This window comes from Ptychodera flava, chromosome 5, assembly GCF_041260155.1.
Source record: "Ptychodera flava strain L36383 chromosome 5, AS_Pfla_20210202, whole genome shotgun sequence".
NCBI lineage: Eukaryota > Metazoa > Hemichordata > Enteropneusta > Ptychoderidae > Ptychodera > Ptychodera flava.
The window spans coordinates 5,914,084-5,975,031 of NC_091932.1; the positions used below are offsets into that span (position 1 = coordinate 5,914,084).

General features: G+C 37.3%; 3 protein-coding genes across 3 annotated transcripts; 2 read left to right on the forward strand and 1 right to left on the reverse strand.

Moving 5' to 3' along the window:
• The first annotated feature begins 20,300 nt into the window (after positions 1–20,300).
• LOC139132872 (uncharacterized) lies at positions 20,301–29,828 on the forward strand. Its single transcript, XM_070699227.1, has 8 exons — positions 20,301–20,743; positions 22,487–22,630; positions 22,973–23,158; positions 23,802–24,137; positions 24,637–24,969; positions 25,267–25,989; positions 26,372–26,462; positions 27,151–29,828. Exons 1-8 carry the CDS (start codon positions 20,668–20,670, stop codon positions 28,478–28,480), a joined length of 3,219 nt encoding a protein of 1,072 aa, XP_070555328.1. The 5' UTR covers positions 20,301–20,667; the 3' UTR covers positions 28,481–29,828.
• Positions 29,829–30,025: 197 nt separating this feature from the next.
• Positions 30,026–49,785, forward strand: LOC139132874 (uncharacterized). Its single transcript, XM_070699228.1, has 9 exons — positions 30,026–30,235; positions 32,862–33,002; positions 33,560–33,736; positions 38,692–39,003; positions 43,535–43,867; positions 44,106–44,291; positions 45,041–45,073; positions 47,137–47,233; positions 48,287–49,785. Exons 1-9 carry the CDS (start codon positions 30,163–30,165, stop codon positions 48,603–48,605), a joined length of 1,671 nt encoding a protein of 556 aa, XP_070555329.1. The 5' UTR covers positions 30,026–30,162; the 3' UTR covers positions 48,606–49,785.
• Positions 49,786–51,004: 1,219 nt separating this feature from the next.
• Positions 51,005–60,654, reverse strand: LOC139132825 (monocarboxylate transporter 12-like). The gene is made up of 4 exons (XM_070699083.1): positions 59,845–60,654; positions 54,722–54,865; positions 53,333–54,136; positions 51,005–51,768 (listed from the first exon to the last, which is right to left on the reverse strand). The coding sequence occupies exons 1-4, from the start codon at positions 60,119–60,121 to the stop codon at positions 51,572–51,574; spliced, it is 1,422 nt and encodes a 473-aa protein (XP_070555184.1). The 5' UTR covers positions 60,122–60,654; the 3' UTR covers positions 51,005–51,571.
• Positions 60,655–60,948: the final 294 nt, after the last annotated feature.

Genomic DNA, 60,948 nt, shown 5'->3' on the forward strand with positions numbered 1-60,948 from the left:
ACACTTTACAGGTCACCTGGCACAATTTTTATATCAACCACATTCCTTCAATTATGTTAAAGTAGGTTGATATAGCAGTAGAAGCAGATATTCATCAGAATTATTCGGGTAATCCATCAAGCAAACAAACATCCATAATGTTGTGCTTCTTCAAATTCACAGTATTCAGCTTTGATATGTACCTTTGGAATCATAGAAATTCATTAAATATGCAAATGAGCTTATTTGTAGGATACATCAAATATTTAACCATATGCATTGCATTTAGCATAGTACGACCACAGAACAGTTAGAACGCTTGCATTACCACATCACTTTTGGTTGAATAATTCTTCAGATGACGATATGGCCTAATGCACAAATTTATTTATTTATTTATTTATTTATTTATTTATTTATTTATTGGGAAAGCCTACACTGTAAATCTATGCGACGTGTGACGCGTTTAGAGATTAAACGCCAGCGTTAAAAATTAAACAACTGTGTTTATTAAAGTGTCGATGTGTTTAGAAACTAAATGCCTGTGTTTATTAGCATATTCCAACTGTGAGTTCCATGATCACGGGGAACTCTCACATGTTTCCTATTTAAAGTTTACTTGACGAACTTGTGTGTATTATAAAATTTTATCATTTAACATACTTATTGTAAATTAAATTTTAAAATATTAACTTTAAAAATATTACATCATTGCCGTTCATGTAATTTTATTTAATATCCATCTGGTTACATAACATTCTCATTAATTTATTGTTGCTGTGTTTTTTTTTGGGTTTTTTTGGTTTTTTCTTTCTTCTTCTCTCTGTACTTGAAATTTATTTTTCATCAGTGTTTTGCAGCTCCTAATGTTTTATTTAGTGAGCCCCTGATCTAAAAGGGATGCAGCAAATAAATAAATAAATAAATAAATACTCCACATGGAAAAATACACTATATAATATTTTTGAGCTATTTTTTTTATGCTAAACATATTTTTCTTAAACGTAATGTACATGCAGCTAATGAATATAACGCCGATGTTTAATACGTCCTCTGTTGTAAACACAACCGTAAACACCTTATGTGTTACTCTCCCATGTTGCACTGTGGCTTTGCAGGGGGTAGCGCATGCGCGTAAGTCATAAACAGTGGCGCGTCCAACAAAGATGTCTGCTGCGTTTCGGACTCTCCGTTTTGACGTCCGTTTCGACAGGAAGAGCATAATGCAGGTAATTATATTAATGTTTATCTGTAAACACCCAAGCTTATAAAGCGTTTGAATGATTATCGTTTATTTTGAAGATCTCTTTATAGATTATGTTCACGCGCAGTTCTACAGTACAGTGTCAATACGATAGCAATGCAAATTGCCTATGTATACATCATAATATTGCCGTCACATTGAAGGTGTACGATGTAGATTCCGGACATATTATTTGGGACATATGGTGCATCTTCTTGACTGAAAACTATATTGTAATTCTTACCGACAATAAAAACAATGGGGTTCTGTCATAATATTGGATAATACTGCGCGTGGCAAACTGGTATTTTTATCAGTCTGTATGCAAATAAGGTAATCGATATGCAAATTTTATAAACAAGGTCTTTGAGGGGTACTACTTGTAAATATCTCTTCGAGTAAAGACGCTGCAGACCATTTATATTCATTTTATTCCGACGATTCGGACTGAACTGATTGCTGTTTTCAACATTTTGCCGATTCTAATGTTGGGTACTATTTTTAACCCAATTAAAAACCACATTTCGTTGCAGTTTGTTTTAAATTTACCTATGGTATTTAACAACTTATTTTCTTGTGCAAAAACAGTCCTAATAAGTGATAATATGCAAACTCTCATGAAAACATGTGTGGTTTACCTCATTTAGATTTTTTTCAAATGGTGATGAAATATGTATATTTGTATTTTTAAGGTGATGTTTGTCGTTTTTTGGTTAAAAATATCTTAAGATCATCTTAAAATCTACTTGCCAGAGAGCTTTGATATTTGAGATTAGGGTGTATTGGGTTTACATATTTCAGATTTATCAAATTGTGCAGAAATATGCAATTTTGTACTTTTATGCCTAAGGGACGGACCATTAGATCTTGGGAGGGGGGTGGTCAAAAACAGAAAAAAAAAATTTTCAGAGCAGAAAGTTAGGAAAAAAAAAATCTTCAAACTAGTTTGCAAAATAAAAAAAAATAAATAAGAAGACAAAGGCGTAAAAAAAAAATCTGCAAAAGTCTTTAAAATTTTGAATTTTTTTAGATTTTACCGACAGAAAGCAACTTTCTGTATGTTTTAGTACATCCTCCCGGAACATTTTTAATTTTAATTTATGCATTTAGAGTGACTGTATCCCTTATACTGGAAGTTGTGATTATCTTATCTTTTCAGGACTTTTGTATTCTGATCACTTGAAAATTAGGAAATTATAGAACCTGTTTTCTACTTGTTTCCTGCGTACAAACCAAGCAGGTACACTAGGTAAAACATTGAAACTATGGTATGGTTGTCAAGACAGAAAGTTGTATTTGCCTTTTAAGATCAAGGTAAACAGATGCAGGCCACATCAGTTTCATTTTTTTCACAGCATTTTATTGCAATGATGAATGCAAGAATGGGTGAACAAGTAGAAACACGTCAATAATGATAGAACAACATATCAAGTCATTATGTATTATTTTGCTTTTAAAAAGGCATTTTCAATTCTTTTTTCTCAAAAAACAGCCTCAAAAAACAACAGCAACACATGTTTTAACATTCAACAATACACTACCTAGAATGCCATCTATCCAACAAATCCCAACACAAAAACACACAAAAGGGGTTGAACTTTGAAAGTTTCTCGATTATAGCAAATACTGAATAAACCTGCATGAATAATCGTTTTTGTGTAGCAAATTTCAAAGAAATTGGACAAGCCCTTTCAGAGAATACAGATTTTTTGACCATGAATGGCATAAATTGCCCTAAAAAGACAAATATTGAAATTTCAACACATCTATACACATCCAATCAATTTGGACATACTGCTACAGAGAAATAGATGTTTTGATCAAAAAAGGGCAACAATTGCTCTAAAAACACAAATATGCAAATTTAACTATATTATTTAGCTTACTTTAGCTTCTCAGCTTGTCAAAATCAATTGTAAATCATGAGATATGCATGATGTTTGGTGGGGTGAATGAAGCCATTTCACCACGCAGTAGAAAGGGAAGCCAGGAAACCAAAATAGTCAATTTTCAAAACTATAGGAAGCTACTGAGGAGCAAGAAGACCATGTTTCAGAGGAAGATGTGTAATCCGAAAAAAATGCTCCCAAAGTGCCACCAAATAACACCATTTTTATCTCTATTTTTCAAAAGCTCCAACAGCAGGAGGGGGACACCCCCTCCTGACCACCCCCCGCAAAAATACTCCCCAAGTGCCACCAAATAACATCCATTTTAATCTCTATTTTTCAAAAGCTCCAACGGCAGGAGGGGGACACCCCCTCCTGACCACCCCCCGCAAAAATACTCCCCAAGTGCCACCAAATAACACCATTTTAATCTCTATTTTTCAAAAGCTCCAACGGCAGGAGGGGGACACCCTCTCCTGACCACCCCCCGCAAAAATACTCCCCAAGTGCCACCAAATAACACCATTTTAATCTCTATTTTTCAAAAGCTCCAACAGCAGCAGGGGGACACCCCTCTCCTGACCTCCCCCCCCCCCCCGTGACCGCTTGCGTGGCCGCTTGTGGTGCTTGGCACCACATCTTTGCCCTCTTTATCTTCAGACAGCGACGAACTAAAAAAAAATTATAATTCTGAAAATTTACTCTGAAAAAAAAAATTTGCACAGCTAATCTCAATGGGAAAAAAAAATTTCAGAAATTTACAATTGTAAAAAAATTTTCACAATTTCATTGTGACCACCCCCCCTCCCAAGGTGTAATGGTCCATCCCTAAAGCAACATTTTTTAATCTTTGGTCAATGTTTTTTTTTTTTTTTTTTGATAAAACCGCTTGTTTGATAGCTTTGATATTTTGTTAACAGGTTAAGAGTGATGATTGAAATACCACTCCATATATTAAAATGATGATGAAATCTACTACTTTGTATTTTGGGGCAATTTTTCCCATTTTTAGACAAATGAATTGTTTCTCAAAATGTAATCATCTGATAGCTTGATAATTAGGTATGCAGGTTCTTAGGGATTAACTATAATGTGATATATTAGAATTACAATGAAATTTGCATTTTTGTATTTTCGGAGGAATTTTTGCAGGATTTTTGTAAAACAATTGTTTCTCAAAAACTACTCATATGATAGCTTTGGTATTTGGTATGCAGGTTCCAAGGGATTAACTATAATTATGTGATGTATTTATACTCTATTATTTGCAAATTACTTTTTATTGAGAAATTTTGCCATTTTTGGTCAAAATATTTTTTTCTAAAAAACTACTTGTCTGACAGCTTGGATATTTGGTATGTAGGTTTTTAGGGATAAACTATGTCTGATATATTGGAATTACGATGAAGTCTGTGATTTTGTATTATGGGGAGCTTTTTTGCCACTTTTTGTAAAAAAAAATTCTTTCTCCGAAAGTGCACATCTGATAACTTTGATATTTGCTATGCAGGTTCCTCTAGGGATTACTTCAATGTGATATATTGACATTACAATGAAATCTGGAGTTTTGTATTTTTGGGGCAATTTTTGCCTTTTTTCTTTAAAAGCGTTTCTCAAAACGACTTGTCTGATTGCTTTAATATTGGGATGTCGGTTGCTCATGTGATAGTTTAATATTCAGTTTACAGGTTCCTAATGATTAACTAAATGTTATCTATTGAAACTATAATAAAATCTGCAAATTTGTTTTTTGGTGCAATTTTTGCCATTTTTGGTCAAAAAAGTACTTGTCTTATAGCTTTCAAATTTGGTATGCAGGTTCATAGGGATTATCTTAATGTGATAAATTTAAATTACAATGAAATCTTCATTGCGTATTTTGCAGATATTTTTGCTACTTTTCGTCATCCCACCCTGAAATGAGCTATCAAACATTGCCACCTTCATCAACACATGTGTCACAAATAGTTATTCTCTATGTAACACAACAGAGATCTTACGACCATTAGGTCGCTAGTTTCACTAAATTCAAAATGATGAATCAAACTGCCTAACACTTTTAGTGTTGAGGTATGGACTTGGAGACAATTTTTAAAGACGTAAAATCTATTGCGGTAATCTGACGCAACCATTGCGGAAGAATGTATGAAAGCCCATCATGTCTTCAAATTAAATCTTATGAGATACTGACTTTTTAGCTCTGCTATAAGTGAAAAATCATTTAGAAATGTGTGTATTTGTATTTGGGGCAATATTTTGTATTTATGATAAAAAAATCATCAACACTAAAACCGTTTGTCCAAAATTTGTTATACAGTTTGCTCGAGGTGATCTTAGTCAGTTTGGTTCAAAATTGTAGTAAAATTTGAAAATTTACATTATTGGGGCAATTTTTACTGATTTTGGTCAAAAAATCTTCTCTAACATCACTTGTTTGATTGCTTTGATACTTAGTGTTAAGGTTCCTTAGATTGTCCTCAGTAAATTTTGTTCAAATCATGCTGCAATTTGCCCATTCTTATTTTTTGACATTTTTTTCCGTTTTTCTGTATAAAAAATCTTAAGGTTCCAAGACAAGAAATTTACTTTTTTATCTAACAATTCTCTGGTGGTTAATAAGCTCAGAACCCCCATAAATTATAATTTCCTAACAGCCTTGATATAGGGAAACGTTTTGGTAACCACTGTATCACCATTGTTACATAACTATCACGTGACAGGTAATTAGGATAACCTTTAAAAAATTAGTTTTCCCAATGTTTTGTCCCAATAGCCTACTTCAAAATATCTGACTCAAACTCTCTGGAATGCAAGCTGTCACAACGCTCTTCTATCGTTCTTAGCTTTTTTTGGAGTACAATTTTAAAGAAATCAACTTGGGTTAAACTCACCACTCTAGAAGTATTTCTGGCATAAAAATTGTTTTAGGAGGTTTAAAAATTCTGAGACACACTTTGGAAGATCCTTAAGACAGCTTGAGCTCACACATTTTTCAGCCACATATCTCAAAGCATTGAAACAAAACACTGGGGAAACCGATTTTTGAAAGCTTATGAAAAATACCTGTCACGTGATAGTTATGTAAACAATGGTAACTATGCTAACCAAAATGTTTTCATATATCTAGGCTTTCTGAAATGTAATTTACAGGGGGTGTGAGCTTATTAAGTACTAGAGAATTGTTATCTTAAAAAGGTAAATTTCTTGTTTTGGAATCTTAAATTGCTCATCAGGCTACTTTGAAATTTGATGTGAAGGTTGGTGTGGATGATCAATATCAGTTTTTGTACAAATTGTGAAAAAATCTGCAAAACTGTATTTATCAAGTAATTTTTGCTGTTTTTGTTTTAAAAAATCCAAAAATCATCTAAGTTCTTAGAATCCGATTGTCTGATTGCTTTTGTGTACAGGTTTGTAGGGACGACCTGATTCAGATTTGTTGAAATTATTTCAAATCTTGACACATATTTTTGAGTATTTTTGCTGGTTTTGGTCATTCAAATGATATGTTTGTCTGGGCAGTTGGCTATACATTCTACATTATTCTTGCACAGATTATGATCAATAGTACCACTATGCAATATTACATCCCATAATGTACAGGATAAACTGAATGCAACACCTATCACAAGATGTATAAATTATGGCTCAATATCTGGTTTCATAGAGTTCATCTAATTTCTTACATGTTTTTGTCTATCACAGCAGACAATTTATCCTGTACATTATGGGATGTAATATTGCATAGTGCTACTATTGATCATGAATTCGTGCAAGAATCATGTAGCATGTAACAATAGCTTGCTTTAGTCATACTTCTAATCACAAGTATATTAATCATGCATTACACATTCTCTATTTCCAATAGGAGGTTCCAGATGCTGATATTGAAGTTTATTTCAAGAGCAGGGAACTTGAATCGCCAAATCTGATCGTCTTTCTTGAAGATATGAAACTCAAACTCATTTTGTAAAGGCTGACAGTAAGGTTATTGACTGTTAATGTGAGAGTGTTGAATATGGCAGTTCACAGTGCCAAGTTTATGAACAATTGGACCTTTGATTATGTTTGCTTCTATACAACATGTTTCCTGTGCATTCCATTTAACACACTGTATCAAGTCTTTTTTTTTGGAAACTATGTCCTATGACATAATTTTGAAGGTAATTGTTAGTGTGATAAACACTTTTGATAAACATGTTTATATGTTTTTTGAATAAACATGTTTAGGTCATAAACACTTATATGTGTTTAAAAAGTGTAACAACCCAATAAACATGTAATTCCGTTTAGTTGTTAAACGCGTTGACACGTTTATTAATAAAAACACCAGTGTTTAAATCCTAAATATGTGTGTTTATTAATTAAACATTTCAAGTGTTTACTATATCTAAACACCTTAACGTGTTTAAAAAGTGTAACAAATAAGTGTTTTATTTATGTGTTTAGAAGTTAAACACTTGGATTTACAGTGTACGTGATCTAGTCCCATTAACAGGTTCCAAAAATAAACTCAAAACACAAAACTACAATTACAGACAAATAAGTCACTGAAACAAGTCACATAGAAAAGAGAGGTCTATATAAAAAGTGAACCTAAAGGAAAAACACAAAAAAATAAAATCAAGTATGTAAGCTACCAAACAATTGAATGTTTAATGTCAGTTTTAAACTGAGCATGATTTCTGAAAAGATCAATAATTGGATGGAAAAGTAACAATTCGTTAAAACTACTCATGCACCTGTTGATAGGTAAGTATTTAGAAATATTGATACGGTTACGAGGTGGTCTAAAGGTTGGACAGATGCGTAGATGTTTTCTCTGAAGTAAGTTTTTTTATGGCTTTTTCAGAGTGTTACGAATCATGTCTGATCACAGGACTGCAAATAAATAAGCATAGGTAGCTCCGATAACTTCTGCCAACTGCCGTACGCGTTGCCCTTTCCCAATTGACGTTTCGCTCGACCGAAAGTATCTATACAGTACCCCTTTCTCAATACAGATTTAGCCTAAGGCTCCGAAAATAAAAGTGAGTTTGTGTTATTTCATTTGAATGTTTACGCTCCAGTTTTCAGTGGAAAAAATCGATCGGCTTTTTCTCGTATCTTTGTAGAATGTAAATCAACGTGAGAAAGATACGGTAGAGCAGTTACCAGTTCATCTCTCTCTCTCTCTCTCTCTCTCTCTCTCTCTCTCTCTCTCTCTCTCTCTCTCTCTCTCTCTCTCTCGTCCAGCATACCATTTTCAATGGTGTTATTGTACTTGGGCCTCAGCCCAAGTACATTTGTTTTCATTCCGTGGGAAAAAACTCTGTAAGGTATAACCATTTCTGGCTGAGACCAGGGAGGGCAAAATGTCTTGGCTTCATCTTTCTTGGCATAATAAATGGCGTAATGATGCTAACTTAATGGAAGTGCTGCTCTCAGCCAGTCATGAATAAGTGAGATGTGAATATAAATGCTTCTCTATCTGAGTTTTTGCCACAAAATCTTCTGAATATAATCAAAATGTGCATCGAAATGCAACAATTAATGCACCCTCCGTTTCCTAAGCGATGGCACGACCCTTGCTACACCCACTGGACGAGCCAAAGTGGGAGGGGTAATTTCAGTTTGGTCGAACAGGAGGGCTCGAGACCAGAATTTAACATTTAAACTTGAAACATGTTTAATCACTGACAAGATGTGGACTAGTGTTAATCAAAGTGAAATTTTGAAAAGGAAAGGTTTTATATCCCGGACACAATGAAAAACATTACGACTGGAAACTGTACCCCCAGTTGAGAATAGTAATGCCCACAGCGATGGAGAACACTTATCGTTGAGCTGAGAAAACCAGACCATCATTTCGAAATAGAGCTGCAGATTCGAGAAGCTCGTTCAAAATAGCTAGGTACACCCCATAAAGGGGTGGTTTCGAGTTTTGAGGGCAAATTTCGCCTCCTTCATTTAGAAATCGTACGTTTGTTTTTCCAGGAGAACACACCATTTGACACAAAATTTGCATGTAAAGGGTCGCCAGTAAGTACGTGGTCAAATCTGGCATAAGAAACAATATGAAATGTTGGGTAAAGCCAGTCCAAAATAAACTGATTTGAACTTTTGTGTTTTGTAATTTATACCACTGCAGTAACATTACCTTTTTTTGACAACATCACACAATGTAATACGTTTTGAAACTGAATACTCCGACGTATTCTGTGTCTCCTTTGCTAAAAAATACGGTATGCCGATTACCATGTAAGGAGATGATGACGTCAAGACAGATTTGTAGTGCGTTTGGTCCTGGATGGTGCACGAAGTTTTGTCGAGGTAGCTTGTGTATTTATTTCCTAAATGGGAGAGATTGGGGTCGATCTAAACGAAGGCCGAAGAATGTTATGATACTCTCCCGGGGATACTCTAAGCGAGCTGAACTCTAACGCGAATGGTTGGATAATTTGGAGGATGTCTAGAACCGGGATATAGAATGATCTCGTCTCATTAAGATTATTTGGTGGTCAGTATTGAATTTCAACTGCGTCACAAGTTTGCGAAATGAATATTCCGTCGAACGGTCAACGAACGATGTTTTAGAAATCTGGAGACATGGCACATCGCATTTTTATTTAGTATTTTATATTTTGCAAAAGATTTAAGAAGCAATGATTTTGTCGAAAATTCTGAAAAAATATAGGAAGATTTGATCGCGAACACATTTTCACTTGGGGTCAACTAGCCCTGCGTACGATGCTGTGTGTTCCGCTACAGCTAATCGCCCCGCTCACCACAGCCCTGCAAAGACCCGTACGTAGGGTCGGTGACTTCAAATCCATTTTGGGACTTCACGTAAAAAGCCAAATTACTGCCGAAATTCAGCGTTCTTGGGCCCAAGTCGTATCCCAGCCTACCTCAGCTACTCGATCCCTTCCAAAAATGACAGTCTTTTATTCACTTCTCGTAAATAACCGTCGATGTCGGCAACTCTCTCGCTAGCCCTGCGTACGATGCTGTGTGTTAGCTGTAGCACATAGCATCGTACGCGGGGCTAGGGTCAACCGGATGCGCTATTTTGCGGTTGCGGGCTGCGGGCTGCGGGTTGCGGGCATGAAAAAATGTGTGTTTTTTGATATCATTTTCGCCCTTCTCACACTTCAGATTAGTTCAACCGCCGATAAAAGCACAATTTTCAAAATCGTTTTCAATGCCGTTTCAAATAATTTTATTGTGGTGAACACGATTATAGTCCTAGGAAACTTTTCAAAGTCACGCTGGATCAAATGCTTGAAGGGGGCATACCGGCATGGAGCGACTATCATACTGCAGGTGCAAGTCATACGTTCATGATATTAGGAGATAAATTATTTAGAGCTGCAGAACACAAACTCATCCAAAAATATTCCTATTAGATCGATTCCTGAAAATAAGGCAACGCACCGGCGTGTTTTTCCCACAGAAATTCTCGCGTAAAATGTTAGCAGAATGTTGTTCTCTTGAGGTCGCGACCTCGCTTGAACCGAAACGGCAAAGTAAACTAAGTCCTTTGTTGTACGTCTTTTTCTTTTTAAAGATTTCATGAAAAATACACGGCATTTACAATACACATCACTTCTACGCTTTTTTAAGTCAATCTTTCCTTATGCATTGCATTTAACTAGGCATTGTTAATTTTCTGTATGAGTTGCCCTGGAACCGAATTGTGAATGGATGCATTACAAAGAATTTACTTCCTATGGCCTGATACCAGAAATGTAACAATTTTCATTCCGCGATAAGTGGCGACATTTCCGAGGCGCGATTTTTTTGTCAGTCTGGTATTACGTATATTTCACACTCACATCCATGGCAAGAAAGAAAAGTGATTCAGATCCCTAATTATTTGTATTGGCCAGGCAGCTCGGAATAAATAAATTGGTCCTCGGAATCGCCGCTTTTAGTTTAGCAGATTTTGATTTTTTTCAGAAACATGACGTATTTTCACCCAGTTGGTTTGGTCTGTTATAGCATCTTTAGTCCAAAAAATCAAGTTTACAGCATTGATGTTTTCAACAGCCTTCAAATATACAGTATTACGTTAAAATACACCATATAAGCTTAGTAGTGTTTCATTAATTTTAACCATCTTGACCTGATGGTGAAATATGGACTTCGCAGGAAAAGGGATACTGTACGATAGACCTGATCATCATTATTGATAATAGACACATTCTAAAGGTTTTATTTCTTATATACTAAATGCCATATTACATATATTAGAAATCTAGCCATAATTCTAAAAACCCGCAGCCCGCAACCCGCACTTTAGCAGATACCGGGTCAACATGGGGTCGCAGCCATGTTGCCTCAAAACTTATTTCTGTCTGCACTCAAAACTCAAAAATGTCGGATATGAACCTGAAAATCGATGCAATTTCGTCAAAATTCGGCGAAATTTCAGCCTATAGACAAAATTTCATCTAGGTAAGGTAAATTTACTGAAATTTGATCGACAAATAATCCTGAGCTTGAACGTGACAGCTAGCCTTCTCCGGGAAGTCAAGTATCCAGCTGCCCATACAGTTGCCCATATGGCCAGGTTTATGAGATTGTTTTCAAGCGACGGCGGCAGACCGTACGGGGCTCTGGATATGAACCTACCGCCGGTGTAGCTGTAATAACTGTTGCGTTGATTTTAGTGCCCACGGACAAAGTCCTGGGGGAGTTATAGGTTTGGTCATGTCAGTCCATCCGTCCGTCCGTTCACGCAGATATCTCAGACATGCCCTGGTCAATTTCTTTCAAACTTTGCACAAGAATAGTACCCAACCCCATACAGATGCACGTCGATTTGTTTCACAATGCGATAGAATTTGGCCGTGTTAGAGGACTTTTTAGTTTACACTCCATAGACTCCCATGTATAAGGCAAGAAAAATAAAATTTTAGTTTCTCATCGTATTCATATTGCCTAAAGGATGCAGTGACACAGTTTTTTGTCCCCATGGATAAAGTCCAGGGGCTTATAGATTGGTCATATCCGTCCGTGAGTCCATCAGTGAGTCCATCGGTTCACGCAGATATCTCAGACATTTTGACAAAATATCATGTGACCTTGGTGACCTTTGACCTCAAATATATATATATTTGTCCACAACTCAGAAACCACAAGTGCTACATCCTTCATATTTGGTATGATAAGACACCTTATGACACCACATATTGTACCTCATTAATTATGCGCATATCTAATTTTGAGCGAGCCAATAGAGCTACAGGTCTGATTTTTGGTATATAGGAATAACTTAGCAATACAATTATTTTGACAAAATGTCACGTGACCTCAATGACCTTTGACCTCAAATAGATATATTTGTCCACAACTCAGTAACCACAAGGACGTACCCTTCATATCTGGTATGATGGGACACCTTATGACACCACATATTATACCTCATTAATTATGCGCATATCTAATTCTGAGCAAGCCAATAGAGCTGGATGTCCGATTTTTGGTATATAGGGATAACTATAGGGTAGAAATCTAAATATGCCCATCTAAATATAAGACATCTACCATCGAGAACAAAAGAAATTTGCTGTAATTTGAATATTTAAGGAGTTTAAGCATTTTCACTATAAATAAAGAACCCCTGCCTCAAACTCCACAAAAGTTGCTAGACATATTTTGCCGTTGTCATGCCATTGCTCCGTTTAATAACCAGTTAATCAAATGCCTAATTGACAGGAGGAAATTCAAGACCATATTTGAATAGTAGTATATATTGTCCTCAAAATTACTCTATCACAGCCCAAGTACTCATTGCCTTCAGCATATACTGCCTTGTTTTATTTTATTTTATCGACATAAACACAGTCCCTTCACGAGGGGCAGTGCCATGTACCGGTGCGCGTTCATCTCCTTACGCTCTGTTTTTTTTATTCCTGCCGTGTTTCATATCATACACGCACAACTTGAGTTGCTAAATGTTTGCGGTCTTATAATAGCGTGAATCGAAGGATAAACGTTAGATGAAAGCATTGAGGGTGAAGTGATAGTAAAATTCCAGCAATTTACTTTGGCAGTCTGTCGTCTACAGGACGTGTAATGAACGCGAAACCCACATTGGCAAACCAGCTGCTCGTAGCAGCAATCGCGTACGCCAAAACAAATTCCTAAGTGACAAGTTTAAGATTTGAAAGTCGAAATCAAAATGGCGACAACAGTTTAAAAGGTGAAAACTTCGATACTGACATTTTTGTGAAATGTAGAGGCCGAGAGCAACTCTGCAACCGCTATCGCTTATTCCCGATGAAACTTACAGGCAATCTATTACCCTTTGCGTACAGAACCATCCAAGAAGCCGCAATCATAAACGTATGAAAGACGTCCATTCTGCAAGTGAAATTCCACTATTCAGAAAGTTGCAATGTTAAAAACGACAGCAAAAACACGATTGAGTTATAATGTTTAACACAATATTAACCACGGATTGAAATACTGATCACTTCAAGGCCAAAATTTGCATCGTAACTATGGAGACCAGCGGTTCGTTTCTGGGTAAAACAGACTGAACTCCGAGAACGCGGCAACTATTATCTAAACGCTACCAATCACAGGATTTGTCAGCTACGTGAAATTTGTAAAATTTGTTAACTTTGATACATTTATCTGTCAATCATTACTGAATGCATCAAAACACCGATAGCCGTCCCGGGGTCATGAACATTTACGAATGAACAACAACTCTGTAGCGGATCAATTTGACAAAATGAATGGGCCGGAGGTCCGAACGGTGTCCTATATCGCCCAAGTGTCCAGCCGTATGTCTTAATTGTCTTGCAAGATTGTGAAATTGTCGATAGCTGTTCGTTATATTTTTTATTTGTTTCGTATTTTTCATGTAGCCTGATGTTCAAATAGGACTCTAAAGTTGTATAACGTAACCATGTGAATATCATCGAAAACAGACTTTGTTTTAACGCATGACTTTTGAAGACTTTGTATAGCCAATGGGCTTCATGATCTATGAACCAATAGTTCTGTTCCCGCTGGTATGGGGTATAAAAGCTAGGTTTTACCGCGTTTTGTTTAGTTTTCGGGTTTTTTGGGTTTTTTCTTTGGTTATTCCGTGTAATGCACTTATCAGTGTTTTCCGCGGGGACGGGAGTGCAGAGAAATTGATCGGACATCGTATTCCGGCAGCTGCAAATTTGATCGCTACCGTACGCCCAACAGGTGGGGATTTGACAATGTCGCAAAATAGTAACTTTTGTTTAGTATATGTTACATTATACTTGCAATGTTCCGTTCAGTTCAGCTTTGGCATGCAGATTCTAGCATCGGAATGGATCGATATTGGTGCAACAATATGATACAATTATATTGCAATAATACTCGTCTAGTGAGTGTTCTCCTGCTAAATTTGGCATAACGGTGCCGGGCCTGACAATAACAACAACACAATCATTTCACAAGTTCTATACTTCAACAGATTCGGAATTTACGTTTTCACAAATGTAAATAGTACAGCCCTTCATTCTCTGTTTTCTTGGCTTCCATTTTCATTTGTAGCGTTCAAAACACATGGTTCACGAAGAGTTAGATTTTTATGTCAAGCTCATTTTCATGTTTAATTAATGTCTGTAATTAGGCTATATATCAATATTCAGTGCATCGATTTAAATTAGCCTTTACCTTTTGCTGATCATATCTAGTGTTAGTTGCAGTAAAAGGTTCATATCTTTGACATTTTATTCAATAAATCATTTGCATATTTAATGAAACTTTAATAAGGCAATGTATCAAAATTCATTTGATTGGACTTCTCGGAGTACATTTGTTATATTTACTAACACATTTATGATGACCATGTAACTCTGATTTAAAACTTGTACAAAATGAAATTCTGTGCTTGGCCTATATGTTGAAAGTGAATGTGATATTTGTAACTTAATTTGATAGGACTTCTAAGCTTCAGCAGCTATACTTACTTTAAGTCATGCTTGAAGTTTATGAGTATCTCATCTTATAATTAGCTATATTAAGCCATCAACAAAACTGAATGGAATGAATTTGATCCAAGTTTCGTTTAACATATATGCTTTTGCTTAATGAGCATTCCATGAGTCATCATACTTACATTTTGCTATATTTTTTGGGATACATTTTTGAAAGTTTCATGAGTTTCCCATATCATAATTAGTTCATTTGCATATATTTGCATATATTTTGATATATATATCCTTTTTTTCTCTCAACAGAGTTCTGAAGGGCTGACTATAATTAATAACCAATTATAACCCATGGCATTCACCTCCAGGAGCACAGGAACGATAGTGAAAGATGTCAACTGTCAATCATACCAAAATCACTTACTTTGACTTGGTCATGTCATTGCTCCTACACAATTTGAAATGCATAACAGTCCGACAAAACAACCCATCTCGAATCATTCTTGTCATAACTCAAATTAACTCCAAAGTTGCACTTGTAAAGTTTTACTTTATCTAACTTTTTTGTAATTCTTGTGTAGATTCCTGAGTTTGTTCTTTGTCATTGTATAGTGTTACTTGAAAATGCACATTGTTTGTTCATTTTATTAAAATTAATTGTCTTGCTTTATTTACTCTAGTAAAGGAGTTATTAATACTCATGTGTCACGTAATTATTGTCAATGGAAATATTTTGGTCTGCCATTATTTATATACGCTCGTGTAACTTCAGAGACCCCATGCTTGTTTTATATCATAGGAACGCAAATCCTATTTTTTTGTAAATTTATGTAGTGACAAATTCTATTATTCGATTAAACTTGCATTTTTCAACTATTTCCGCGTGGGCAACTTAAGTTTTACTTTGATCGTTTACTTTTTAAGGTATCATGGGACAGTGTTAGAGGTGTTCGAAACCTTTTTGTCTCTACATTTACAGGCTACTGTTTTTAGTTTTGACATTCTATTATTTAACTGTTGTACTATCTCCGTGGAGAGTGAACGCTCGCTCACCAATATTTCAATGGGGATCACTGATCATTTCTGATTATCTGTACTCGAAACGTAATCAGGAACATTGTGCACGTCACTGATGCGATGCCGTTTTATCCCTCGCCTATCTTATCCCGGCCCATTTGCGAACAATCGAACTAGGTTGTTGTTGATAGAACAGCCCAGATATCATCCTGCGCTCCGACGGGTGCGTTACTTCCCACTAACTACCCCGTGCGGGATGCATCTTCTTAATCGTCTGAGCCAAGTGGGACGGACCTTCAAAATTTGGCGCACCAATCACAGCGCGCATCACACATGTTACAAATACCACGCAAACACAAACGAAACCAGCCACCTGCATGCCGATGCTCTTGACTTATATGCATAAATCATATAGTCTGACGTCACAGTGTTCAACCAATGAAAGCTTAGTAACATCTGTCTGATAATCCTAACGGCTGTATGCAGAGGTCAACTATTGCAGCTATATGATCTATGCTAATAAGTCAACGGCATAGGACTCCTGCTGAGATTCCCGAATGTCGCCATGAACAGCCGTGTAGAGAGGACTGGCTGTATAAGCTGGCCACCTTCCCCTTTTATATACTCCTAGTATATTGGACGTCCTAGCCGGCCGGCCGCCTGGTCGGCCGCCTATGTCATGCACAACTTATACACATACAGCGATTTTATTGAGTGCTGCTCCTTAGAAAGGAAGCTCAAGGGTGAGTGAAAGGTGAACTAAACCAATATTTTTAATCTTTGGTTCAAAAATTAATGAAAATTGACTGAATATTAGCAAACAGCAATTTTGAGCAAACTACGCTGTGTTATGTGCAACGCCACCTCAAACTGATTTTATATACCTACTTGATGAGATAAAGCGCAAAAACGAACAGAGGGAAAATGTTACGTGTGGTGAAACCTGATATAGGCCTAAATATTATCATACTTCCATATGAGATACTGGGAGGTGTCGTGCTTCTCACTACAGTTTGTATATGATAATCTCTTCAACTGTTTCACTGTCCCTTGCCTTGTATGAATCGTGAACGTTCATGACAAAGTGAAAGTATTGAACGTCTGTCGGTTGTTGATTTTTAAACTTTAGTATTTGCTGTTAAACTGTAGTCTGCAGGCCTTTACTTAGATGTTCTGACAGCAGAGTCTTCACTTACCAAACAAAATATTAGTTAACTTGTTGAGAAAGCGGCACAATAGTATATCACAATTATGCTTCTTTCTTAAATGTTTTACTCAACTAATCGGGGTCTGATGACCGCATTAGTCAAACCTTAGTTACTTTGTCACTCCATTCAATCCTGAAGTACAAATCACTCTGCGGAATGATCGCATCGAGTGCTTACTCAACCAGCGAGTACTCTTTAACCTACTTACATAGATCGCTCCTTGCGACAGTCGAGTACTCAAGTTAAAGGTATAACAAACCTGTTATCTAAATATGCCCATATATGCTCAAAGGGGCGATCCTTGGTATTCAAAATGCCAAGTGAGGGCGCTGTTTTTAAAAAGCGGCCATTGGTTTAAAATCTGTGACTGGTTACCTTTTCTCTTTCCATGGTAACTGTGGCAAAATTGGAACAGGTAACAGTATACATTTTACAACCTGAAGTGATGATGGAACGTTTGCAATTCGACTACTCCACGAAGAATATACCTTACCATCAGAGAATGCGTACAGAAAGAAGCTCATTGAAACAACAGAAAGGGTAATCAAACACGTGCGGTGGAAAGGCCACGCTTTCCTGAAAAAGGGTGAAAGCAAAGATCAAGCACAAGGTATGGAAACATTCGGTTTTAAACCCAGAAAATGCCCAACCCAGATCGAAGAAATCAAACCATTTGAAGATCGACAACATAAAGTTCCGAAGCGTATGCGAATTCCAAAAGAAACTGAAGAACGACATAAAACTAATCAACAACTCTGATAAGATGATAATCGCTGCAGACAAAACCAGGAACTTTTATCAACTCGATAATACACAGTTCCAAAAGCTCCTACCAGACAACATCACAAAGAAGTCCCAAAAAGCTGAGGAAACATCCTATGACATATCATCAATACAGAAACACGTAGATTAGCTAACCGGTTACGCTTTGTAGATAAAATGTAAATCAGGGCCAAAAAAAACAGACATTAATCTTTTATAAAAGGTCTGATGACCGCAGAGAGCGCGAAACGCAGAGTCACATTTCAGTAACTTTGTCACTCCAGTCATGTTATAAGTTTATTTTTTTCCATGAGAGGGTCAGTCATTTTAATGTCCGCAAAAACTCCTCGTCTTCCACCCCCGGCCGAAGAAAGTGACCAGTGCCCGTCGTGAGATATGCATCTTACGAAGGATCATGGGAGCGTTCACAAGTTCAGAATATTTACATGACTGTTGATATATTTTTATCTTTTATATATTGTCAGTGCTTGGCCAACAGTAAACAGATCATGTACCTACCAGACTCATTACGCGATCACAGTACTTACGTTCGTGGAAAAAATAAGGATAAACTTCATGGCTACTCAAAGAAAACAACTTCATCGTACCACTGAATAATTACGATAAACAATGAATGAATATCTTGGTATATATTCCGCGAAAGATGTTTCCTTAGCGCCCTCTATATGCCATATGTATAGAGCTTTGATCAATTACTAATCCTTGGCTAATCTTGTATCTCAGAATTATTCATGAAAAGTAAACTAATTTCATATTAGTGATAATGAGCTTGTATATACTCATTGTCTCCGATAGATATCAAACAAAGTGTCAAACTTTTCGCGGATTAGTCGCTGTCAATTTGAGTCAGGGACTACGTTAGAAAAAACCCCTAATAGGAATCACAACCTAGCCCAACCAAAGCATTCAATGTAATACTCGAAGAGGCCGATCACAGGGCGTTCTTACAGAGGCTATTTATTCTCTTCCAAACTAAGTACCGTATAAAGGTTCATTACAAGTTGTTTGAGGATGTGAACAATAAGCAAAGTCTTATCCATTATTGTGTAATAAGTTAAAATGTTGGTCCCTTGTTACCTTTCACATAGCAAACTTTGTAAAAGGGACAGAAATTGATCATTACATGGGCATTACAAAGTGAGTATGGTCTCATTTCCGGATAATTCTTTGTCAGTTTCTCCCTTAATACTTAATTTCTATCCCATTTGGTTTTTGTCTGAAATTTTGTAAATTTTGTCTGACGTGTCTCTTTGGTCTCATTCTGCTTTTTGACTTCGAACATTTTTCGTGTAAAAGATAATCTCCTGTTCTTTTTCGTGATTTCAGTAGGAAATGTTTTTCGTTTTTGTTAGTCCCTCTTTCTTCATTGACTTTAACTTGTACGCACCCCTACCAAAATGCGGTGCCATAATAAGACCAGAAATTTCTGAAATTCAGTGTCAATCTTTTACTTGATTCATTCACTATTCTCAATATTTTTATTATCATTCAACGTTTTCTATTTCACGGTCAAGCCTTACGATCCCCTCATCATGCGCTGATTTTTTTTTCATTTTACCGCTTGAGTGCCAAAGTCTATTTTTCCCCTTTATAAAATAAACCCGAGTCAATTTTTCTCAGATTTTTGGCACAATTTCGAGAAAAAAAACTGTAGCAAATGAAATGTGATGTCCGTTTGGTCCAAGCTATCAACAAAATACAGAAAAATTCATGAAAATTGGTAAAATTTTGCACTAAAATTTAGGCGGGAGAATATTACAGCGCTCAAAGAGTTAAAAGGTTGCTAGTTTTCTGTATACGAAAAAGTGGGTCAGACATACCGTCATTTCTCCCCTGTCGCTCTCCATAGGAACCAACAAGGGTTAGAGGTTAAGTAATTGTATACATGTGTATCAAAACTAAGGGTAAGTGAAAAGTGTCTTCAAGTTGGCTAGGTAGGCGAGTTTCATTGTTCTTGGCAAGGGGACAAAACGCACACAGCGGATGGCCAAGAAGTTAATAGTCACCAAACATGCAAAGTGATTACCATTTCCCATTTTACAAGAACATGGCGATAGAGCGTAATTGATATGTAAACCCTGTAATAAGCGATCAATGATCTGCATGTTATGGATGCACCATGCAAGCATCTATTCAAATCACCCATTTTTTTCGTTGTTTTACATAATTATTCAAAAGTCAATTGCCCAACCTCTTCAGTTCACCTATAGTACCCAAGATGCAAAGCGAGAACGTATGACATATATTCAATGCCGATCACAAAATGAAATTCATGTATGCATGGAAGTTACAGCTTTTGTTGAAATGTCTATGTAGAAGTTAACAATGACAAATATAGACATCTTTTGACCACGATTGAGTGGCTATACCCGTCTGCCGTAGGAATACATGGCCATACGTTTTCTCTGTCGATGGAACTATCAGATCTGCAGCGCAAATGCCACAACATATAATATTTCATGAAGAATCACGTCACTCAATCACGCCATAAAAGCCAACTTCCTCATACGAAACAACATTTGAAATATAATTGAACGGAAGAGTGTAACCATATAGTGGTGGTGAATTTGCATGGAAAGTCAGACGAAGTCGATCACCCCTTTACACTGTCAGTCGATTACGAATACAATTTGGTGGGAATGAAGCGTGTTTTACTAAACCACACAATTCGTGGTATCATTTACTGTATAGCGTTGTTCGCTGTCAATGCATCAGGTAAGCAGAATCTCTTATTGTCTGACAGATAGAGCACTATCACCTGAAGTTTTCGTGCTGTGCTGATTTGATGTTGATAAAAATACCTGTACAAGTAAGCAGGACGTGTTGAAGGTTTTCCGATGCTTGGAGCGACCATTGTCATTTTACCTATATCAAATGACTTGTATTCGTGCCAGAGTTTGGATTGCCGGCAGTTACAGCATGCAAGGTCGTTTATGACCTCTTCAGTATATGTTTTCAACGTATGTGCGTTGTTACAGGTAATCTTCTTTCTGCGATCAGAGACAATCAACGTTGAGGATGTCGAGAAATTATGAAAACAGTTAGGGTACGAGTAATACATCATTACACATCCAACTTCCAGGATTTGCAACGCTTTGCCATGGAAACACGGCGTTCACAGATAACACAATTGTAAGCCAGAATGTTGAGTCAAACCATTTGCAAATTCATCTTTCGAAATGATGATTTAGAAAAGTCGATTATCAAGCAGCTTTTGACAATTGTCATTGAGGGTAATTATTAGCTATTTGACAAATTTGAAAGTTGGGGAATGTATTTACGTATCACGTGACTGTGAAAAGGAAACGAGCATCTAGCTGCATTGGTAAATATGGCAAACCCCTTACCGAAAGGAAACAACTTTGTACAGCCGTTCAAAGATAAATTCAGACACAGTACTGCATCCAGATCAGCATGCATATATCCTGTTACAGATATGCTTGGTACTTACAAAGAATCCTCAAATCTTTTAGTCTTAAAGTACATTTTTCTGCAAGTTTGACTCAATTGAATCTATTGAATGTCACAGATGCGCCAGCAGAACAAGATTAATCCTTTGAGAAACCGTCTAAACTTCTAAGCTATAGGCTTCAAAAACGTAGATTTATTATCATCAGGTCCGTCATGCAAAGGGTTTAAATTAAGTTACCGTTTCTGTTTTTTTAATGAAATAATAGTTCTCGTATTTTTGTTTTACAATTTTTAAGGTGATTTTTATAAGGGCTAGGTATTCTGGTCTTTCCTCGGTAAGTTGTCGCACAACAATGTAACCCTTGTTTCCCAATATGTAGAATTCCCTTGTTTTCAAGAAAGTCCTATATTATGTCGATTCTTCAAGTCTTTCAGCTATGTTTGCCACGTACGTTTATGAACGGCTCTGACCTGGAACACGCTCAAGGATATAAACGGCTTGCACTTGACTTTTGTGAATATGCGACCCTCACTGTTTAAATAATCACCCTAATTTGATTTTAATGTGAAGAAGGATTTAATTCGCTGAGCTTTTAGGTATTCCAGAGAACCGCGACGGTCTGCCTAGTGGATACCGATGTCTCGGTATTCAATCACAAAGTTGATTCCGTCGCTGCACTACCTTCCAACGTAAACGTGTATACAACTGAGCCGTGAACTTTTTGTATGAAGCGTAGATGCATTACAGAATACAGTGACTAGATTCTGGACGTATGAGACAGCAAGAAACGATAATATACGTCACAGCATTAAACACAAATGCGATACCGATTTACTGACTCACATTCAGAGCAAGAATATCAATTTGAAGAAACGACAGGTGTGTGAACAACGAAACAAAAAGCAAAGAAAGTAAGTCCGTCCAAGGAAAATGACTACAATTGACGATAACGTTCACAGTGGCTGTTGATGTTTATTCAGAATTCGTAGGCGACTTTCTTATTTTGACGGAAGCAAAATCAAAACTTTACTTTGTCATAATTCCAGTCGAGGTTCGTTTATCGAGTGGTATGGCGCCGTTCCAGGGAAAAGTTGAAGTTAGACTGAATGGAGAGAACTCGTGGAAGTACATGTGTAGAAATGGTGCAGGATGGAATCTTACGGTGGCTAGAGCTGTTTGTAAACAATTAGGTAATGGTGGCTGTGTCATTTCATTTGACAAACTTAATATTGATGAATTTTAAACACTGTAAGATACGCAACAATGAAGCGGAATAAAACTTGACATCTCAAGGTCATCAAATACAAAGCGTGTCTTACGATGACAATTATGTGATATTCCTCATCATCACAGTAGGTGTTGGATTCGTCGTGTTTTAATTTCTGTTATTGCCTGAAATTTCACCGTTTTCACATAAGATTATTGCGACAATCACTTCTTAAACATCCATAATCATATAAAAGTCATTTGCATATCAATCACACCAAATGTTATCGTGACAACCCTGCCATAAATGATTTTATATCGGTCAGGATACTTTTCTGTGATGTCTGATATGGCGAAGGAATATTCTAAGGTACAAAACATAGCGTTCTCTGTCTGTGATATCGAGTGTAATCCACACTCAGCATCGTTACGAGATTGCACCATAGAGTGGAACGATGGGGGCAAACCATGCCGATGTAGTGACGGACAAGCCGCGGCAATAACATGTTTCTGTAAGTCAAACTTTTAATTTAATTGACGATTCATGCAAAGTATAAATGTAATGGGTAGTACATGTTGTTGCCTTTTAAGAAGTTCAGTTGATATCATTGTAGCCTTGATTTTGTTTTTGTTTGATTGAAATTCTGTGCAACTAACTAAAATACTATAAGGTGTAACTGTAGCCTACTTTATCTGTATGTGTTCGACCAAATTACTAATCACGTAATTTTCTCTCGCCGAATTCGGTACTGGGATATCCTTCTATGTGGTAGAAAAATGATATATTGTTATTATTATTGCTGTTGTTGTTGTTGTTGTTGTTGTTGTTGTTGTTGTTGTTGTTGTTGTTTACGACATGAACAGCCAAGTAAAAGCCATGGAAAGCTTTATAGGTAATGACTTTAGATATATTGAAAGATCAAACACTGGGAGTATAACTCAGACTGATATGAACCAGTTCTGTATTTTCAGAAAAATGACAACATTGTAGCTTGTCCCATAATATGAAGAATAACAGCTTGCTGTTTAACAATAAACAACAATATGCGATACAATAACAACGTGGTGTCTACTTTGTAAGACAGCTCTAAATCTGGCATGAGGGTATAGTGTATCTCATAGCTACCGTCATATTTCTTTCGTACTGCCTGTCAGTTCCAGGATTCCTTGGTCGCTACAGGGAGAATCACACCAGAGTGTTTCCCACTCCTGCACGTTGGCCCATAAGTCAGAACCACACCACTATACAAGCTTGTGTTAAAGTATGTCGGGAACGGGGAAAGACTATAGCAGTCCTTGAGAGTGCCGATGAGTGTCACTGTGGCGATGACTCTGTTGATTACTGGCGTTATGGAGAGGCTATTCCAGGATTACCGATCTTAGAAGATACGCCTGTCGTGCAGTACAAAACACAGAAATGCGCAGGTGATCTGTCCAATCAGCCTTACCAACAAGGCTGTGGAGGAGATTGGCAATTTGACGTTTATAACAGTAAGTTCTCGGTGTCTTACATATTCGTGTCCTGAGATATTTTCAATCAATTATATTTTCTAAAACAGCTAAAACAGACAAGAACAAGTGCCAAATATTTGAATGGTTTCTTATCTGTCATTACGATGCTTTTCCGACATTTCCACAAACGTGCTTTTTACTATGCCATGAGCATCACACCGTTTCCTCAGTATGTAAACAAAAGTCCACTTTCATGTCAAAATCGCTTATCGCTTGATGATGCACATATGAATACTACAAACACTCTTTTAAGTTGAAATGATATGAGTTATATATATCCTCCCGAGACCCTCGAAAAGAACTTATTAAAGCACATCCTTGCAGTGCCTTGTGTGAATAGAATGAGGTTATTGACAACTCATTGGTTATTGTTGAAAGGGAAATACCAATCTGATATGTCTAATAGTGGTCCCCTGTACGAAATCAAATGAACGAATTCTGCAGATGTGGTGACCATATATGAACTTGTCTCTTTCAGCATCTTTCGGTGCCTGTGGCGGACACCACACTGATTCCAGTGGATACATATATTCACCAAATTTCCCCGGTAACTATATCAACGAACAATCGTGTACTTGGACAATAACAGTGGATCCTGGACACATAGTAAAGCTAACCACTCTTATGCTGAGATTACAAGACAATGACTTGGTGATTGTGAAGGATGGGATAGAAGACTATAGCTCTACTATCGCTACTTTTACTAGTTCATCACTACCAAAGCCATTAAACAGCTCATCCAACGAACTTCTCATTCAGTTGAACATCGGTAGTCAAGGAGATGACCTTGGATTTATATTTCGCTTTGAAGGTAGCTATGATGTTCAGTAAAATGTCAATGCCAAGTTTCAGAAACGACTTGCGTTTCCAATTAAGCGACCACAACAGTACTCTATTTTGAAAAATATGAAGTTGATGTTCAATTTTCATGTAGTTCAAATGTAAGAGGAAAAATTTAAGTTTGCTGAAGAGAAATTACAGAATTATAATGAATTATTTGTGCACGACCTGATAAGCCATAGTAAAGAGGATTTCTGCCATACTTTATTTTTGTAATATGTGATATATGATACATGTGGATTTTTCACATTTGTCATTGTTTCACCAGTTTTAGATATGGCTGTGACTACAACTCCAATCATACCAACTTTACAGCCTACGAACTACACAACAACGTTAGGAAATTACACGATCATCTCAACACGGAGGGGGATAACAGAAACTATAAGCCAAAAGGAAACAGTAATTTCTGACGTTAAATACGACACAGTTACGACGACCTCAAAAGTAAGAAATCCTGCACGGATTGCGAAAGCATTCACGACACCAGGAAAGTTCAATAAGGCTGCATCAAAACAAGCTACCAACGAAACAAAATCCCCATCTGGCAGGAGATATCGAACAACGACGTCGACAGCAATGAAGACACTTCGTTCTACCAGAAGACTCGCCACTGTCTATGATGGCATCAATACAGTGATTAAAACCACATTACGGCCAGCAAGTACGGAAAACAATGTGACTTTGGAAACTCAGAAACACACACGTAGGAAGACGCTAACGACTACTGTCCCTCAACCACAGTCTGAGGGCAATAGATCACAACATGCCATTACCCGAAGAACTTCATCCACCAGCAGATCTACGCATGTCACCACCTCTGATACGATTGAGATGAACGTGAAAGTATCTGAAATGACCAGTCTACCTGACGTACACCAGAGGACCAGTCAAAGAAAGCATTCCACGTTCAAATTGAGAATGTCCCCATCTGCGCCGGTAACGCACTTTGGAAATTCAATGAATCAAGGTCAACAGAAACCAATCAGCGGTAAGGATTGAAACAAACGATACAATTTTACAATTATAACAGCTTCTAGAAAATTCTTTGACCAACATATAGAACAGGCAGCTGAGTTTTGTTTGTTTAGGGTTTTTTGTTTGTTTGTTTGTTTGTTTGTTTGTTTGTTTTTTGAGATTGCGATAATAGATGCCCATTCGAGTGATCATTTTCATTCAACAGTATCCAGCATTCTGCAAGGTGTAAATTGCCAGGCGATAATATCAATTGGAAACTTTGCGCACAACCTTTGTATAAACGCATGCCATCCCAACATCGAGCAATTTCACGATATCAACTTACAGTCAAAACTTTGCAACACATAACGTAGTAGCATACTATGGAACTTGTTAACTTTCTTTGTTCATTTCAGTTGTTCACGCCTATATCACGTCCTGTGTATCAATCATACTGATCATCATCATCGTTATTTTAATCCTGATCTTGAAATACAGAAGAAAGAGGTAAGTAACCCTGCTAATGACTGTGGTCACTAGGGACCTGTGTACTAATTTACAGTCTGAGAAGCACTATTGCATGATGTCTGGAAGTTGTATTGACCGTTTCATGCCATGAGGTTACATTACTTGTATAGGTTTAGTTAATGTATACTTGAGTTGGCTAACAGACTCATAATTAGGGTCCCAAGGCCATATGGACGTGGGCCATATTGTTTTTACTGGAGTTCTTCTTCCATCCATTTCTTTATCAGCCTTAATCTACAAAATCGTTGCTTCTGAAACCTGGCACAGAGTTCATCTTAGCACTACGAGTGGGCATGTGATCTGACTGCCATATTTGATTTTCCGAAAATCTTAAAATGGCTGCATCTAAAGAACCGAAGAGCCAATTAACTCGAAGTTTGGCATGTGCCATGAAGGCCCTGCGCCCTAAATGCTTGCACATAACATTGCAAGCTGTCACATGACTTTGACAGCTATGATGAACTTTTGAAAAATATCTTGTATATCTCCTTTCCTTTTTTAAACAAGACATGCCACCAATAGTTATGCTGCAAGCACTTTATTTCACAGTTTTGCGCTTCTGCTGTCAATGGCGTGGGCCCCGTTAATGCTCCTTGCATCTTTAATTATGGTTTACAATATCTGATTACCATCTCCAGAGAAAATTTACTTTAATTTCTAATTTCAGCAAAGAGAAAGTAGAAAAATACATCATGAAAAGTAAACGAAGCGATGTTACGGTTGGACAAGAGTCTAGTGGAAGTGACGATGACGTTGATGAAAGAAGTGGAAGTAAAAATGAGCAAAAGTTGTCATCCAACGTGAATTCAGCTGCCAGATGGCAAGAAACGCGATATGATGACAAAAGACGTATTGAACCTTGTCCGAGGACAGAGTTAAAATCAGAGGATGGATTGGTAGACATATCGACGCTGTATGCGAAAGTCAATAAAGCTAAAGCTTCAAAGGGTGGACAAAGCCTTGATTCAGAATTGAAGAATCCAAAGAAGGCTGTGAAAAAAACAATAAGGTTTGGCAGTGTCATTGAAATGACGGAACGGACAAAGCCTTCTGTCCTAGTTAGAAAACAGGGAATTCTGAAATTTAATGACGAAGAGTCGGATAAAGAATACAAAGATGCACAAGGCATACCCATTAACAGTGCTCGAGCCGAAGTAGATGAGATTACCGGACACACAATTTATGAGTCAATCGATGACAAATGGATCTCCAATCGCGAACAGGACGCGGAATCCGGATTTGTCGACAATATTCTTGATGGTGCTATCGACGATGAACATACGACTGCCGATGGCAAGAACAGAGAAACTGCAGACATATTTCTCCATGATAGTCACAGTTTTGAGAGCCGAAATACAACCAACATTAGCGACGACAGGCACGCAGGATTCGTCGACAACGTCGTCTACGAGTCTTCCTCGGGGGAAAGAGATTGCGAGTCTTCGACGTCAGATACATTTGACGCGAAGGAAAACTCTTGCAATTTCTATGCTGTCATCAATAACGCTGCAAGCAAAACAGGCAATTTAAATGGTGATAACAGTGACACTAACATTTTCACAAGTGAACTTGCAGCATCTAAGATTGATAAACAAGGGAAACATACTGTTGGTGTCAGTAAACAGTTAACTTCTGATGCCAAAACATCGGATACAGACAGTTCATATCATAATACAATCGGTACTCTGAATAGAAATCCAAGGAATAAAAAAGAAGCAGGATTTGTGGACAATATCGTTTATGGGTCATTTAATAACAACTGTACATCAAGGAATGGTGAAAGAGCTGCGAAATGCGGATTTGTTGAAAACGCTGCTTATGAGTCGATTGACGATATAAGAGAGTCAACCGTTGATCGGAAAATTGAAAGCATGCAAAGCGAACCCAACAAAACGCTTAAAGTTTCCTTCAAAGATACATCCTGTAGTAGCCGAGACCTAGAGTGTGGATACGTTGACAATTCCATCTATGAGTCATTTGACGCAAAGGATGATTGAATTTACTGCCGGCAATTAAACGGAAGCCATTAAAAACTGCAATCTCACTATATAGTACATGAACACCAGCTAGAAGTTTTGACAAGGCATCTACATTTTGTCGATAATGTTACCTACGAACTAAGCTTTGCTTTTATCAAAAAGAACCTAGAATGTTACAAATATCCTAGATTTCATTTACTGAAGCAACAACAGTGGAAATTGTAACGCTATCTGATTTGTAAGTTTATAACATATTTTCACTTGACGCAATGCAACTTTAAGTATACGATTATGATGGCAAGTGTTAGAAAAAAACACAGAATTTGAAATATCAACAGGTGAAATATGTTTTCCATTGTGTGACGAGGTTACTTTGTGTGTAGCCATTCAATTTATCTACGCAGTATCACAGCTGCTTTTGGATTTGAGTTCTTCATTCAGTAACATACATGTATTAAGTTGCAACAATATTTTCGGACAATGACTCCACATCTACGATACGAAAACTTTACAGATCGACCCCCTGTCAAGCAGCCTACACATGTTCTCCTTGGCTAACGAGACCAGGAGTCATTTGAGGTTATCAGTGGAAAGCACGCTTTCCTTCCTCACATAGGGATAGATATCAAATCATTCGATCACATGTTTCCTCTGTATACATTACCTTGATTTACTTTCCTATCGATTTCACAGATGAACAATGCGTTCGGAAAATTTACAAGTGTTTAATGGGATAAAATTTATGCGAATTGTTTTCTGGTAATCATTAGTTTACGAGCGTTCAGCCGCAGACAACAGAGGAGGATTTACTGTCTGTGTACAAGCCGAAAGATGTACATTTTATGAAAAACTTCTCAAATACTTAATCATGTACGGACAGAACATGTTGGTACATTTTCAAGCTACATGCGTAGTGCAGTAGCATATATCGTTTATTTTTTCCTTGCGTGTGCTCATTACTTTATTATTTTTGGTTGAATTATTCGTAATCGTAGTATGTTAGTGTACACTTACGAAATGCCAAATTCAATGTGCATTCTCATATTCAAACAGAGTTATTTATAGAATGCCGCCGTGTCGACGTTGTAAATATAATCTGACTGATTAATTTGTATTACAATCATGATGCTAATATAGTACTAATATCTGAGACCGTTGTCAAAATTATTTGATGTTTATTTTCCACAATTTGTAAGGGGCGACATTTTCAATTCTAACAATACATATAGTAGTAATTGTAATACAAAAGTTATGTTTTGACAAAAATCACTTGTTTTATCTCTAGGAATAGCTAACTCAAACTAAGAATATTTTCAATATACGCACAATAAATCCGAACTCGTAACATTTAAAAACCACCGAGAAATCAAGCTATAATGTTATGAACAAAGTCATTTTTACAGTCAATCCAGGCATAAAAATCTACAGTCATGGAATAAAGAGCACACAAAAATTCCGAGGCTGACTTTTTTCAGAAAGCACCCATTCAATGTCCCCTCAAGCAGAGAATCAACTGTGACCTTTGTCCTACCACAAGTTAAATGAACTTTCACTCACCTTCGCAAAGGAATCCTATACAATAAATAAGAGCGCCGTGGAGGCACTTTACATAAGAAAGAATCCATTCTTCGTCACCTTTACAACATTAAATGGTGTTTACATGACTGGTATTGATACCCGTAGAACTGAACTCGCTGAAAATGAAACATTTGGTCAACCCTTCTACCTTAACGCTGATAGCTTGTCTTGTATCTGTAATCGTGACTGAATATGGTAAGTTGCAAGTCAAGTCCATTCTTACAATCCATTTCAATGTATACAGACATGACACTGTGATATTACAGGAATCTGTTACTCGGAAATTAGCAGTATGTGGACTAGAGGTAAGACTGTCCTCGTTACACTGTGTAAGATAAGCATAATCATACATTGCTGATTACGATGACCAGAAAATGAGTTACCAATCAACCCTGAAGGTGTCAACGTATGAATGCGAACGTGAAAACCTACTGTACGCTTGTCGTAATGTGAACGTTACTACCAATTGGCGCACCAGTTTATATAATAGCCTAGTTTAATCACATATTTTATAATTTCCGCAATTTCAACACTATTCCGACTAATTAATAAAAGTAGGGCGATGCAGCGCGTTATATCCGTACAGAAGAAATCTGAGTGGCTTCATCTGTTTGAACGCGAGTTGATACATGTAAGTTAGTACGTGCAATGAATCACTTGACCGCCATTTGTACGATGACCTCTCCTGTCGTCAAACGCCTGATGATGGCTAAACATGACCGGTCGTTCCTAGATAGTGCATTTTTCTGTTGCATTATTCATCAAATAAGCAAGCTCAATACGCCACTGATACAGTGGGTAATTCTTACATTCTCGCCATTTCAATAATTTAGAATCGTCCTTAGGAAGCGTTCAGTTATTACGGCCGGGGGTGGGCCGGCAAAATCCGGGGGGAGGTCACCTTAAATTTGAAAACTTCAAAGGGGGGTCATGTATTTTCAAACAGCTCAGAGGGGGTCACTTAATTTTCATAAGTATCCGTCCCATCAAAAAGCAGTTTCAGTGTTCAGAAATATTCTTGGAGATAAAAATGATTCGCTGCATGCTTTCATTCTCTGGAGTCATTTAACTGTAAATCTGAACAAAAGTATAATTATCTGTCACATGAACATCTTGCCTTGGCAATTCTGAGGCTTGTCTTACTCTAAATTGAGCTCACTGAGGGCAATGAACAATTCCTATTACTAACATATTAGAGATATTACAAGTTTTGTCAGGGAAATTACTTAACAGTTACCTGTAGACTACTAGTACCATGAAAAGTGAAATTATACTTTTAGGTGAAATTCCAATATAACTATTGTTGTCAACATCTGAACTTTAAAATACCCTATTTAAATCAAGTTCATTTGTATCAATTGTCAAACACCTATAAAAGCACAAATTAATTTAGATTAGCATTGTAAAAATGTTATTCATAGTTTACTCATAGACTCCAATGTATAGTGAATCAACATTTCGGTGAAATTCAAAAATCCAATTTCTTGCACACCTATCAACCTTTAACCATCCTCGTCTAACTAAGTACTTTACGATGAATTGTCAGATGTCTATAAATACACAGATTTAGATAGTTTTGTATTGGAAAAAATTATTCAAAGTTTTCTCATAGACTCCAATGTATAGTGAACATGTATAGTGAATCAACATTTCGGTGAAATTCCAAAATCCAATTTATTGCACACATATCCATTTGTAACCACCCTATATAGTCTAATCAAGTACATTAATTTTTAATAATCGAGAGTACATAAATACACAGATTTACCTATTTTTGTATTGGAGAAAATTATGCATAGTTTCTTCATAGACTCCCATATACAGTGAATCTACATTTTGGTGAAATTCCAAAATCCAATTTCTGGCGAAAATAACCATTTGTTTTTCACCCTAGTCTAATCAAGTACAATAATATTAATAATCGAGCGTACATAAATACACAGCTTTACCTATTTTTGTATTGAAAAAAATTATTCATAATTTCCTCATAGACTCCCATGTATAGTGGATGAACATTTTTAGTGAAATTCCAAAATCAGATTTCTTGTACATATGCACCTTTAACCATCATATTCTAATCAAGTACAATTATGTTAATTATTCAACATCTGTATGTACACAAGTATAGCAAGTTTTCCATTGAAAAAAAAATTATTCACAATTTTATCATAGACTCCAATGTATAGTGGATGAACATTTTTGGTGAAATTTTAAAGTCAAATTTTTTGTCCACATGCCAGTTGTAACAACCCTCTTTCATGTAAGAACTTTTATGTCAATTATCAAATATCTATACATGCATAGATATAATTTTGTATTGAAAAAGTATTACATAGTTTTCTCATAGACTACCATGTATAGTGAATCAACATTATCAACAGCTGATTATCAATTTAATCCAAATATCAAAATTTTGTACACACACGCTTGCGCAAAAATATTGCAATCCACCTGAGGGGTAATGTCAAAATCATAGCAAGTCAGAAGGGGAAATTTTAACATAAACACCTTGTAAGTTTGTAAGGGGGTCATTTGAAAAAATCTGAGAATTTTATTTTATTCTATCACCCCCCCCCCCCTCCCCATCCAGAGGTGTTTGTGTGTGAAGCTTTACACAAGCAAAATGGGGGGTCATTAAATTGTTGTCATCTTAAAAGGGGGTCATCAATTTTTTGGTGCAATGGTTAGGGGGTTTCACTTATTTTGACTGATGCGCAGGAAGAATTTGCCGGCCAAGCCCCGGCCATAATAACTGAACACTCCCTTAAATATCTAAATTTCCGGTAACTTATTTGGACTTTTAACGATTTTTTTTTCTCAGTTGAAGTCAGACTTACTCATGGCAGGACGCCTTTTGAAGGCACAGTTGAATTGAGAGGGACCAACTCGGACTGGCGATATATTTGCACGGACAGCTTTCATTGGAATTTGACAGTGGCACGTGCAATATGCAGAAAATTAGGTATTTACTCCGCACCTTCTTATGAAAGTATTCTGTTTACTCAGTGTAATACGGAGAGTGAAGGGGCTAGCAAATTTAAAACTGGAAAGGCTGACATTTAGCATTTTTGGCTCACTAGTAAAACTGGTGTATGTATGTATGTATGTATGTATGTATGTATGTATGTATGTATGTATGTATGTATGTATGTATGTATGTATGTATGTATGTATGTATGTATGTACGTATGTATGTATGTATGTATGTATGTTGTATGTATGTATGTATGTATGTATGTATGTATGTATGTATGTATGTATGTATGTATGTATGTATGTATGTATGTATGTATGTATGTATGTATGTATGTATGTATGTATGTATGTATGTATGTATGTATGTATGTATGTATGTATGTACGTACTCACAGTGGCGTGTATGAAGGTAGAAAAAAGAGATCCTCCTTATCGCACACAGCTATATATTACTTAACTAATAACCTTTACCGTCTGACTATGTGAAATATGTATTGAGTATTATTTTTGAAATGTCCGTCCTATGACTTTATGACCTTGCAGGATTTGTTTCAGCGATGTGGCACAACAGTACGTTCAGTGCTAATCACGTGACTATACCAGTTTGCAGAATAACTTGTAATCCGATATCCGATGATGTTGACGATTGTGCCATAGACTGGGGAAAGGAAAATGATTGTCCATGCACAAATGGTAGACCAGCAGGAGTCACGTGTTACTGTGAGTTATCGTTGCACTATTAACACGTTTAGAACTAATTTTGGATAATGGCATATTGCAGTAATGTTGGTTTAATTTGCAAATGTAAGCTCATCTGCTTTTCCTTTTTTGCAATACGCTTATTTTTATGTGTATTTTGTAGTATTGCAACTTTCAGCTCTAGTGCATCAAACACTTTTGATAAATTTCGACAATTTAAAGATCCAATTCTCCAAAATTAGCTCAAATCGTGTTTATTATAGATATAGCCATAAGCGGACTTTGAGCCCTTGTATACATAAACGAACGGGTTTAGAAATTCCAAACACTTTGGTCGTGCATACATGTATAGAAGTAGAATTTGGATTGTGCACAGAGTACAGGGGAAAGTCCCCTGGGGTGGGGAGGAAGGTGTCTTTTGTGCAACGGTTTACCTTATTTGATTTTATTATTTTGACTGTGATATTTCAAATAAAGAGTTCAACTATACACCGTCTGACTGCTTTATTATTACCGACAAGTCCTTATCTCCTCTTCAACTTGTGTACACCACTGTATTTCTCCGAAAACATTGCCAACTTGCTAATCCGCTGTCCGTATCAGCGGATTAAGTGATTGAGTCATCCTTATTTTAATGCGTGTGGGACGGCTGTGGTGTTGACTCAATCACTTAATCCGCTGATACGGACAGCGGATTAGCAAGTTGGCAATGTTTTCGGAGCAATTACAGTGGTGTATACACAAGTTGGAGAGGAGATAAGGACTTGTCGGTAATAATAAAGCAGTCAGACGGTGTAGAGTTGAACTCTTTATTTGAAATATTACAGTCAAAATTAATAAAATCAAATAAGGTAAACCGTTGCACAAAAAACCCTCCCTCCCCACCCCAGGGGACTTTCCCTGTACCCTGTGGATTGTGTCACAGTTTTCCAAAAATGGAGTTTTGTGAAGTGATAAAGTAGCTTATACATGCATGAAAAAAGTAATTAGAACTTATGCTCGAACAACAGAAACAACGATTTCTACATTGCCAGGTGTAAATCTACAGATATAATCCTTCGGCATTTTAAAATACTATGTGTTCAGCACTAGCGATGTATGACGTTTCTTGACAATTCAAAGTCGGACATGAAGTCATCAGAAATCGAGAATGAAGCTGTCTGTATGCGACATTTTGTAAGATCGAATACTGGCTATTTCAACATGCTTTGTGGAGGGAAATTGTCAACGTATGAAGAATCACGATGTCTCAGTAATTAATTAGCTGAAAGTGGATTTCATATTCGTTGCCTACTGATCTGTGAAAGTTCTGATGGTTTTAAAATAAACTATTGTTTTACACATTAGGTAAGACAAAATTATTGTTCCTCGGATTGTCTGGCAAAGAAACAGAAGTGGAGACCGATTTTCAACGAATCATAGCAAATAATGTTTTGACAGTGAATGCTTGGTAATTATATATCACGGGAGAATAAAGAAACCATTTTTTACAAATATTATTTTCAATATTGTATTCACTTTCTAATGAAACAAGAACATAGTTGTTGATTAAGCGTTTGATTCAAAGGCATAAGAAGCCCGCAACTTTTGATGATTTTAGTATAGATGACTGTCTATAGTATAGATGACTGTCTATAGTATAGATGACTGTCTATAGTATAGATGACTGTCTTGCACCCCATAAAACAAAACCTGCTTCGTCTCAGAGACAACACAATTCCTTTCGTTGCTCTAAATTCATGAATTGCCGTTCACTGTGTAATAAATCTATCTCTGTCAAGGAATTCATGCATGAATGCCACCTCGACGTACTTTTCCTAGCGGAAACATGGCTTCGCGACGACGCCAGTGATTTATCATTAGTTTCTGACTCTCTCCCGCCCGGTTACAACATCATCAGTGTTCCTCGGAGTCGACGTGGAGGAGGTGTGGCTGTGATATTTGACTCGTCATTATCAGTGTCACAAGTTCCGGTAACCAGCTCATTTAATTCGATAGAAGTGTTAGAATTGCGTATAAAGACTCCGTCATCGCACATAACTGCTGTCACTGTGTACCGCCCTCCGCCAAATAAGACAAACGGTCTTACTGTCGATAATTTCGTTGCGGATTTAACGAATTTTTTGTCATCTCACCTTGACAAAAATTCGCCATTAATCATCGTTGGTGATTCTAACGTCCATGTCGACGATCACAATTGTACAAGTGCTGGGAAGTACCATGATCTACTTGACTCTTTCTCCCTGCGTCAATGGATCTCCGGTCCCACTCATCGCGCTGGTCATACCATCACTTAATCACACGCAATGATGATACTACCATTACCGACGTTTGAGTTGAACCTATCTATGACATATCTGATCACTATCCTTTGCTTTTTACTGTCAACCATCGCCATTGCTCCGCAGAAAATCGGCAGCGCATAATATCAAGAAACATGAAATGTTTTTCTGCTGATTCTTTCGCCCATGATCTCTCATCATCAATTCAGCTTCAGCCAAACACCGAGGTATCGAGAAAATTGGACATAATGAATCGCGTATTACGTGACTCATTTGATAACCATGCCCCTAAGCGTGTGAAATTTGTTCAAAGTAGACAACCTGCACCATGGATCACCAAGTCTGTTACGAACGCAAGGTCAGACAGAATGAAAGCTGAACGGATTTGGAGAAAATCTAAACTAGAAGTACATCGACAGATTTACAGAGAGTTGCGGACTCACGTTGTTCGTCTCGTTGAAAATGCCAAACGTGATTATTATTCAGGCTTGATTGACAATAGCAAAGGCAACCAGAAACAGTTGTTTAATATCGTTGAACGGTTAATCGGCCAACCTCGGAGATCTGTTCATCTTCCGAAGTATGATAACCCGTCAGAAATCGCCAATCGCTTTGCAGATTTCTTTTTACATCGTGTGAAGTCTCTAGTTTCGAACTTGAGCTAGTTCATCCGACGATCTTCACCATCAACGTTCGTCATCGATCTGCGATTTGAAACCCGAGTGTCGCTTCGAAACTTTAATGCCAACAAGCACTTAGAAAGTCTTGCGTACCATTCGGTCATCTCCTTCGTCCACATGTTGCCTAGATCCAATTCCTACCAAGATCCTGAAGCAGCCAGAAATCCTACAGGTGTTACTACCGTACATAAATGAGCTCTTCAATGACTCTTTACGTTATGGTATTGTACCCACTGATTTTAAACACGCTGTTGTTAAACCTCTACTCTAGAAACCATTTCTCGATCATGAGATTCTTAAAAATTATCGCCCTGTCTCTAACTTACCATTCCTATCAAAGGTATTAGAACGCATAGTTGCTACTAAGCTGACCAATGATATTGCTAGTCATTCCCTGAGTGATCCGTTAAAATCTGCGTACAAAGCTGGTCACAGCACAGAGACTGCTCTTTTAAAGGTTACTAATGACATATTGTTAGCACTTGATGCAAAATATGATGTATTTTTGGTTTTACTTGATCTTTCCGCAGCGTTCGATACTGTTAATCATAATATTTTATTAAGTCGGCTGTCAGACCTTCTTGGTGTTTCAGGAAATGCGTTTAATTGGCTCCGCTCATATCTTTCTAACCGTAGCCAGTGTGTTGTTATCGATTCCACTAAATCATGTTCCGTCAAATTTATACCGGGGTTCTTGGCCCTATACTAAAAAACGTATATACATCTCCTTTGGGGAATTAGTTGCAAGTCATGGTTGCCTGTATAGTTTTTATGCAGACGATTCTTCATTATATGTTTCTTTTAAGATCAATGAAGCTTCTGTGACAGCCAGCAATCTTGGACTTTGTATTTCACCAGTTAGGTCTTGGATGTCTGCAAATTTCCTTTGTTTGAATGATGATAAAACTGAATTTTGTACCTTTCTCTGCATCTTCCAGTAATGCTTCGGATGATAGAATACAGGGGATACAGGTCGATAACACATTGATTCCTGCTCAAAGTCTGGCAAAAAGTCTTGGAGTTATCCCAGGCTGGATTCTGGTCTTACCATGTACCCTCATGTCAACAATATCTGCCGCTCAGCTATTTTTCACTAATGATGCATTGCAAATATTCGCAAATATCTTTCTAGATCAGACACGGAACAGTTGATTCACGCTTTTGTGACATCTCGCATTGATTCATATAATTCGCTTCTTTATGGTCTCCCGAAATACTCAGTTAATCGCATTTAACGTATTCAGAATATAGATGCTAGAATTGTAACTCGCTCAAGAGTCACTGAGCATATCAATCCGATTTTGTTTCAGTTGCATTGGCTGCCTGTTTATCAACGTATCGTTTTCAAGATTCTTATCTTCACCTATAAATGTATCCATTCTTTCGGTCCAAGTTATCTTTCTAGCATTGTTAATTTGTATGTCCCAACCCATAATCTAAGGTCCGCTGACCAATTTAAACTGTGTCAAAGCAGGTCGCGCACAAAGAAATATGGGGACCGTGCCTTCAGTATTGCCGCCCCCTTTTTATGGAACAACCTTCCGATTGAGGTTCGTCGCTTCCCAAGCCTACCAAGTTTTAAATCAAGTCTTAAAATTTAACTGAACTCATCCATTGTATTGATTTTTTTATTGTTTTGTTTTTAATTCTTGTAACCTTTTATAAAATTGATCGTATTTTACCCAGCGTCTCTGATCACACTATTTGTGTGGATTTAGTAGCTTTATAAATGAATAAATTATTATTATATTATTATTATAATAGAAACAGTTTTTACACTATAGTATCTTCTGGACTCATGCTATGGAAGCGGTTACATAATATTTCTCTACCATTAAATGAAACGATGTGAAATGTATTCAATTCCATTTTTTCATTATTTAAAAATATTTGTCTAGTTTGCAGATGTAGAAACGCTGATTCCCATGTATAACTTGCTTTGTCTAGCCTTAGCAGAATTTATTATGAAAATAACTACATTTGTAAATTACAGTGTAATTCACTTTTGCATTAGTTCCAGGATATTATGGTCGATTCCGAGAAAGTTTACATGCGTCTAGGTTATTTCAAAAGCAAACGATAAATCATGGTGTTACAATACAGACATGTCTCGAGGTCTGTCGAGAAAATGGAGAAGAACTAGCAGGCCTTGAAAGCTCTGATGAATGTTACTGCGCAGATGAGGGAACAAATTATGACAAATATGGCGAAGTCGTACCGGGCGATTTTGTTCATGAATCCATTCAGGTGGAATACAAAACAATGCAGTGTTCAGGCGACGTAAACCAAGGCTGTGGAGGACATCTCCAGCTTGATGTCTACGAAAGTGAGTATATTCTCTGTCAGATTACCACCGAGATAAAGAAAATAGAGCTCGGAATAATGTTATTTGAATCTTTCTGGGCAATAGTGTATGTAATTAACTATCATTGATCGTCTGCGCTCAGTGTGTTATACACTAAAGCTATTTTACGATCCAAATTTTTTTATTAAAGGTAGAATGCGCCTCGTGGACATGTATTCGGACTCTCAAACTTTTTCATTTCCTTGCTTATCTATCACTTGTGGGGGTTCAATTTAAAGCTCGTGGTGTAAGAAAACTTTTCACGGTCTTAATTTATCGAAATTCGAAAATTTTATATTTTTTTCCAAAGAGTTAACATAGGGATGGCGACCATTTTGAATTTCAAATCTCGGTAAATCTTGGATAATTTATTTCTCTAGTACCAAAATTTGCATGGTGACCCCCAATTTTTATTCTTGATTTTGAAAGAGAATGGTTGAAATATTCCTTGAGGAAAGTTTGAGCAAAAGTTTAAGTCTTTCACTTTCGAGGAGCATTTTAGGTGACGATATGCTTTACAATTTACCCTTATGGCCCTTCGTCCTCTGATGTGTGTAACTGTAGAGAAATATGCTTCAAACCGTGTAAGACAATTGATACGCAGATATGATGAAACTACACTTTCACAATGACAATGATGATGGTTGCGAGCGGTCTTAGCTTAGAATATTGTAATTCCCGATGCAACGACGTTCTTAGGTATACAGTCACCTGTAATCTAAATATGCCCATATATGATCAAGGGGTTGTTCTTTGGTATTCAAAATGTCCATGTGAGGGCGCTGTTTTTAAAAAGCGGCCAACCGCTTAAAATCTGTGATTGGTTAGATTTTCTCTTTCCATGGTAACTGTTGCAAAATTGGAACAGGTGACAGTATACCTCGGGGATAGATATTCGGACCCTTTAATTTCTACAATTCTTTTCTGATCTACCACTTGTTGAGGCTCATATTACATGAAATGCTCTTGAAGAAAGAAAAACTTTCACAGCCTTATTTTTTTGAAAATCGTAAATTTTATTTTTACTCTGTAGAGTTAAACAGGGATGGCGGCCATTTTGAATTTCAAATATCGCAAAATTGGGTGATTTGTATCGCCAGTTCCAAAGTTTGGTGATCCCTGATTTTTACCTCGCGTGCGCATGCGCGCAGCGAGGTTATGGTTTAGGCGTTTCTGTGTGTGTGTCTGTCTGTCTGTTAGCACGATATCTCAAAAAGGCTTGGCAGCTTCCGATCACATTTCGCACACAATTTGTTCTTCAAATTTGCAAGAACTGATAATTTTTGGTGGTTGTGCTTTGCGAATTTATCAAGTTATGAGTAAAAGAAAATTTGTGGCCTGTATAAGTCTATGGGAAGCTAAATAAGTATGTTTGAGGGCGTTATACTAAATTATATTATAGCTTTGTCAATACCAGTGAATTTTGTGACGTCATATCCATACATTATTACTGATAATGTATTCCATTATTCAGCATTGCGGCCCCACAGCGAGCAAGTGTTTTTTGGAAAACGAAAAAAGGACTGCGCATTTAAAAGGAGGGGAAATATCGGATAAACCATGTAATACACAAAACTATAAATCTTGACAATGGTTCACAATAATGATAATAATGTCTTACTGTACGATTTATTACATATTTTGAGTCCTCATGCACGCACTTGCCGTCTGTCTGGCTGGCGCTCAGCATGCAGTCCCCGTCCGATACGCTGGTTGTACTACTACGTTTGTTTACAACATGGTTCGCTTCGTTGCCGTATAGGTGAAACAGAACTCAGTACGTTTGCAACTCCTAGACGATACTGGGTTTGACACATGGCATATTATGTATGTCAGTGGCCATGTAAACGATGCAAGCGTGAAAGGCTACTCGAACCAGCCGTAAACGGGCCAACAACGGCAGCTTGCTGTCATCAACCTTGACCGGAAGTGTCTACGGAAATTACTACGGAGCCATTCAAAGTCTCGGTCCAAGGTCAGCTACTACCAACAATCATGACGACCGTGGACTCTCCGTTGATCTAACATCTCGGCCACCTAATTTTGATGCACTGACTGTAATCGGAGACAACTTTCATTCATCGTTTTTTTCTCCTTGTCTGTGATTTTACCTTGCCTTGTTCTCGATATCGCGACAGTACCGAAACCTAGTATGTTTGTCAACTGTACGTTTCAAGCACCCGTTTACGTCAAGTTCTGTCGTTCGCCGAAATAAAATAGCTCTTCTCAAGGAGGCATCGACAATTAAATTTATAGACACAATTATTATTGAAATATAAATATTTGAATAACAATGTTGAACTCTGTTGATATCGTTTGCAATGAATGCTGTACTACTAGCGACATAATAATGATCGTATTGATCAGCTGATACCATGGCATGCAGCTCGCTGATCATACTGATGTCGATGCATGAACATTCCGTTTTCTTCATCTCTGGCATTTCACCGTGTCGATTTTTTGAATGGCATGATATTTAAAGGTGATGTTTCAAGTTTGATATAGACGATAGGGATGCAGTTACTTTTCATTTCCTTCGAAAATACATCGTTTTTCAATTCAAAATGAACCGTGAAAGTGCTGGTCATTTTTTGTGCTGATGAACGTGCGTGCAGTGCACTGTGCAGTGCAGTGTGGAGTGCATGTAATATGTACAGAGTCAGGGCCGATCATGCTGGACGACGCTCACTGGCTTCAAACTCAGTTAAAATTTCCTTTTTTATTCGTTTTCTACAACTACAAATTCACTGGCATTGCCAAAACTATAAAATAATAGCAATAATGCATCCCCTTCCGGCCCATAATGGACTCAAGCAAACTTTGCACTCCATAATGTACTCGGCTTCGCCTCGTACATTATGTCGTGCAAAGTTTGCTTTCGTCCATTATGAGCCGGGAGGGGGTGCATTATTGCTTAAACATTTTACACAAAGTGATTTCTGAATTCAGTCACTCTCGGCCGCGCTGATCGCTAATCTTGAGTTTTGACTGTTGATGTCGTCGTGTCGACGTTTGACTTTAAGAATCGTGTGGGTTACTCTGGACATAGCGAACCAAAAGCTAGATTATCGAAGGTAAGCGTCATAATATTTGATCAATGCATTTTTCTCTGAGAATGAGATGTAGAGTGACACTTTTCAATCTTGTGTGTGTGTCAGCGAATTTATATTCCGGCATGGTTCCGCTGAGATGAGCATAATATTATTGCGACGTATTGACAGTCTGTGTCTTTTAAGTTGCTTTTCAAGATTGTATTAGCTACAGAACCAACAATGACAAATTTTTCATGAGATTTCCATGTTGGCATTGATGTTAAATCAGCAGCAGTAGGCTAGCTCCTGCGTACAATAGGTCTGCGTTTCCCGGCGGTACGGTGGTAGGCCGACGGCTTGTACCACACTGTCCACAGGACAGCACGTGGTAGAGGCCGTGTGCACAACCTGTACGCAGAGCTTCGAATACACTGGACAGAGTTCGTGTTTCCGTAAATTAGACATTGAACTTGACAATATAGGCAATAACCAGAATCATCGACCATCGCCTGACAAGTGCACCATAGTCAGCTGTACATGAGTTGCGTGGCGTGGTGAGCAGGTTCCCATGGGTATTTATTTTTTGAAACGCGTACTTCAAAGGCCACGAACTCATTTTGCTGCTACACGGCGCGGCACAGATGATTGTATCGTTTTTGGGCGCATTGAGATACTGTGAAGTAGGTCAACTCGTTCTACATGGCAATTTTATGTGAAATATGCAGAATTTATACGCAAACGCGACCTCTGCCAGTCAAGAGCCTGCTCAGCCATTTGCACTTGCATCGACAGATATTGTTGGATCATAATTTTTCAAATGGTTTCTTTTCTTTTTTTTCATTGCGTAATACAGTGGGATAATGTCAAATTTAGATAGATTGATTAATTTCGGGAATAAAAACAATGTAATGTCATAAAAGCCAATACCCCAAGAAGTACTTTACAAAATGTGCACGCGAGGCAATTCAGTTCATATCTGGTTATTGTTGATTTGGTAAGAGAATGGTTGAATGTTTCATTTAGGAAAGTTCGAGCAAAAGTTGAAGGTATACAGTCACCTATAATCTAAATATGCCCATATATGGTCAAAGGGGCGTTCCTTGGTATTAAAAATGCCCATGTTAGGGCGCTGTTTTAAAAGCGGCCACCTGCTTAAAATCTGTGATTGCTTAGATTTTCTCTTTCCATGGTAATTGTGGCAAAATTGGAACAGATGACAGTATACCTTTAAAGTCTTTCACTTTCGAGGCGCATACTACCTTAATCATATATACGCTCGTTCGGGTAATTACTCACATGCTTGACCACCCACATGCTTGACCTATGTCACAGTTTAGCTATCACAGACAAAAGGTGGTGGGATTAGGAACAGCTCATTTTCACAAAGTCAGAAAGAATGAACATTAGTATAATATATTGAAAAGAACCAATCAACTTCAGTCTTACTCTTCAATCACGCATATGGCACCTCTATATTTCAGGTTCTGTAGGTTCCTGTGGCTTCAACGCTTCTAAAAGACACGGCTTTGTCTACTCCCCAAACTTTCCCGGTATTTCTCCAATCAATACAAAATGTACATGGAAAATTAACCCGAACTCGACAACTCCTGGGTTAGGTTTGAAATTCCTACAGATTCGGCAAAATGAAGGAGATAGCTTGAGACTGCACTACGGGACACCCGGCCAAGAGACGGCAATAGTTGATGCAGATGAGGACAAGGTTTTTGAATTCCCGAATACATCTGAAGTAACACTATCTCTCTCAACTGGCGATTCCAATTATTCAGTTTTTTTGATGGAGTATTTCAGCTTATGTAAGTGTTATCATACAAAAAAGAAGCCGAAAATACTGTTTTCCTTGCAACTCCTTTCATTTCTGTATTAAAATTGGTGTCGACGACCGAGTATAAAGCAGAATATATGCTCTGGAAGTTTTATGACAGGTTTGTATAGTTCAGTTTCATCTAGTTTCATCTTCAGTCTCATTAGTGAGATTAAGAGGCTTATATCTGCCGACCTGTCTTAATAGCTGACCGTTGCTTTTCTCCACAGCTGTATCATGTGGCGTGCCTCCCGTTATCGACTTTGCATTCCATGTTGGCACGGAATACACTGTTGGTAAAACAGTTCAATACCGATGTGTCGAAGGTTACGACAACAGTGTTCATAGCGAACGGAATAAAACTTGCATTGCGTCGGGTAAATGGCATGGCAGAGATCCGCAGTGTATTCATGTCAGTGAGTGCAAATTTTGTTTATTTGTAACATTCGTTCAAACAATTTCATTAAAACGTATGGAAACTTGTGTCGGCAAAGATGTTGTGACAAGAGTTTAAGCAACCAGACTGGTACAAAGTCTGTTGGATAAATGAACATGCCTTGCATAAACAGTAAACAATTGCCTTTGTAAACAATTCGTAAATGCTCTGGTTCACAAATGTCTAGAAATATCCCAGCACGCAGAGAGGAGTAAAAATAATGAAAATTCAACAAAGTGTTTAAAATGAAAATTTTTTTTATTACCTATAACACTTCAAATAATGATATTTTTCCGTAGAGGTAAAAGGGCTATCAGCTGTAATTTTCGAATATATTCCCATCTGATTGACGTATATGTTCTCTCATCCTTCGTCCTGAATAATATTGAAATAATGTACCGGCGTGGCATACACCGAGAATAATGTGATATATGCAACGATATTGTTGGTAGGTAAATTGTAATCCTGACTGAAATTCAGCCTCTAAAGGGACAAAATCTCTCTTTTTGAACATTATTTTGGTCATTTTTGTTACATGGGAGCAATTATTCCATGTCCTTCTGCTCACTGAAAGAAGCTAAATCGCCAGTCGTAAGATCCCTGCTGTAGTCAGCAATACCCACACATGGTGTGAGCAGAGCTCTGATATATCAACGTTTCAGCAGCAAAAGTCTGAGTCATGTTTAATGGCGACAAACATTACAATGAACTTTGTTTCTTTATTCACAGTGGCTCTGCAGAATCAAGGTACAGACTCAACAGGTACATAGTCATTACAGGATTCTTTGCAAGAACAATGTTATCTTACACGTCAGTGGCAGCAGGCAGTCATGTCTGTTGTCTTCCTGCCAATAAAGCTGCGTTCAAAAAATGGTTGGGGGAAGGGGCTGGAGGAATCGCAATTGAAATCTTATTTTTTTCTGATCCGCCTCAATACCCTCAAAAATTTTCAAGTCCCCCCCCCCCCCGTCTATATGATCAAAAATTTTCAAGTCCCCTCCAATTACCATATAGCCGTATATTTATTGGGAATGCACGCGGAATAAAAATAAACATGTATTGCGTAGTTCTGATGCAGATGTTCAACACTTCCTCTTATCAGCAGGTTGTAGAGCCACATACCTAGGGCAGTTTCTTAAATTGATTCATTTTTAAATGCATCAGTGGACTTTTTGGAGTTATCAGTCTAAGCTGACTTGAGTTTATCCAACTCTGGCCAGGTCAATGGCACCAGCTGAAAAGCACAAAAAATGACAATCATGAGAGAGTATGAAACTTGTGTATTCCTGGCTACATTTTACCAAATTGTGAAAAACTGAGCACAGTGACCTACCAAAAAGATGTTTGTTTTCAAAAGTACAAGACATATACAGCTTAGATGTTACTTATAAATGTTTTAAAAAATTGACAATACTGGAAGGTTAAAATATTCCATCAAATTAATGTTTTAATCTCAGAAATTTTTGGTGTAATAATGGCAAATTTGGTAAAAAGTAAATGATTCCATTTAGTAACACATTTTCCATTTAAATTAGAGTCTTTACTGTTCAAAGTTTTACTTTTGTGTTATTGTACGATGAGATGTGAAAATTTCATTCACTGGTTTCATTCATGGTTTTATATAGTGATTTTAAGTGATTTAAGAAAAAATGTGACTTTTCATCGTGCATTTGTATAAGATCAAGCATGGTGACCCATTCTTTTTCTCTAATATTTGATTGTTTTCATATGCCAGAATTCAAAAATCCATGGTAACTGTATTTCCCTTAGTCTTCTATGTTGCTGTCTGGCTGGATCTTATGTTTCACTGTCAATTGAGTTTCAGATGACCGAAACTCTTCTACATCAGAGTCAGAGCTATCACTGTCACTGCCAGTATGCAGTAGCAGGGCAGTTGCTGTATTAACTTTTTATTTTAAAAATATTTTTGTTCAGTTTATACAACTATGCTCTTGTTCTACTCCCTGTGTAGCATGTTGAGCTGTCCAGTATTCAGCTTGCCAACACAGCCTACGTGTACCGTGCATTTGTATCATTGACAAATAACTTTCAGTCTGAACTGTAATTCAATTATCACCAATATTTAAACAAACAGGCTTTGTCGACAAACTGAATATTGTGTTTTTGATACATTGCATAGAAATATTGAAAAAAATTATCAACAGTTGCAGCTCCTGCCCCATTACAAGGCCAGCTTGTTGTTTTTTTAAAGCAAATTAGACTTTTCGAGATTTAAGTCATAAAATGCGACAAAACGGTTCTAGATTTTGTTTAATTATTACTAACATTAGAACCATTGGATGACATCAAAATATTGGAAGCTAAAATATTTTCAGGTCCCCCTATAGGCAGAGTAAACTTTCAAGTCCCCCCTCGACTACCTCTAAAATTTTCGAATCCCCCTGAATTCCTCAAGCCCCGCCCCCTCACCATTTTTTTTGAATGCGACCTAAGGGACTGCATCAGATGATAAAATACCAGAAAGGTTCGAAATGTCCGCATGCACATTAAATTTTGATATTTTTTACCTTAAAATATAGTAAAACAAGATTGACATTGAAATTCAACTTCCTAACTGATTAACTGATGATAGATTTAGCATTTAAGTGTTCATTTGATTGATTGATATTGATTGATTGATTGATTGATTGATTGATTGATTGATTGATTGATTGATTGATTGATTGATTGATTGATTGATTGATTGATTGATTGATTGATTGATTGATTGATTGATTGATTGATTGATTGATTGATTGATTGATTGATTGATTGATTGATTGATTGATTGATTGATTATAGAATATTCACCTATTCCATTGCAGGTGCAACTCTGGCTTTATACATCGGTTTTGCAGTGGCAATCGGACTGTCTCTACTGATGGTGATTATTCTTTGTGTTCTGATATACAGAGCTTGGAGGTATGCTATGCCAAAGCATTCTTGTCATAAAATCCAGTAGTGGGAGTATGATTCGGTTGTTTGTAAGGAATTTATCGAATGGGATGGATTAACCATGTGGCAAAGATACAACATTGATGGCTTTTAGAGTGGGAAGACATCATTTTAATTTTAGTGGGGAAGAAGACATGTGAGATTTCACTGTAGGAGTGAGGACAGGACAAAACTTATGATTTTTGTAATAAACTTTGACAGATTCTTGTAAGTAAATAAACCAGATGATTTGGACAAAACTTAACATAAAGGAGAGTATTATGCCATTACTTAACCATCTCAGACCTGAAATGCGATGGTCACGTGTTCATAAAACAGTTACATTGGTTCTCATAGAAACTTTGCCTAATTCTGTTACTTTGACTTGTCGTAAGAGCATAAAAGATATTGATTCTATCGGTTAAGATATAAAGCTTACGCTGCCTTGTTTTTCATTCCCTACAAATAGTCACGCAGCATTGTAAAAGGCAACTTCAAATTTTCTCATGACATCCTCAAAACAATTTATTCAAAATAGCCCCCGATACAACCGAGAGAAATAGCATATAAATAGAACACATCTTATAGAACACGTGAAACGTACACTCAGACTGACACATTAAATGTCTCGTCTGGAACTCACTGTAATTATCGTCTGTAGTCAAACTAATACAGGATTGTATTCATTTTATAGGCAATAGGCGGACAGGGGTTAAATCGTATCCAGATGACACTTACAAAAACATCCATGAATTTAAACTTTGTTCAAATACGTAACTAAGAATTATTCATTTGCTTGTAAAACACCTCTGGTTTAAATATTTTTGAAACGCATTTGGCTGGTTGTACCTCTAATAAGTAATATCACGAATCCGCAAATTCATTCGTCCAGACAACAGCTTGCCGTCCTATAGTTGAATTTGAAGGCAGTTGATGAAATTTAAAGAGTCATAGTTTTTGCGTTGCGTAGAGAAGATATCTGTGTCATTCAATCAGTCTTTACAAGCAGTAAAAGAAAGTTTGTACGTTTATACTTCGAAGGCAACAACGGGAAACACACAATGATGATGCAAGTCCAACCAATGTGATTAGCGGTGACAACGATGCCACAGAAACCACAGATCAAGGATATGACAATCCGACCAAAGTGGACGGACTCGACAAAACCGACCAACAAAGGCAATGGTCGGCAACAGAAGCTAACAGTCCGACGGGAGGAGGTGAGACAACATCAAACACTGGGGACGAGATTCAGAGCGTCAAAGATATCAAAAGTGAGACTATAGACATCCCAATAATAGTTGGAGACAGTGAAGGTGATTTCATGGAAAACACACAGGATACCGCACAGATGCAATAACTATTATTTAACATTCGGAAGAAAACTTAACTTAAGAGTAGACAACAGTGATTAAAGCATAATATATAACTTCTTAAATTAGATATTTTAATCGGTTGCGCATTTCGAAACTACATATGTTACAATTGCTGACAACTATAATTGGATAATTGACAAACAGACATAATTGACAGACAGATATTGTTTAATCTCCATAACAACAGCAACTCAACATGTTCTATTTTAGGGAAACACGGCTTTGATTATAGCAGTGTCGGACATTTGTCGATAAGTTTTCCATATGATTTAATTTACTATCCAAATAATCAATGTCATTTAAATGATTGATTTATAGCTACAGTTGATCACCTAAAGTTTATGCGTGAAATTTTAGTTAAAGGGACATTAGCTGGAACTTTTGACTAATTTTTCACTACTCTTGTTTCAATGTATCAACTACAGAATTTTACTATAATCCGATCATCCTGACCAATGCCCGGTGTCTTGCTTGCCAACACAGCCTGTATATGTGAAATGACCATTGTTATTGTTGATAAATGTATTCTAGTCCGGACCTGAATACAAAATTTAAACAATAACAATGCAGATTATACGCATATAAGGTATATTTATGAGCTAAATATTAAAGATTCACACCAGAAACTGCAGATGATTCACAGAAACAAACAAAATAAAAAAATGAACCAGAGTTACAGCTAATGGATCTTTAATATTGACCAACTGTTACACTTCAAATTTATACGGTAAAGCTCAACAGGCTATTTATGGAACCGATCTTTTTGAGATTGGGGATTTGGCCGAGCTGTTTTGTCTGTGGCTTCTCCGCTAGGCGATCGGGTACCGTACGTTGTGAGTCCGAACCCGATTGAAACCACCGTATATATTATATTGTGGTTAAATCTACAATTTTCTTGTTCTGATCCCAAAGTTATATCGAAATGTATCGTTATGGATTTTAAGCCTTGCTAGAAAGTAAATATTTGAAGATAACCGAAAAGCAGGTGACGGTGATTGAGAAAACTGTAACTTTGAGAGAGCTATCTTTGTTTAGACTAGAATTCATTTGTCGGGCGAATTTAGTGGTGATGTAAAATGTTTACGGTGCTTGTGGGAAATGAAGTTTGGTTCTTGTGACACAAGTACAAAGAATATTACAAGAATCCTGTTTTGAAAGTAATTTTAAAGTGAATATTACCCTCATCTATGGGTACTACAAGATAATCAAATAATTCAATCCGTCGCTCGGGGGCGCTCTTTACGCTTCCCCTCTCAAGGTGGGACGTAGAGAGCGCCCTCGAGCGACGGATCTTTCAATGTAAGTGTTTAAATAATCAACAAAAGTATGCAAAGCCTTTGCATTGTCGTAAGCAGCAAGTCAGGAAGGCCAAATTTATCTCAGAAAATTTCTTATCTACTCTGTGTTTCTACAAGATGTAGAACTATGCAGAAAGTGTCAATTTTTTCATGTCGGGCAGTAAACCTCCAGAAGTAGAGTAAAATGTACCAACCAATCGTAGCAATGCATACAACCCATGTATAGGCTATGTTGAAAGCTGATGTTGTATACATGGAGCAAAAAAATGCGCCAAATATCTAGTTTAAGATTTTAAGAGTGTAGAAGTATTACAAGCTATTCACCATTTTTGTTCTTTGTATCAACGGAGTTTATCGCTCAGTTGAATTTTGAATGAATCTTCGATGGTCACGAGTGAAATTCTATCTTGACTAAAATCTAGTTCTTGACAATACAAATAAAGTCTACACGCATGTATAATATGTAAATAGAGTGCAATTAATGATTTGAGAAATGTAAACTCTGCATGTGTATTTCATAAACTATCTTGTATGTAAGTAAAGAGTGATCTCATCCTGAACAAACACAACCTATCACTCTTCAGCTGATGTAAGATCACAGGGAACTCAGATATCTAGTTGTTGTTGTTGTTGGTATTATTGTTTATGTTTATATTAGTCATGTTGTTGTTGTTGTTGTTGTTGTTGTTGACCAATAAATTTCAACGAACATGACTATTGTGTTGTTGTTGTTTCAAACGTAATGTAGATGTCCTACGAAACACTTCTAGTACACTATCATTATTTGACCCAATGCAACTCTCTCCAAACGTACACTCTCTCCGTGTAAGTATATGAGGAGAGCGTACTTTTTGCGTCTGGTCAAATAACGATAGCGTCGTTGTAGTGAATTCTTAGGGCATCTACATCATGTTTGAAACAACAACAACAACATAACAGTTCTGATGTTCGTTGACAACAACAACAAGACTAATATAAACAACAACAACACCAACTAGATTTCTGGGTTCCCTGTGGTAAGATTATAGCAAATAACGATGAATTATACAAAGCACTGCGATGGAGACTTTACGATCACGATAGATACAAGACAGTGGTGTATTATTTGTAAAGCTCATACTCGTACTGGTACATCAATTGCATGAAAAAACAGGAAGCAAGCGACCATACCTACAGATAAATTTGAACTTCAAGGCCAAGCTAATTATCAGATATATCTAACAGGAAATTCATTCGACTGATAAAAATTTCGATGGAGAACAAAACATTGGCAACATATTATCAAGCACTTCACGTATTCACTGATACGAAAACAAGGAATTGAGAAGGGCGCCTTTATCGTGCTTGGCCAGAGGAGTCACGAGTTCGGCCTTCAACCAAGCCCTACCTGGAGACTCGTCTGTGTGGTATTACAAACTTGAGACTCTGTTGCACACTTCGGTAATAAAAGACTCTATCATTTGATAATAAAAATCCATCTTCTAATTGCGTCCGTTGATTTGATCACAGTCCGCTGTGTGTAAGAGTACTGTCACGGTGATTCGATGAACAGATTGTCCTTCATGGTATCTGATATAATGTTAATATACCTACTTCGCCGAAGTGACCAGCTGCCTTGCAAAAATGTAAAACTGAAAAACAACGCGACGTGATCAATTCTCAACATGCTCAAGACCGCTGTAGCGCACATCAAGTTCAATGTCTTTTTCTTTTGGTGTTGTTCTGCAGTTTTTCTCACACCGCGTAACGAAGGGATCAAGAAGTAACATCAGAATGCCGGCTAAAACCGATGACGTACCATAGAAATAAAACGAATAGTCGTAATCGCCTGTGACGTCATAGATGTAACCTGAAAAAAATAATTAAAATCAGAAAATATACATATAAGCAAGTATAGCTCAGTAAAACTACATCGAATCATTCAGTTTGGATGGCTGCAATACGGTTTGCTCTGTCAACCAGGTATGTACATGCCTGTTTAGTAAATACATACTTATGGTCATCCAGAAACACGGTTACGTATGAAGGGGGATTCCTGTGTGGCATAATTGACGACCTGTATTATACGTGGGTCGAATACGCCAAGAACGGAAGTGGAGTCCATACATCAGATACGTGACCGCATTTTGTGCGTAACCGTATCATTACACAACTTTCGTCTCTTACGATGAATTGTGGAGAGATTTCATTGGTAAAACTTACAGCAGCATTTTTAAAGAAAGACTACATGGCTGTGAGTCGCGTTGTGTAAGGTCAAGAAAAATAAAGAGTTTGTTTCTCATCTTCGCGCGCGTCAATTCATACCCGCTGCGTCAACCTTTTTTCTGCTCATGAGGAAATAAAATTAAAAAATAGACGCAAAAATACGCGACGATAGTGCATAACACAGTGTTGTATAAAACAGAACCGTAAACAAAATAATCGACACTAACATTCCATTCAGAACTGTACACATATGTCACTGTTATATTACGCTATCAAAACTGCATTGCTGCACTAAAAGTCAAACCCGCAGAACTGTTGCTATACAAAAATAATAAAGCAACACTGCTGTGCATTTATCTCTGCGTGCATTCCTACGTTATATCATGTTTTTTCCGCGTTCTTGTTGATTGAAGAATAAAAAAAATATTGAGAGTTAAAAAAACGCGTCATCGCATCATTTTTGAAATATGTCTAGGATGAGAAACAAACTTTTTATTTTTCTTGGCCTATTACAGGTCATGTGAAAGGAACTTCCTGTGATCACTTTGATGATCATTTGCATAATTTCAACTTGCGTATCGGCGTGGGACGGTTACAAAGTGTGTAGTGCATTGAAAATGGTAGCACTAAAACACGCTTTTTACTGAGTAAAATACTGGATTTATCAGTGACACTTCAGGTTTATGCCAAAACTCAAATGGCATATTTTAGTATACCGTACGGCAAATAAAACAATATGCGACAAATACATTCCTCTATGTTAAAGTTTATGATCGTGTGTCTGTCTGTCTGTCTGTCTGTATGTCTGTCTGTCTGTCTGTATGTATGTATGTATGTGTATCTATGTATGTATGTATATCAGCCATATGCACGGACGCATGTATGTACGTATGTATTATTTGTGTACCAGATGAATGTACATGTATGTATATGCGTACGAACACACATTCTTTGAAGTTGACATATCATAATTTATACAAAAACCGCGATTGGAACTAATTTGGGATAATTGGATCTTTATATTTTTCAAATTTGTCAAAAGTGTTAGATGCCCTATAGCTGAATGTTGCGACATTACAAATTACTCATAAAAACAAGTGTATAACTCAAAAAGAAAAGCAGATGAGGTTACATTTGCAGATTATATCGAAATTACTTCACGATCCAATTACCCTAAATTAGTCCTAATCATGTTAAAACCTACTCACCAGCCAAAACAGGGCCAGTCAATACACCGATCGCTATGAAGGGTGTAGACTTGCTGATAGCACTCGTCATTCGGTCACCGCCAACAGTTTCTTGCGTGCAATTGGTCATTAGGGACATGAAGGCACCACTGAAAAATCCTTGAAAACAGACAGAAATTGCTTGTTTGGCGTACGTTCGAGCAAGTGAACTAAAAAGTGATGTCAGTCCCAGGCATAAAGAAGACAACCCAAGAAGTCTTGAGCCCGTGAAAATTGTCCCTCGTCTTAGCAAGACGGCAGCTGGCGCAAATCTTCCTATCGTACTGCATGTTCCGAGCATTGACATGAACAAAGCACGTGATCTATCATCCCCAATGCCCAGATCTTCGGCCCTTGGGATGATGTGTGAGGGCAGACCGTTGAAGCCTACGCTACAGCCAAGAGTAAATACAGCTATTACGAGAATGAATTTTGGGTGGTCTCTGAACACATTAATATCAAATATTTCACTTAAGCAGTTTGATTTTGGCGGTTCAGGCCTTTCTTTTGTATTATCTCGACTGTAATGGCTGCTCTGCTTTAGTCGTTGGTCAGGAGTGCGGAACAGTGTTGCGCAGACGCACATCTGCGCATTGACAGCAGAGAACACGATGAAAGCTCCTTTCCATCCATAGTGAGCTGTGAGTGCTTGAAGTAATGGTGATAAAATAAACCCGCCTGTACCCGATCCAGACATGCTTACTGCATTTGCCAGAGCATATTTCTTCCTAACATACAATGGTACGATACCAAGTGACGGACTGAAGATCAGGGAGTAACCAGCACCTTGTAAATAAATAAATAAACAGAAAAATGAATAAATAAATGATAAGTCAATCGATCAAATGCTTTTTCCTTCTAGCTCACATTAATTTGACGCAAATCTTGTGTAGAGCATAGGCATGCACGTCATCTGGTAACCACGAATTCTAACTAGTTTTTGTAACTCAATTTAACACGTGGTGGCAAAGGCATTGACTGAATTCATTTGGCAGGGGGTGCGTATCTTCATATTACTCAAATGATGTAACAACACAATAAAATATCGTAATTGACTCTGAAATTTCACCCCTTTGCAAGCAAGCCAGTATAGCTCTTATAATGTTTATTGTTTTCACAAAAACATGCATAACTTCAAATATAAAAGAACACTCGACTTAAATTTGAAATGTCTGTCATCTTTTTCACTACAAGCGAGTTTGAAGAATGCATACTGTATTTTGCGCTTGCCCGCGCCTCGGTCTTGTTAGTCACCAAAAAAACAACACACATTAATCGAAAAATTTTACCCTATGCCTTTTACAGTGGCACAATATCATGAAACTTGTTCCGGTCGATTAACTTGATAACATTCATAATTTGAAAACATACCGACGACGAAGCCTAGCGTCAGATAAAGAAATTCTATACTTGTAGCCAGGCAGGTGAGTAGAAATCCGCTGGTCGATAAAAGAGCGCCAATCATCACAGTTTTGCGGTAGCCTATACGCTTGCAGAGACTACCGGATATTGGACCTAAAATAACCAATGAAATACGATTTAAATTCATTCTTTCACAAGGCGAAATATACACACTAGTATAGGGATTATACAGAAAGTATTAGACTAACATATTGCTGTATGTCCTTACTAGTGTTGCTTGATCATTAATCGTCTTTGTTCATCAAGCAAAGTTTCAATATACATCCAAACAAGATGGGAGCATTGACATTTCATTATTTCAATATCTTTCCAAACGTTCCTTGACAAACGACTTTCAGATCTATGAAGAAAAAAGTAGGTTCACCCATGTGGAGTGTGTGGAAGTAGTTGAGAAATATTGACTGTCAAAATCTGGCAAATTTTAGTGCCTGTTTGGGCCCTGATTTTAATTTTGATTTTGAAAAGGTACTATATCTGAGCAGACTGTTGATCTTTCATTTATGTTTCCAAAATGTCAGCAAATTTTGTAGTCACATTTATTAAGTAGTTTTAATGCTGCATTCAAACATAAGAAATAAACAGTTTCGGATTGTTAAGGTAGCAAGGAAGGTCATCTTGTTCTTGACGACGGCTTGCTGAGTTGGATTGACGTCACTAGCTCTTACTTAAATTAGTGAAGATGATTGGAAACAGACCAGACGTGCGGGGAATGCTTTGATTCCAGTAAAATATCTTACAGACATACTAGTATGGTACAAATGAATTCAAGTTCTTTCAAAATACATTTATAATGAAAACGACTCACAGTTCAGTCTGAAGGAATGATTTGAATACAAATGTTTTTCATTCGTTAAAGAAAATAGCAAGTATGTTCGTACTCCGTTGCCAAGGAACATGGCAGACATCGATTAAGCATAATGTTGGTGTAGTTTCCGGCCGGAAGCTGGAACTGTGTGCGATATTTAGTTTTATTGACAATTGCCTTTTACGATGAATAAACTGCTTTAGGTCTCTATGTTCCAATTAAAAACAAGTCTGAAGACCTAGGTTCGACATCTCTGCAACGCTAATGGAAATCTCGAAATATTGCCCTTAAAGTTTAATTCAATTGAAATAGAATTGCAAAGTTTGAATCTTCCGTGTGGATTCAAGGGTCCATCTCCGAGACCCGCATGAGAATTTTTACAACGCGAAGATATGACAGAGAGGTTTATAGCGTGACGATGTCAATTTAGTTGCGCTCTTACGGCGACATTGCTACAACAAATTTTAGGAAACATGCTATGTAATTTTCTAGTTAATTTGATGTCATTTGTGACGACCTCTCCTTCAAACTCATACCATCTAGGACTATGAAGCTAAAAGAAATCACCATCGAAGCGTCAGTTAAAAAAGGTTGAGTGAGACTACAGTGCGCCCACGTCGATGTCGACAGAGCTATAACAAGTGCTGGTGTAAACCCTGCTAAACATTCATATATCAAAGATACTGATAAGTATGCTGTGACTATTACGAGCTTTTTCGCCGAAATTAACAAAAAAAAATCGAGAAAATTTGAAAAATATTTAAACACGTTTGCCGTTCCGAACGGCTCCTGGCTGTGCAGCAGCACGTACGTGAAATCTGGTTATCACATGACAAGGAAGCTATTCGTACTGATCGAACGTAAGAATTGTCCGTAACTATAACCTCCTTTACATATATATTCAATTTTCACGCCAGTCAATATCAATTACACATAACAAAGGAATGACGTGTAATGGCAAAGTTGTTCTGAATGCTTTGTGACTGACAATTTACTGTAGTCACCGTCGTGGTGGTCTAGTAATTCAAAAGACACGGTACATGTTTGCCAGGTTTGAGGTCACCTGACGTCATCAAATCCTTAAATCGGACGATAGCGTACACTGCTAGCTTTCATTAGTCTGAAAGAAAAAAATTAAGTGAGTAAATTTATCAAAATTCACTCAAAAGTCCTCCATCGCCGGTCTAGCAACATGCATGTTATAGCGTAAAAAAATAAGCTTAGGGAGCGTTCAGTCATTATGGCCGGGGTTGGGCCGGCAAATTCTTCCTGCGCATCAGTCAAAATAAGTGAACCCCCTTACCCATTGTAACAAATAAATTGATGACCCCCTTTCAAGATGACAAAAATTTCATGACCCCCCCCCCCCCCCCTCACACACACATTGCTTGAGTAAAGCTGCGATAGAATCCCAAAAAAAGAGCTTAGATTTTTTCAAATGACCTTCCTTACAAACTCACAAGGTGTTAATACTCAGTTTTCCCCTTCTGACTTGCTATAATTTTGAAATTATACCTCAAAGGGGTTGGGCAGAAATTACTGGTGGATCGCAATATTTTTGCGCAAGCGAGTGTGTAGAAAATTTTGATATTTTGATTCAATTAAATATCAGCTGTTGATAATGTTGATTCACTATGCATGGTAAGCTTAATGTATGACAAATATGTAATACTTTTTCAATGCAAAACTATATCTATGCATTTATAGATATTTGATTATTTACATAAATGAACTTAAATGAAAGAGGGTTGTTACAACTGGCATATGGAAAAAAAGTTTTACCTCAGAATTTCACCAAAAATGTTCATCCACTATACATGGGAGTCAATGATAAAATTGTGAATAATTTTTTTTTTCCAATGAAAAACTTGGTATACTTGTGCATATACAGACGTTCAATAATTAACATAATTGTACTTGATTAGAATATGATGGTTAAAGGTGCATATTATATGTACAAGAAATCTGATTATGGAATTTCACTGAAAATATTCATCCACTATACATGGGAGACTATGAAGAAAGTATGAATAATTTTTTTCCAACACAAAAATAGGTAAACCCGTGTATCTGTATACTCTCGATTATTAATATTAATGTACTTGATTAGATTAGTGGAATTGATGTACTTGATTAGATTAGTGTGGTAACAAATGGATGTGTTCGCCAGAAATTGGATTTTGGAATTATACCAAAATATAGATTTACTGTACATGGGAGTCTATGAGGAAAATATAAATAATTTTTCCCAATACAAAAATATCAAAATCTGTGTATTTATAGACATTTGATAATTCATTTTAAAGTACTTAGTTAGCCTAGGATGTTTAAAGGTTGATATGTGTGCAAGAAATTGGATTTTTGAATTTCACCGAAATGTTGATTCACTATACATTGGAGTCTATGAGAAACTAAGAATAATTTTTTACAATGCTAAACTACAAAATTAATTTGTGCTTTTATAGGTGTTTGATAATTGATAAAAATGTACTTGATTCAAATAGGGTATTTAACAGTTAAGATGTGGACAACAATTATGATATAGGAATTTCACCATAGAGTATTATTTAACTTTTCAAGGTACTAGTACTCTCAGTACAGGTAACTGTTTAATAATTTCCCTGACAAAACTTACTATATCTCTAATATGTAAGTAAATGCCCTCAGTGCAGTGAGCTTGATTTACAATAAGACAAGCCTCAGAGTTGTCAATTCAAGATGTTCATGTGACAGATAATTATACTTTTGTTCAGATTTACAGTTGAATAACTTCAGAGAATGAAATCATGCAACGAATCATTTCTATCTCCCAGAATATTTCTGTACACTGAAACTGCTTTTTGACGGGACGGATACTTATGAAAATTAAATGACCCCCCCCCCTCTGAGCTGTTTGAAAAATACATGACCCCCCCCCCCCCCGTTTGCAGTTTTCAAATTTGAGGTGACTCCCCCCCCTGGATTTTGCCGGCCCACCCCCGGCCATACGAACTGAACGCTCCCTTATATCCGACAACGCGCAAGCAAGTCGTGACACCATTTCAATGATTTAATTTTAGAGCTAAATAGGTTCAAATTCGTACCATGGTAATCGATTCTATTCCTGGATCATACTGGTTGTTTAGCTCAGATCAAAGATTAAACCGTTTTTTAAAGATAAAATGTTAGTAATATCCGGAAAGCTTCTACCCGTCGGAAAGCTAAGTAGTTTTTGCGAGCTAATGATCAAAGATAATTCAAAGTTAAAGGCATGTTGTTCGACCTCAGTTTGTTTTAAGGTTACAGTGGTGTCCCCGGCTTTTTATCCAATACAGTTGAAATTTAGTGTTTCAAAGGGCAAAGTCGGCCATTTTTCATGAATTTTGTTTGATACGAGATACTACTTCTATTGTTTGACATGTTGAAAGATACTGAATGAATGGGTGACCATACATATATTGGACGCCGGTTTTAGAATCGATACATGAAACCATCGCGAAAATGAATTCATTTTCGTGATGGTTTCATTTAATTTGTCTGAAACAGGGGTCGAATATATGCATGGTCACCCATTTATTCAGTATCTTTCAACATGTCAAACAATTATCTCGTATCAAACAAAATTCATGAAAAATGGCCGACTCTGCCCCTTTAAACTTTGCTGAAGACTAAATTTGATGAAAAAATCATTTACAAGGAGCAGAACGCCGGCAAATAGTATGGAAGCGATGATGATGGTGGTAGATTTGAGCGACCTCACTCCCTTTGCTTTTGCCGACTCATCTTTAGTCAATAAGAGACTCATACCAAAGTCATGACTATATACAGATTTTCAATCGATATAAGCTGTGCATTTTTTGTGAGTTAGACGGAGACGTGTCGGATACCGTTTGGAAATCTACTACAGACCTTCGAGGGACCACTGACGATCGTGACCCGAAGACTACTGTGAGACTATCCTAGCTATCGAAGCTATATACAAGGAAATTGTGTGTTATTCTATAAAGTGCGACGACTTGGAGTATTTGTGTACCTGTTGCTGTCTGTCTGTCTGTCGAACTTTCTACCCCAAGAGTGTATACGTATTAAGCCAACCTATAGCCCCCACTCGACTACGTGACAATACATTTAAAAACATAAAATCTTAAATTGATTCGGTTGGATGAAAGACAGAAAGGTTGACGCGTATATCGAAGCTGTTCATTAACAATTCTTGATGGAATGTGTATGCTGCAATATGCTGCATGTGGCATATGAAGTAAATTTTAGTAGTGGATTTAAAACTAACCTAATCCAAATTCACAGAACATCATAATGGCAACGATCCATGATGTTTTCGCCGAGGTCTCCCCGTAGTAGCGTTGGATCGTTGCAAACATTGCACCAAACGCTTGGAATAATCCAAACACGAACATTAAACAAACGTGCGATGCAGCAACAACCAACCAGGCGTACCATCCGCCATCTTTCCCATTTTGACTCGGGTCTGGATCATCGGCACCATTCATGTCTCTATTATAAGTCTCCGAAGATTGATAATTTCGACGCACCGATAATCTAGACATTTATGAAAAAGCCACCCTTTTTCAGGATATAAACCTACATCTATGAAAGGCAGTTAAGATTTGTCGTGGTATGATATTGCACCTGGGATAGGTTGGCATGTACCAGGGTATATACAAGTGTCTTAAAATATATGTTGAGTCTCTAAATGCCAGTCGTTGCGCATCGTCGGCCCATTCTTCTGTCCGTACAGATTGATGAACATGGTACGCGCACCTTCAGCCACTGATGGTTGCTATGGAGAATGCCTAGCATCAGCGACAATCCATTAGGCTGTATCCATTAGGCTGTAGATGTACATAGCACGGGTAGTGTAGTGTAATGTAGTGGTAACTGTACTCCAAACCCTCCACTTGCCTGTGATATACAGTAGTATCACTAATCCTGAGCCAGACTCTGAAGAAGTGCATAGAAATGGCAAAATTCCCAACACCAAATGTGTCCGCATTCACGTCTACAATTTGACATAATCATCCCAGTGACTTGGTAGTCAACCAAACTCTCACAATATACCTTAGTTGTTTTGACATGCTGTATGGCCTCATGTTATTATTATGTCAATGTCATCCTCAATTTATCATTATGCGAATGCTATGAACCCTGGGTAAAATTATCCCGCTGCATTCTCTGCTCGGCCCGCAGGATATCTTTCTTTCAGGGCCTCTCTCTCTCTCTGTGCGCGTGCGCGGGCGTGTGTGTGGAGTGCCCTTGTACGCGAGTGCCCACGTACCCACGTGTCCAAGTGCCAAATTGAATCTACGGTGCTACGGTTAAATCTACGGTTAAATCTACGGTTTAGGCTGGAAACACATGCATTTTCACTCCAATT

Coding starts and splice junctions, on each gene's coding strand:
- LOC139132872 (XM_070699227.1), top strand. CDS start 20,668: ATGAAGCGTGTTTTACTAAACCACACAATTCGTGGTATCATTTACTGT. Junction 23,159..23,801: donor CGCGGCAATAACATGTTTCT/GTAAGTCAAACT, acceptor ACTGCCTGTCAG/TTCCAGGATTCCTTGGTCGC. Junction 24,970..25,266: donor ATTTATATTTCGCTTTGAAG/GTAGCTATGATG, acceptor TTGTTTCACCAG/TTTTAGATATGGCTGTGACT.
- LOC139132874 (XM_070699228.1), top strand. CDS start 30,163: ATGAAACATTTGGTCAACCCTTCTACCTTAACGCTGATAGCTTGTCTT. Junction 30,236..32,861: donor TGTAATCGTGACTGAATATG/GTAAGTTGCAAG, acceptor TTTTTTTCTCAG/TTGAAGTCAGACTTACTCAT. Junction 39,004..43,534: donor CCAGCTTGATGTCTACGAAA/GTGAGTATATTC, acceptor TCTATATTTCAG/GTTCTGTAGGTTCCTGTGGC.
- LOC139132825 (XM_070699083.1), bottom strand. CDS start 60,121: ATGTCTAGATTATCGGTGCGTCGAAATTATCAATCTTCGGAGACTTAT. Junction 54,137..54,721: donor GACGCTAGGCTTCGTCGTCG/GTATGTTTTCAA, acceptor TTTATTTACAAG/GTGCTGGTTACTCCCTGATC. Junction 51,769..53,332: donor GACTGGCCCTGTTTTGGCTG/GTGAGTAGGTTT, acceptor TATTTTTTTCAG/GTTACATCTATGACGTCACA.